Source organism: Primulina huaijiensis, chromosome 5, assembly GCF_012295235.1.
Source record: "Primulina huaijiensis isolate GDHJ02 chromosome 5, ASM1229523v2, whole genome shotgun sequence".
NCBI lineage: Eukaryota > Viridiplantae > Streptophyta > Magnoliopsida > Lamiales > Gesneriaceae > Primulina > Primulina huaijiensis.
In genome coordinates this window covers 11,850,618-11,922,706 of record NC_133310.1, presented here as the reverse complement: position 1 = coordinate 11,922,706, position 72,089 = coordinate 11,850,618, and the positions used below count along the sequence as shown (strand labels likewise).

The following is a 72,089-nucleotide window of genomic DNA, read 5'->3' as shown; positions in this document are numbered from 1 at the left end:
GTCTTCATTCTTTTCTGTATCAGCTTTACTTTCTCAGTCATTTCCCAAACCATATCAGGCCCAAGTTCTGGTACCTCAGATACATCATCCCATTACAGAGGAGATCTGCACTTCTTGCCATATAATGCTTCAAACGGTGCCATCTCGATGCTGGTTTGATAGCTATTGTTGTACGAGAATTCACAAAGTGGTAGTGAATCTTGCCAACTAGTGCCAAAGTCTAGCACTACCGCTCTTAGCATATCCTCTAAGATCTGGATAGTCCGCTCAGACTGTCCGTCTGTCTGGGGTGGTATGCAGTACTCAGGTGCAATGTCGTACCCAAAGCCTGCTGTAAACTGTGCCAAAAATGTGAATCGGGGATCACGATCTGATACAATAGATTTCGGCACACCATGTAATCTAACTACCTCTCTGACATATATCTCTGCCATCTGATCATGTCTATTCGTCATTCTGTACGGAATAAAACATGCGGATTTGGTCAATCTGTCAATCACAACCCAAATCGCATTGCAACCCCGGGAAGAACGTGGCAACTTTGTCACGAAATCCATGGAAATGTGATCCCATTTCCATTCAGGAATAGATAAACTCTGAAGTAAACCTCCGGGCTTCTTTCTCTCGGCCTTCACCTGTTGGCAATTCAAACATTTCGACACAAACTCTGCAATGTCTGATTTCATCTTTTTCCACCAAAACTGTGTCTTTAGATCTTTGTACATCTTTCTGCCACCAGGATGAATACTGAACCGACTACAGTGCGTTTCTGATAGAATATGTTGTTTCAAATCTGAAACATCTTGCACCACAAGACGGTTACTTACATATAGAACATGATCATGTACCTGATACTCTGAGTGATGTCCCGATCTGACCATCTGAATCGACTTCTGAACATTCTGATCATTTTTCTGTGCTTCTTTAATGCCAACAATCAAATATGGTTCTAATTGAATCGTAGCAAGTCGCAGTGGTCTACTCTCTGTGTCAAATGCTAATCCATACAAACAGCAATCCTTAATTAAATTAGAGACACCTATCGTCGATAAGGATAAGGCACATACCTTTCGTCTCAAGGCATCCGCTGCTGCATTAGACTTCCCTGGATAGTACTTGATTCCGCAGTCAAAATTTTTCAGCAAATCGAGTCATCTATGCTGTCTCATATTCAACTCGGATTGAGAGAACAGATACTTCAGGCTTTTGTGATCAGAATAGATTTCAAACTTCTCGCCGTAGAGATAGTGTCGCCATATCTTGAGTGCAAATACAATAGCCACAAATTCAAGATCATGAATTGGGTAACGAGTCTCGGGTGGCTTCAATTGTCTCGAGGCATATGCAATCACATGTTCTCGCTGCATAAGAATACATCCCAACCCTTTGTGAGATGCATCACAATATACAACGAAATCACCCGTACCTGAAGGTATAGTCAATACTGGAGCACTGGTTAATCGTCTCTTCAACTCCAAGAAGCTAGCCTCACAAGCTTCAGACCACACAAATGGTGCATTCTTTTATGTCAACTGGGTAATAGGCTTCGCGATACTGGAGAAATCTTTGATGAATCGTCGATAGTACCCTGCTAGACCCATGAAACTGCGTATCTCTGGAACAGAAGTCGGTCTAGGACAACTGATTACAACTTCAACTTTACTTGGATCAACAGAAATACCGTCTACAGATATGATATGCCCCAAAAAGACAACCTGTCTCATCCAAAACTCACATTTTGACAGTTTAGCATATAATTTCTCTGTTCTCAGAATTTTCAGCACAGCTCTCAAATGTTCGGCATGCTCAATCATGTTTTTAGAATATACCAAAATATCATCGATAAAAACAATTACAAACTCATCCAGATATTTCTGAAAAACATGATTCATCAGTCCCATAAACACCGCTGGAGCATTCGTTAAACCAAAAGGCATGACAATAAACTCATAATGTCCATACCTGGTTCGGAATGCTGTCTTTGGTATATCTGCATCTCTGACTCGGAGTTGGTGATATCCAGATCACAGATCGATCTTGGAATAGACAGAAGATCCCTGCAACTGATCAAATAAATCGTCGATACGAGGCAATGGGTATTTGTTCTTTACCGTCGCCTTGTTCAGTTGCCGATAATCAATACACAATCTCATCGAACCGTCTTTCTTTCGCACAAATAGCACTGGAGCGCCCCAAGGAGAAACACTCGGTCTGATATATCCCTTGGCTAGAAGATCTTCTAATTGTGTCTTTAATTATTTCAATTCGATTGGCGCCATTCTGTACGGGGCTCGGGATATAGGAACGGTACCTGGAATGAGATCGATGCTAAAATCTACCTCTCGAGTTGGAGGTAACCCTGGAATTTCATTGGGAAATACATCGGCGAACTCGCATACCACTGGCAAATCTGCCAATGCCGGGCTCGATTTCCGTAAATCTACTGAATAGACAAAGAACCCTTCTGCTCCTCTCTGTAGCAATCGTGTCATCGTCAAAACAGATACTAAGGGAATCCGAGATCTGGAACCCTTACCGTAGAATTTCCATTCGTCAGCCATCTCTGGTCTGAACCTAACAATATTCTGGAAACAATCTACAGTGGCTCGGTACGTTGTTAACATATCAATACCGGCAATACAATCAAAATAGATAGCCCAAGCACAACACAGTCTAACTCAATCTCGTGACCCTCAAACTGAAGCATACACTGTCTAACTGACGTCACAGATATAAGACCACTTCCAACGGAGAAGTAACAGACACTACAGCAGATAATGACTCGACAGGCAATGCATGTGTCAATGCAAAACGTTCTGATATAAATGTATGAGATGCACCTGTATCTATCAAAACATAGGCAGGATAACCGCAAAGGAAACAGTTACCTGCGATCACGTCATCTGGTGCATCTTGGTCCTGCTCTTCTGTCAGTGCAAATACTCAAGCCTGCTGTCTAGGAGACTGGCTCACTGTCTGGCTATCTCTGGCTCGGGGCTGGGTCTGTGTAGGGGTTGGCTGAAAGGAATGAACAGATGAAGCTTGCCTCTCAGGCTGATTTACGGAACCAGATGCTCCTACACTCTGAGCTTGTTGTACCCCTTTCTGTGGACAAACCCTGGCGAAGTGTCCCTGCTGTCTACAGATATTGCAGCGACACATCAGTCCCTGACACTGCTCAGTGGCATGTCTGCCTCCACAAGAACTGCAATACACACCTGTATACTCTGTACTCTGTCCAGGACCTCTCTGTCGTGATCCACTGGAGCTCGTCGAACTGCTCCTTGATTTCTTGAATTGTTTGCCTTTGGCTTTCAACTGATCTTTTCTCCTACTGCTACTACCACTGCTCTCGAATCTGGGAGAAGGTTGAAAAGAGGGCTGTGGTGGTCTTGGACTCGGAGTGACATAAGGAGCGCTTTGTTGCCTAAGCAGTCCTGCTTCCGCCCCCTTTGCCCGGTTCAACGCTTCAACGAAGGTATTAGGTCTACCGGTATTTACCAATGTAAAAATATCTGGATGCAAGCCATTAATAAACTGATCTGCAATGGCCTCATCAATTTCTGCAACATGAGGGGCAAATCGGAGCAGTGCAGAGAACTTAGCAACATAGTCTTCGATGTTCAGTTGTCCCTGTCTTAAATTGGCAAATTCAGCACCTTTATCTTTTCGGTAGGACACGGGAAAGAATAGTTGATAGAACTCTGCTTTGAAAACTTTCCAAGTGATCTCGTGCCACGATGCTCCAAGGCTCTTTTCGTGGTAAGCCACCAGTTCTTTGCAACTTCTTGCAGTTGATGCCCAATAAGTTTAACTCGTCGCTCGTCAGTGTAGTCAAGAGATTCAAATAACATCTCGATTTCATCGAGCCAACTTTCACATTCAACTGAATTTTCTGTGCCCTTCAGTGTCGGTGGTCGGAATGACTGAAACCGCTTCAACAAAGTCTCCATCGGTGTAGCGGTCACATCCATCAGCTCATTGGATGTACTGCCCTGTTCTGGTGCCCGACCTGCTACTGGTTGCGGTACTCGTCGAGGAGGCATATCTGATTATCAAACGGATTAGTACACAGTCTATACAATCCGTTTCAGTCCTCCTCTGATCATATACCTCTGATCCAGAATCGGTTCTGATTCATTTTGTGCTTAATACATGTCGCAATCAAATCAAATAAAAAGGTAGACATGTATTACAACAAAAAACATGCTTGCATATAAGACATATGTAAATCAACATACAATAAATAGCATACTAACATCACAAAAGCAAGGAAGACGACTCGATCTACCCAGCTCACTCTCTTCTAGTTCAGTCTACAGAACCTACTGCTTTGATACCACCTGTTGTGGAGACCCGGGCTCTAACTCAATTATCTTTGGGATTAAGTGGATCTTTGCTAGAAAATGTGGGTCAATATTTTGCTTTTAATATAAAAAACAATTGTATAAAAATCATACACAACAACATTCTTTATTTTATTTCAACAAAGGTAAATACATGTCTTGTTTCCTTTCTATAATACAACTAGAGTTTACCACAACTACATGTCACATGTACACACTCCTAGTTCATCTGCTACGCTCGAAATCTCCACGCTAACTCGATCTTTCATCTTTGTCTCGACCCTGATCCTGTCCCACCTGTTGTCATGCACACATACAGACACAACAACAGTCGGATACTCCGGTGAGAACAAATCCCAGTATAAAACAGGTATACATGCATATACACAATATAAATCATGAACATACTATCATGAATGTAACCAACAACAATACATCTGATAGTATACGAAACATAATCAGAATAAGTCAACCAATGTAACTCAAACTCATATCTTTGACTCGATTCATATCTAAATCTAGGGATCCCGGTGTGAATAAGACGTAACAAGTCTCCCACCTACCCTTCCAATCGTGGTGGCGGTACGTCTTATTCCTACACTTCGGCCCTGTCTGTATCGAATATCTACAACCGGAGTCGATCTTCTCCTGTGCTTCGATACCACCGAACGTCTAGAACTTGGCAATTCTGCCAATGACTCTCCTATCTCAGTACATATATATATATAAATCAATATAAAGTACAAACTTAACAAGTATGTGATTTTGGAAAACTCAAATCGAATCTCATTTGAGTTATATCTTCCCGAATCAAACATTGAATTATACCTTCCTCGTCGTAGCTTTAGAAATGTCGAAGTCTCGATGTCGAAGCGTGTCACAACAAATCTGAAATGACATGTTCAAAATGCATTCCATCAATCTCAACCCAACTCAATACATATACGATCAATATTAAATATAGGTACATTTCGACAGCATAACGGCGTAATCTCGCGATACCGGTAACTCAAATATCATAAGATCAATATCCATAATTTATCCTCATCAACCAATATCATATACAAGTCACAAATATGTATAATCTCCACCACAAATATGCTGAAATGCATAACAATCTCATACGATCTCATTTCTTCGATCCGTTTTTGATTCTACGTTGCTTCTCATCTTATGAACACATCACATAGAGCATATACTAATTTTCTCAACCTCTAACTTTCAAACCATGCTGGAATTGCATAAAACTTACCTCCTTTTGATGCTATTAACAAGAGAATCAAGAATCTCACCTCGGATTACAATTTGGATGAGTAGATTTTGCACAACCAAGGGATTAATATCTCTTGTAGCTTGAGGGGGTTTCTTGGATGATGTCTCGACTCTTTTGCTGGAAATTTTGACAGAATTGAAGAGGTGTACCCATCCAAATGCATAGCAAGGACACATGGCTTATTTTTCATTCTGCACGTCTCGCGCATATGCGCGACCTCAACCGGCGCATATGCGCGAGACCTACGGTCTCGGCATTTCCGAATTCATCATCTCGCGCATATGCGCGCCCTCTTCTCGCGCATATGCGCGAGACCTACGGGTCTCGGAATTTCTTTTTTTTTTGACAGCTCGCGCATATGCGCGCCCTTCTTCCGCGCATATGCGCGAGGTTCTCTGGACTTAAAATTTTGAAGCACACCTCCTCGCGCATATGCGCGCCCTGTCTCGCGCACATGCGCGATGTCCTCTGCCTGCCTCGCGCACATTTTGTATATTTTCTCGTCTTTTCCGGTCCGATACAATACATCTAATAGCACATCAATTATCCACCAATCATGTCCGATTATAATAACCAAATCCTCGGGCCTTACAGATACCTAGGGAATCATGTAAGCGATGCTGCTAGGCGTTTAACATGATTGGTTGGGTACTATTAGACTTGAGTTCTAACGTTCTTGTTATCAAGGAGTTGATAATTAATAATGTAGCAATTGGGGTATGCTCGTATAAGGACATGTTTAGTCTGAATCACATGGAGATGTGAACCCACGGCTAGTTGTATCAATGAACCATTGATGGCCACACAAGTACTAGCTTTCTAGATCTCGTTGAGAAGAAGAATAGTTCAATGTGTTGAACGGCTTATAAAGGAGTTTATAAGCGTAAGGAAATATAGAAGTATGACTTCTATAAGGGAAATGGGACTTTTTGTAATAACCGATCGTTCATTTCATTTATTATGAATTACGGTATTTTATGTTGATGGTTTATGGCTATACATTCTGATAAGAATGGTAATGAATGTTATAGAATGGAATAGATAATGGATGGGTAGAATAGAAGGTTGAATTTGAGTTAAATAGGTAATGGAAGTGTTGAAACGGTGTGAAACTGTGGCAGTAGTTGTGTTTTTTAGCATAATGTTTTGTATTTTGATCCAAATTGTGTGAGGCTACTTCCATTAGAAAGATAAGATATAAGGCTATAACTTTCATGTTTTGAGTTTTGTTCAAATCATTACGGAAGATGTGCCAAAAGTGGCCCGAATGTTGTCGTGTGTATCGTCATTCTTGTACTGACACATGTTGGGAGATTGAGCATAACGTTTTACTCAAACCTTAAAATGACATGAGGCCAATTGGAGATGCAAGCCAAGACATAGGGCTACAACTTTCATGTTTACCACTTTTCCTAATTCTGAAGGAAAGAGGCATTTCGGAAGCGATCTTTGATGTGGCTGTGCGCAGAGCGGCGCCCGAGCGGTAAGATTTGACCGCCCGAGCGCGCCCCGTTCTGAATTTTTGAGTTTTGGGCAGTAAGTTCGGCGCTAGGGCGGTAATATGTGACCGCCCGAGCGCCCAGCAAGTTAAAAAGCGTGTTTTGAGGTTTGGGATGGCATAAAATCGAATGGGATCACTTTTTACTCACTTTTCCTCATTTCTTCTCTTCTCTCCATCGGTTTGGAAGCTAGGGTTCCTCATTTCTCTTCAATCCAACTTCTTCCAAGAAATTAATCTTTGGTTGAAACCTTAATCTTTGCTTGGAGATTAGAAGTTCTTCTCCTCAAGAGTTTAGGAGCAAGGTAAGAAAGCTTGTTTCCTTGGGTTAGTGATTGCAAGGAAAATATTGGGTTGTTTGGTTTGAATGTTGAGGTAAGGTTGTTAATTTAATGATTGATGGTATTATTATTATTATTGTGTTGTAGGAATCCCTCAAGAGCTTAGCAACCACTTGTGTATTGGGTTGTAAGTAGGCTTTTCCTTTGAATGCATCTCATGAGCTATGTATATGACAAATGAAGTTTCTATTGATTTTAGCTCCTTTAATTCATTGATTATGTATATTGTATGTATTGATATATTGAAAAGAAATGGAATTGATTCCAATGGCAAAGTAAAGGAGCTAAGTTTTTAGCACGCACACCACGTGTTTGATAAAATGTTTCAATGAATGTTTTTATGGCTTGATGGTTATATGGTATAGTGGTGTTACATTTGGTAATTCTAAACCCACACGACGGAAGTTGATCAACATAATGACATGTATTGTGACTGATTTTGACTGAGATGTACATGTATACCATCGACGGATGACCTATCAATGCCATATAAATGAAAAGAAATGAATTGTTCTATAGATGCCATCTTATAATTGTTATTTATGGATTTTATTGATTGATGGCATATTGTGGTTAAGAAATGATATGGATGCCTTCTTTACACTATGGTATATGTACTTGTTATTTAAAGGTCTACTTGCTGAGTTTTTATAACTCATTTCAGTTATGTTCGTGAGATGCAGATGCAGGTAACAAAGAATAGATACAACGGAGTGTCAAAACAGAAGAAGAAGAACCAGTGCCAATCTTGGAGGAAATGATAATGAAGTATATTTCGTATTAAAAATGGAAAAGTTATTTTGAAGTGCAAACTTGATTTGTAATGGTTTTTGAAAATGCCATTTTCTACTTTTGGTTATTAATGTAAGTATTTTGATTGTTATATGGAATGTGGTCTTATTGACATTATTTGAAATATTTTGCTTGAGACAGGTGGCAAGTTCTTTTTATGGGGAAACTCTGCCAGAATTTTTAAAGCTCATACTTTCCTCCAAGTCTATATTTTAAAGCTTCGGCATTATAGAATTTATTTTTTTTTTAAATGGATAAGGGTGTTACATTTAGTGGTATCAGAGCAAATGTTTTTGGGACCAATGATTTGGCACACGACTTCTTCTGTTTGCGACACTTCGGTATGTATATTTCTGCATCTCATTTATGTACTGATATGATGATATGTATCTTTAATTGTATAAAGATGATTTAAAATGATTTTAAACTGAGATGCAATGTAGGAGATGCCACCTAAGAGGAAAGCTGTAGAGGGAGAAGATAGTTCCTCATCACGAGTTGTTGATGAGTTTAGTAAGTTGCTCAAGGAGCAAGCCAAAGTTCATGGAAAACAGATCCAACAGTTATTGAGATTGCAGAACCTAGTGCATGGGAGAGGTAGAGGCCTTGTGAGACAGGAGCCTAGTTCAGATGGAGCGTATGACAGGTTTAAAAGAATGAATCCACCCGAGTTCGTGGGAAGTGTGGATCCTCTTGCAGCTATGGAATGGGTTAAAGCTATTGAAGCAATCTTTGACTACCTGCACTTTGAAGATAATGATCGAGTTAGTTGTGCAGTGTTTCTTCTGACCAAGACTGCACGCATTTGGTGGGAGGCCACGAAGGTAACTGTTAATGTTCAAACCCTCCAATGGAATGAGTTCAAGGAGCTATTTTATGACAAATATTTCTCTACGGATGTCAAGACACAGAAAGTGAAGGAGTTCTTGGAACTAAAGCAGGGCAACTTGAATGTGAATGATTATATATTGAAGTTCGAAGAAGGATGTCTGTTCGTTCCTTTTATTGCTTCGAATGACAAAGATCGAGGGGAACACTTCATGAGAGGCTTGAGAGCCGAGATCAGGAGGGATGTCAGAATGTCTAAAGCTGCAACGTACAAAGAGATCGTGGAGAAAGCTCTTCTAGCGGAACAGGACGAGAAAGAGATTGAGAAGGAAAGGCAATTGAGAAGACAGAGCTTTAATCAAAGAGCCAAGCTTCGAATCAAAGTTGGAAAGGGGGATATAAAGGAAAAGGAAGAGAAGAACATCGAGGTAAAGCTCCTGTGGTTCAGTCTGAGACGAATAGGCCTTTATGTCCCAAATGCAGCAAGCCGCACAAGGGTGAATGCTTTGTAGGGACCAACAAATGTTATAGATGTGGAGGTGCAGGTCACATTGCCATCAATTGCACCCAATCTTCAAGCCGAGGAAGAGTCCAAGGACGCATTTTCTCTTTGACCAAAGAGGGTGTTAATCCTGATACGTCAGTTATATCAGGTAATATTATAATTTCAGGCAAAGTAGCTCTTACTTTAATTGATACTGGAGCTACGCATTCCTTTATGTCTGAAATTTTCTTGAGATCGTTGGATATTGCACCTTTATGTGAACATCTCCAGTATAATATTATGCTTCCTTCGGGTGATGTGATTTGTCCAACAAGTGTGGTTAGAGCTTGTCCTATTCAAGTGAACGAGAAAACATTATTTGCTGATTTGATTGTGATTCCTATGATAGAGTTTGACGTGATTTTGGGTATGGATTGGCTATCATCCTATCGTGCAGTAATAGATTGTGTTGAAAAGACGGTGCGATTTTCGAAAGAAGAAGGTGACATCAGGGTCTTCAAGCTTTCAGGTACTTCGCTTGACACTTCTTTTATTTCTTGCTTGAAGGTGAATAAGATGTTGGTTAAGGGGTGTCAGGGGTTTCTGGCGTCAGTCACGGATGTGAGTAAGGAATATAATGTGGATGTGAATGATATTGAAATTGTTCGAGAATATTCGGATGTCTTTGCTGATGATGTGCCGGGGTTGCCACCCGATAGAGAAGTCGAGTTTGTCATTGATGTTGTACCTGGTACTGCTCCTATTTCTAAAGCCCCTTATCGAATGGCACCGACTGAAATGAAAGAATTAAAGAACCAATTGCAAGAGCTGTTAGATAAGGGTTTTATTAGACCGAGCTCTTCACCGGGCACCAGTATTGTTTGTGAAAAAGAAAGATGGGTCACTACGTTTGTGTATTGACTACAGAGAGATCAACAAAGTTACAATTAAGAACATGTATCCTTTTCCACGAATTGATGATCTTTTTGATCAATTACAAGGGGCAACGGTATTTTCCAAGATTGATCTGCGATCGGGATATCACCAATTGAAAGTGAAAGAAGATGACATACCTAAGACTGCTTTTCGAACTAGGTATGGTCATTATGAATTTCTGGTAATGTCTTTTGGATTAACGAATGCGTTGTCAGTTTTTATGGATCTTATGAATTGAGTCTTCAAGCCTTATTTGGACAGTTTCGTCATTGTATTTATTGATGATATTCTGGTTTATTCGAAGACTCGAGAACTTCATCGAGAACATTTGAGAACCGTGTTGCAGCAATTGAGGGACAACCAGTTATATGCCAAGTTAAAGAAGTGCGAGTTCTGGTTAGACCAAGTGATTTTCCTAGGCCATATTGTTTCTAAAGATGGAATTACCGTGGATCCAACAAAGATAGAAGCAGTGAGGAAATGGCTTATTCCTACAACAGTTGCAGAGGTACGAAGTTTTCTTGGTTTAGCAGGTTACTATCGTCGTTTCATCGCTGATTTCTCAAAGATAGCCCTGCCATTAACCACATTGACAAGAAAGACAGTTAACTTTGAATGGACAAATGAGTGTCAACAAAGTTTTCAGGAGCTGAAGGATAAATTGACATCGGCTCCAGTGTTGTCACTTCCTGAAGGTGTTGAAGACTTTGTAGTGTTCACTGATGCTTCTAAGAAAGGACTTGGTGCTGTACTGATGCAGCGTGGTAAGGTAATTGCTTATGCTTCCCGTCAGCTGAAGGATTATGAAAAGAATTATCCCACTCACGATCTTGAGTTGGCAGCTGTGGTTTTCGCTTTGAAGATCTGGCGACATTATTTATATGGAGTGAAGTGTGAGATTTTCTCGTATCATAAAAGCCTTAAATATCTGTTTACTCAGAAGAAATTGAACATGCGTCAGAGGAGATGGTTGGAACTTGTTAAAGATTATGATTGCACTATTAGTTACCACTATGGGAAGGCGAATGTAGTTGCAGACGCATTGAGTCGGAAGTCAGGAGTTGTGTTGAGTTCTATGATTCAAAAACCTTTATTGTTGGACTTACAAAGGAATGAGATCGCTTTGGTCGAGAAAGGTACGATAGCTCGACTTTCAGCTTTGGTGATTCGACCTACTGTGAATGACAGGATTAAATATGGACAACAGAATGATAATCAATTGCTGGAAATGAAATCTAAGGCTGAGCTGAAAGGAAATTCTGAGTTTGGTTTAAACAGTGATGGGTTGATGACCTTCAGAGGTCGAATTTGTGTTCCTATCGGCGATAATATTCGACGAGATGTTTTGATTGAGGCGCATACCGCACCATATTCGATACACCCAGGTAGTACCAAGATGTATCAAGATCTGCGTCGACTCTTTTGGTGGCCAGGTATGAAGAAGGATATTGCGTTGTATATTTCTGAATGCCTAACATGTCAGCAGGTTAAGAGTGAGCACCAAAGACCTGCAGGATTGTTGCAGTCATTGCCGATACCTCAGTGGAAATGGGAACACATCACAATGGATTTTGTTGTTGGACTTCCAAGGACGCAGAAAGGTTATAATTCGATTTGGGTTATTGTTGATCGTTTGACTAAGTCATCACATTTCCTTCCTGTCAAAACAACTTATTCGATGAATCAGTATACTGAGGCTTATGTTCAAGAGATTGTTAGACTTCATGGGATACCAGTGTCAATCATTTCTGATCGTGATCCAAGATTTACATCTGAATTTTGGAAGAGTTTGCATAGAGCTTTGGGTACAAAGTTGGCCTTCAGCACAGCTTATCATCCTCAGAGTGACGGACAATCAGAACGAGTTATTCAGATTCTCGAGGGCATGTTAAGGGCCTGTATTATTGATTTTCCTGGAAGTTGGGATTTGAAGCTGCCTCTTGTAGAATTCACATATAATAACAGCTATCAATCCTCAATTGGCATGGCACCCTATGAAGCTTTGTATGGGAGAAAGTGTCGATCACCTTTGTTTTGGGATGAAGGAGGTGAAAGAAAGATGTTAGGACCAGAGTTGGTTCAACAAATGGTTGATGTTGTAGCATTGATTCGAGAGAGAATGAAAACGGCGCAGTCTCGACAGAAAAGCTATGCAGATGTTCGAAGAAGGCCTGATACGATCCCGCCCACGAGATCTTTGATTTCGTCCCGATCTTTGAAACAAGTAATTGATAGGTGTGATAATCGCCTCTAGATCACGCGGCCCAGCAACAAGTAATCAACGCTAGGAAACACCGCGTTCAAGAGAACCTCCAAAGAACTCGTCCTTGGCAACCCTCGTGATATTCGATTGACAAACGCCACAAAAGATAAATCTTTTGATAAGTTTGATTTGATACGACGCAAAAGTTATAACGAAACTTAAGCTTGTTTCGAGAGAATTCTCAAAGAAAAGTTTTATAAACTCAATAATAATCTGAATTCATGTTTTACAATCCCAAAATTCGTCCATATATTGACAACAAATCAAAAAGATATGAAAATCTAATTACCTAAACAATTAGGACTCTAAAATAGGAAATAAAGATTTTCTCGCGATAGGGCGGCGCTCGGGCGCGGGTTTCTACCGCTCGAGCGCGGGCTCTTCTGGACAATTCGCCCTCGGGCGGTAAAATGTTACCGCTCGGGCGCCGGTGCTTCTGGAGTTCACGTTCTGGACAGTGACTTTGGCGCTCGGGCGGTAGAATTTGACCGCTCGGGCGCGAAGGCTTCTGTTTCCCACTTCGTCTAACACTCGTACAACGATCCTTCCAATCATTTGAACGCCATGCCCAGCCAGATTCATATCAAGGCCTTTGACTTTCGAAATAGGTGATCATGTGTTTGTTAAGATAGCTCCTCTCAAGGGAGTTATGAGATTTGGAAAGAAGTGAAAGTTGAGTCCTCGTTTTATTGGACCTTTCGAGATTCTTGACAGAATTGGCGAGCGAGCTTATCGAGTGGCTTTGCCTCCGGATTTGGATAGGGTGCATAATGTATTTCATGTCTCAATGCTTCGTAAATATGTATCGAATCCAACTCATGTGCTTCGTCACGAACCACTAGACTTAATGCCAAATTTGAGTTATTGTGAGCGACCGGTACAAATACTGGATCGAAAGGTTAAAGTGCTTAGAAACAAAGAGATTAGGATCGTGAAGGTGTTATGGAGTAACCATGTTATCGAAGAAGCAACATGGGAACCCGAGGAAGAGATGAAGCAACGTTATCCTGACTTGTTTACGTTGTGAGGCAAATTTCGAGGACGAAATTTTTATAAGGGAAGGAGAATTGTAATAACCGATCGTTCATTTCATTTATTATGAATTACGGTATTTTATGGTGATGGTTTATGGCTTTACATTATGATAAGAATGGTAATGAATGTTATAGAATGGAATAGATAATGGATGGGTAGAATAGAAGGTTGAATTTGAGTTAAATAGGTAATGGAAGTGTTGAAACGGTGTGAAACTGTGGCAGTAGTTGTGGTTTTTAGCATAATGTTTTGTATTTTGATCCAAATTGTGTGAGGCCACTTCCATTAAAAATATAAGATATAAATCTATAACTTTCATGTTTTGCGTTTTGTTCAAATCATTACGGAAGATGTGCCAAAAGTGGCCCGAATGTTGTCGTGTGTATCGTCATTCCTGTACTGACACATGTTGGGAGATTGAGCATAACGTTTTACTCAGACCTTCAAATGACATGAGGTTAATTGGAGATGCAAGCCAAGACATAGGGCTACAACTTTCATGTTTACCACTTTTCCTAATTCTGAAGGGAAGAGGCGTTTCGGAAGCGATCTTTGATGTGGCTGTGCGCAGAGCGGCGCCCGAGCGGTAAGATTTGACCGCCCGAGCGCGCCCCATTCTGAATTTTTGAGTTTTGGGCAGTACGTTCGGCGCTAGGGCGGTAATATGTGACCGCCCGAGCGCCCATCAAGTTAAAAAGCGTGTTTTGAGGTTTGGGATGGCATAAAATCGAATGGGATCACTTTTTACTCACTTTTCCTAATTTCTTCTCTTCTCTCCATCGGTTTGGAAGCTAGGGTTCCTCATTTCTCTTCAATCCAACTTCTTCCAAGAAATTAATCTTTGGTTGAAACCTTAATCTTTGCTTGGAGATTAGAAGTTCTTCCCCTCAAGAGTTTAGGAGCAAGGTAAGAAAGCTTGTTTTCTTGGGTTAGTGATTGCAAGGAAAATATTGGGTTGTTTGGTTTGAATGTTGAGGTAAGGTTGTTAATTTAATGATTGATGGTATTATTATTATTATTGTGTTGTAGGAATCCCTCAAGAGCTTAGCAACCACTTGTGTATTGGGTTGTAAGTAGGCTTTTCCTTTGAATGCATCTCATGAGCTATGTATATGAAAAATGAAGTTTCTATTGATTTTAGCCCCTTTTATTCATTGATTATGTATATTGTATGTATTGATATATTGAAAAGAAATGGAATTGATGTCAATGGCAAAGTAAAGGAGCTAAGGTTTTAGAACGCACACCACGTGTTTGATAAAATGTTTCAATGAATGTTTTTATGGCTTGATGGTTATATGGTATAGTGGTGTTACCTTTGGTAATTCTAAACCCACACGACGGAAGTTGATCAACATAATGACATGTACTGTGACTGATTTTGACTGAGACGTACTTGTATACCGTCGACGGATGACCTATCAATGCCATATAAATGAAAAGAAATGAATTGTTCTATAGATGCCATCTTATAATTGTTATTTATGGATTTTATTGATTGATGGCATATTGTGGTTAAGAAATGATATGGATTCCTTCTTTACACTATGGTATATGTACTTGTTATTTAAAGGTATACTTGCTGAGTTTTTATAACTCATTTCAGTTATGTTCATGAGATGCAGATGCAGGTAACAAAGAATAGATACAACGGAGTGTCAAAACAGAAGAAGAAGAACCAGTGCCAATCTTGGAGGAAATGATAATGAAGTATATTTTGTATTAAGAATGGAAAAGTTATTTTGAAGTGCAAACTTGATTTGTAATGGTTTTTGAAAATTTCATTTTCTACTTTTGGTTATTAATGTAAGTTTTTTGATTGTTATATGGAATGTGGTCTTATTGACATTATTTGAAATATTTTGCTTGAGACAGGTGGCAAGTTCTTTTTATGGGGAAATTCTGCCAAAATTTTTAAAGCTCATACTTTCCTTCAAGTCTATATTTTAAAGCTTCCGCATTATAGAGTTTATTTTTTTTTTTAAATGGATAAGGGTGTTACACTTTTAATTTGTGGAAGTGTTCCTAAATTAAAAGTTGGACAAATAAATAATGTATTTGAAAATTATGATTTTCATAAATATTATTATGGACTAAATTAAATTAATTCAAGTGTTGAATTAATTAAATAACATTGGGCTTTGTAAAACCCAATTGTAAATAATTATTCAACTAGTGGGCTTGAGTTAAATCAAGTAAAGTTTAAATGGTCTCAAATGTATTTGAGACATTTAAATAAAAGTCCATGGGCTTTGTAATTGTTACAAACCCAAGTAGATTGCATGCATGAGAGATGAAAGGTTGGGAGACAACTTTTTGTATAACCAAGGCATGGCATGCACATGCTTAACTCAACTTTTTCAAGGACCAAGAAAAGTCTTCCTCCCTTCTCTCCCCATTCACCTTGGCCGAAATTTGCAAGGCATTTTCTCTCCAATTTTTCTTCTTCAATTGTTGAGGAAAGAAAGGTCTTCTCAAAGAAAAATCATCTAATTGTTCTAGTGCAAAATTAGAGGGAATCTACCTAGTTGGTGGTGGGCTTAATTTTTGCGCAAAGAGTGCTCAAAAGAGAAGCTTGTAGATTGTCTGCCTTCAAGAGCTAAGTTGTTTACAACTTAGTTGGAGCCAAACATCAATCTTTGAAGATTGATAGTTATATTTCTTAAACACGCTATTTATAACATATTTTGTGTTTTCGTATTTGCTACACACTAGTATATGAGGTGCTCGGTTTTCATGTTCTTGTTGAAACAAATTTTAAACTTTCGTTGCGCAACTGAGCATCGTAACCGATCTCCTTTCAAGTGGTATCAGAGCTAAGGATACTATTTTGTGTAGCATATACATAATATTATGTTGAGGTCCATTTTTAACCGCATGAGATGAATTTTTGCAACAAAAATCGAGGCCGTCGTGGGGAGTTATTGGGCAGCATGTTGCTGCCCATTTAGGGCAGATCGGGTTGCCCGTGGGGCTGCCTATTTCGGGCAGCAAGGTCAGCCCCTCTGCCCGAACAGCCCCTTGTTTTTAAATAAAAAAAATATTTTGCATGTTGGCCGGAATCCGGCGACGGCGATGACGACTAGGGTTTCCGAAAATGTTTTGGATTATCAAAGTATCATGGACCTTGAAGTTGTTGACTAACATATTTGTGAAATTTAAATGGGCCAAAATGTTTTTGGTGAAAAATGATTTTTTGGGCCCTTAAGTTTAAATTTACAAAAGTTGCAAATATTTTCTCATGAAATAAATAATTGAAGTTGGACTTTAATTATTTATAGTAAATTGTGATTTACAAGAAATTCGGTTATAAATAAATTAATTAGAAAGTGGACAAAAGAGTTTGTATACTTTGTTAATTTAGTTTATAATCGTGGCGGTTAGTGATTGGTTCAAGATATATAATATTGGATCAATTGATTTGTAATGTCCGAGAATTGAGTTTGATACTTGTTATATATTAGGAATAAGGCAATGGAAGAACAGACGTGGAGAAGCGGCGTTGCAATTTGAGGGTTTTTGTTAAAGAAGACACCGCAACCGCGGTGCCAGACAGAGCGCACCCGCGGTGGTTGAGCGCACCCGTGGCAACAAAAGGCATCGCACCCGCGGTCGCTTATGATGGAAATTGGATGGGGCTGCCGAGGACTAAGCGCACCCGCGCTCATATTTCTACCGCACCTGCGGTTGTTGGGCAGTAGGGTACATTGTGGGTACCGTAAAGTCACCGCACCCGCGGTCCAAGAAGCAGCGCACCTGCGGTCGATTATTCTGAATTTCTGAAGGTGGTGCCGTGAGCTTACCGCACCCGCGGTCCAGAGGGAGCGCACCTGCGGTGCGACGTGTTTGATGAAGAATGAAACATGTGTTCCTTGCCATGCATCTTTGATGTGTTGTCTCTTATTTCCCCTCCATTTTCAGCAGACAGCTAGAGAGGAATTCCCATGTCAAGTTCAAGGGTCTTTTCATCTTATAATTGAGCTTGTGCAAGATATATTCATCCAAACTTTAATCTGAACATGGAATCATGCTCCTCTTGTTGTAAGCTTTCAAAGGATGTAAGTATTGTTAACTTTCAGCTTATTTTGAAGTTGAGATGTTGGGGAACATCAGATTTGAGTTCTATGTTGTGTCCTTATGATTATGGTGAACGTATATTCGAAACCGGATCGAAGAAATGATATCGTATGCGAGTACTACGATTTTCAGCATGTATTGTGATTGAGAATATGCAGATTTTGACAATATGATGTATATATGGCGTTTGATTATTCATTGTTGAGAATTGATTCTTGTTATTTGAGTTGATCGGTATCGAAAGATTACACCGTTATGCCGTCAAAATGTACCGAGATTGAATAATGATTTGTACAAGGCTTGTTTTGAATTGTATCTTGATAGAATACATCTATACATTGCCATTTCAGATTTGGATTGTCAGATTGAATATGGACAGATTGAAATACGAGACTTCGTCTTCGTCAGACCGGGAAGATAAAGGTATAAATCGATGTTAACTGGGAGATCGACTTGAGTCAGAGTTAACTCAAGTTTCCCTAAACCACATACTTGTATGGTATTGTTTTATTTTATATACCTTTGTGTTTTAAATGATTACGTTTATGTTATTGACTTAGAAAGTAGAGAACAGATAACTATTCAGTAAGAGTCGCTGACAGAAGGGTTAGACTATTGACCCATTGCACTTTGTCAGAATAGACATAGTCTTGGTAGATACTCCAAGACACCGGACGTTTGGTCATATCGACGGGATTATGAGTAGAGTCTCTCTTATCCTAGAAATTCGATATAGCGAGGGCAAAAGTTCGTAAATAAGAACGTGCCGCCACCGCGACTTGTAGTAGTAGGTGGGAGACTTGTTACGTTCTTATTCACCGGGATCCCTAGATTAAATGAGAGATGAGACTAGTTTTAGATGTCGAGTCAAGAACTTGAATTACAGACTTGTATTGATTTATGTTTCGGAGATTTCGATTCATGTTTTATTTACAGTCTAGTAACGATACATGTTTTTTGATTATGCTACATGTGATACGATTTAATTCATGCTTTATATCAGTTATATGATTGCATGTATACATTATTTATACTGGGATTTATTTTCACCGGAGTATCCGGCTGTTGTCTTGTTTGTATGTGTGCATGACAACAGGTGGGACAGGATCGGGGTCAAAAAGATGATGAGAGAAGACGAGTTTAGCGTGGTGATTCCGGACTTGGTGTAGATAGGGTTTGACACGTGACATTTAGTAGTTAAACCTTAGTTGAGTTTGAATGATTGTAGTACATTATTGTACTTTTATACTGAGATGTATATTAGTTAAATTCCGTTACGTTCCGCACTTGCATTCTAAAAAGAAAAATTTTTAGACCCTGTTTATATTAAGTGATAATTAAATCCCAAAGACGATTAAGAAAATGATTAGCGTCCGGGCCACCACATGATTATTGTGATAATTAATTGATGGTGTATGATATGTGATATTATGCATGAAGGATGATCAAAAGCCCAAGCCCAATTTGCTAGGTGTATGCTAGGATATTTTGTGTTGAATGATTGTAATATAATTATCAATTTATAAAGTGGGCTTGGTTTATGGCCCGTTCCCACCCCCATGAGATGTATCCCTATTTGCCATGGATATTTATTTGTAAATATTAGTATAGTGGAAGATCAAGATTGGAAGATGGTAGCGTTGATGATTATGAAGATCAAAGACACGTAAATATTGGAAGCATATGTAATATTTGCATTTGCATCCCATGCATTTCACTAGGATTGGACCTAGGCCCGTGCTTAGCTCACACGGGCCATCAGTTTTGGGGCGATTGATCATCCTTATTTTGTTTACTGTTTATAATATATGCATGATATGTTATAAATAATGAGTATGGGCGTTATTATTATGATAATAACAAAGTTGCATGAATCCGGCAATCATACGATCAAACAAGGCGAGCATTTAAAATAAAATTAATGATGAGACCTTTCAAAATTAAAAACCCTCATTTTGAATAAGATTCAAAATTAATATCAAGCCCGAAAAGGGGAATTATAAATGTGTTTATAATTTCCATGTCTTCCATCGACAATGGGTGCATGATGAACGCTACCCGTGTTTGGGGCTCGGCTCATATTATTGGTGGGGCCTTAGACACCGGAAAGCTGTGACATCCATTGACATGATGATGTGAACTACATGGAACTCCCATGATTTCGGCTCATATTATTGAGGGAACTCATGGCGACCATCTATTAAGGTCCAACATCGATGGGTAAGGCTTGACACGTAAAGATGAACGACGTCATATTATTGGGTCCTAATCAAACGTGAGACAAAAAGTTTACGTAGAGGGTTGCATGGAGATACAATTGGAAACTACCTTTTAAGAAATTGTGATTGGCTGATATTATTCGGGATCATAATTCGCTAATTGGACTTTGCTTACCTACTGAGGAAAGGAGTTTCCCGTTTTCACTAGAGGGTAGTGAAAGATATCAAAACAGTGGGAATAAATATTTATAAAGTAAAAGTCCATACTTTATATCTTACCAATTATTTTAAATAGTCAATAACATTTATCTGTTTTACTTTTCAGTACAAAGTTGACAATGTCTTCGATTCGCAATCCGCTATCTGCAATACTCGAAAATCACATATTGACTGGACCTAATTACCTCACTTGGCTAAGAAACCTGAAAATCGTCTTGAATTCGGAAAGGATAGCATATACACTTACTGAGTCGCCCCCTGTTGAGGCTCCGACTAGATGCACTCCTAAGGAATTGCAGACTTACAATGATTGGTGTGACCATGACTTGAAAGCCAAGTGTTATATGCAGGCTTTTATGAATGATGAGCTGCAGAGGCGTTTTGAGGATGCAAAGAGTGCTGCTGACATTCATTTGCATCGCAAGGAGCTCTTTGGTGAGCAGACTCGACCTTTGAGGCATGCTACCGTCAAGGAGCTGATCATTTTGCACATGCGAGATGGGGCCTCGGTCCATGAGCATGGCCTAAAGATGATTGGGCTCGTGGATAAGCTCGTTGGCATGGATCTTATGTTGCCTTCGGAGTTGACCACCGACGTGTTTCTCTTATCGCTGCCTAGCTCATTTGATCCTTTTGTGGTGAATTTCAATATGAACAAGATGGAACTGACCCTTGAGGAGTTGGTGAATATGCTTGTTTCCTTTGAGTCTACCATCAAGAAAGAGAAGTCGGTTCTTTATGTGGGCTCTTCGTTTGGTACAAAGACTGGTCCACTTGGGAAGGGAAAGAAGAGTTCTTTCCAACGTCCCAAGAATAATGTGCCCTTGAAAAGGCAAGCTCGGAGTCTCTCTGTGGCAGCCACGCCATTGAAGGTTGACAAGACTGTTGACATCTGTCATCACTGCAAGAAGCCTAGACATTGGAGGCGTAACTGCAGGGAATATCTTGCCCAGAAGAGTTCTGGAAATGGTATGTTCTATATCGAAGTAAATATTTCAATTAACTCTACTTCTAGGGTATTAGATACCGGTTGTGGCTCACATCTCTCTAATGAGTTGCAGGTGATGGGAAGAAGTAGGAGACTAAGGGAAGGTGAGACCTTCTTGAGGATGGTCAATGGAGCAAGAGTTGTTGCCAAGGCTATTGGAGATGTTTACTTGATTTTGAACAATGATTTTAAGTTAGTTTTAAGAGATGTTTTGTTTTTACCTGATTTGGTGAAAACATTATTTCTATTTCTATGCTTGATAAAGATGGATATTCTTGTTTATTTAGCAAAGGTGTTTGCAACATTTACAAGAATGAATGTTTGATCGGTACTGGAGAACTTGAAAACGATCTCTACAACTTAAAATTGAAAGATATTCCACTAAACAATGTCCAAGATATAACAACAAAAAACAAGCAAAAACAAGATACTCTAAATTCGGCACAATTATGGCATGCTCGATTAGGACATATTTCCCTAAGAAGGATGAACATGCTGATGGGAGTGGGCATGTTTGATATGTCTGATATTAATGCTCTCACGACTTGTGAATCTTGTCTGAAAGGAAAGATGCCCAAAATTCCCTTTAAGGGCCATGTGGAGCTAGCCAAAGGGTTATTGGATTTGATCCATACCTATGTGTTCGGTCCGCTTAGCATCACCACTAAGCATGGCCATGCCTACTTCATCACCTTTACCGATGACTTTTCGAGGTATGGGTATGTGTACTTGATGAAATATAAGTCTGAAGCCTTTGAGAGGTTCAAAGAATTCAGAAGTGAAGTAGAAAAACAGTTGGGACGAAGCATCAAGACAGTTCGATCGGATCGAGGTGGTGAGTACTTGAGTGCCGAGTTCCAAGAGTGTAAGGCCCGAGACTATAGAGATGATATTATTTTAATATGAGATTATTGAATTAGAGAATTATGGAGTGTTGAATTATATTCCAAGATGTTTGTAATTATTTAGGATTGGAATTGAATCGAAAAGATTGAATAGGGGCTGATGTGCAATTATTGAGAAATTGAGGGACTAAAGTGCAATAAGTGGGATTTACCACTTGTCATGCCATGCAAGAGGAAGCTTGGGACGTGCCACATTGCTACTTTTTCACTCCATTTCATTCAGATTTTTTTAAGGATATGGCCGAAACCCTCCATGGATGAAAGCTTCAAGTTCCTTTCTCATTTTTCAAGTTTCATTGAGATGATCCAACCATAATTTCTTGAAATTGAATTTAGATTCTTGCTCCTCAACTCAAGGGCTTCAAGGTGAGGTAAAATTCATCAATTTTCAGCATGTTTCGAAATCTATATGTTGGAGGAATTGTGATTTTATTAGAGATATATGTTCTTGAATAGCTAGAGATCATAACGCCGTAAACGGATCGATTATCGGATGTCGTATGCAATTTGTGTAAAATTCCAGCATGTTGGCCGAAACTAGATGGTGCAGAATTATTGTGTTTTGGCTTGGTATTGTTGTGGATTATGAGTTGTTGATGTTAGTTGATTGTTGTTTGAGTTATCGGGATACCGAAATTGAGCCGTTATGCCGCCGAATTTGACATAGAATGAGTTAATCAATTTCATGTCTTGAGTGGAGTTTGATATTGCTAATGTGGAGTTCGAATTGTGCATTCCAGATTTGGTATGGATAGCCTTGAGTTTGAATGTGTAGCTCCAACCTTGGCTAGAAGAATGAGCAATATTTCCTAACTTGTGTTCTTGTTGACCGAGAAAATTTGAGCAAGATTGTGTCAAGTGTGATATCATCCAAGAACCGAAAAAAAAGGTATAATTCATGTTGATTCGGGAAGATACAACTCGAGATAGATTTGATTCGAGTTTCCCAAAATCACGTACTAAATTTCTATACCTTGCTATGCTTGTGCTTTATCTTGATTTATTTACACGCATTGAGATAGGAGAGTCATTGGCAGATTTACCAAAATTTCTAGATGTTCGATGGTATCGAAGCATAGGATAAGATCGACTCCGATTGTAGATATTCGATACAGACAGGACCGAAGTCTAGGAATAAGACGTACCGCCACCACGATTGGGAGAGTAGGTGGGAGACTTGTTACGTCTTATTCACACCGGGATCCCTAGACTTAGATATGAGTCGAGTCAAAGAATAAGAGTCGAAGAGTTTTATCTGTATTCACCAATGTGTCTTAATTACTGATTCATTTGATATGATTTTGTATTTAATTGCATGACATGCATGTATACATGTTTGATACTGGGATTTGTTCTCACCGGAGTATCTGGCTGTTGTTGTGTCTGTATGTGTTCATAACAACAGGTGGGACAGGATCAGGGTCGAGACAAAGATGAGAGATCGAGATAGCGTGGTGATTACGAGCATAGACGATGAACTAGAGGTTCTGCATGTTGATCTGTAGTTGTTTTTTTTAAAACGCCAGTTTGTATGACTGTAATGAATCAAGACATTTATTTACTTCGGTTGAAATAAAATAGAGATATCATTTGTGTATGATTTATATACAATTGTTTTTTATATTAAAAGCAAAATTTTGACCGACATTTTCTAGCAAAGATCCACTTAATCCAAAAGATAATTGAGGTAGAGCCCGGGTCCCCACAACAGGTGGTATAAGAGCGATAGATCCTTTAGACTGAAATAGAATAGAATGAGCGGGGGTAGAACGAATTCTTCTTCCTTGCTCTGATTGTGCTAGCATGATTTATTGCTTTCACTATTATATGTTGTATTGTTATCTTAGTTGATTACATCATATATGTGCAAAGACTGAATCAGAACCGATTCTGGATCAGAGTAGGACTGAGACAGATTGTAAAGATTGTGTACTTTTAATGCCCGGTTACTCGTACAAATGATTAGTAATACGTTTATGTCATTATAGATAGTTATTTAGCTCATTATGTTTTACATGTTGATTGAAGTATCAATATTGAGATTGAACATGACTTTTATATTGTTCATGGTGTATTGAGAATGAAAATATGTCTAAATAGTTATAGTGAGATGTGTAGGTAGAAGTAGTGTTATAAAGTTGGTAGGAAATGAGATGAAATTGTGGTAGTTTTTACGAGTTTTAGCATAATGATTTGAATATTGATCCAAATTGAGTGAGGTTATAACCATTAGAAAGCTAAGATATAATGCAACAACTTTCATGTTTTGGGTTTTGTCCAAATCATTGTGAAAAACAAGCCAAAAATTCCCCGAAGTGTGTCGTGTATACCGTCATTCCATCACTGACACATGTTAGGAGAATGAGCATAACTTTTTACTCATGCCTCCAAATGACCTGAAACCAATTGGAGATTCAAGCCAAGACATAGGCTACAACTTTTATGTTTACCACTTTTTTAGATTATGAACAAAAAATACGTTTCTGGAGTAATCTTTGATGAAATTGTGCGCAGAGGCAGAACAGGTGGCGCTCGAGCGGTAGAAAATGACCGCCCGAGCGTCGGTGCACGAACTTTTCATCTTTTGGGCAGAATGTTTGGCGCTCGAGCGGTAATATATTATCGCCCGAGCGCCGTTGTGTATAAGAAAAGATAAACTTCGAAATTCTGGACATCTTTATCAGTTCTTTCCTTTCCTTAGTAGCAAGAACTCGAGAGAAAACTTAGAAATCTTCCTCCAAAGCTCTCTTCTTCATTCCTTTCATCACTTTGAGGTAAGAACTTAGTTCTCCATCACAAGAACTTCATAAGAGTGTAAGTTTTCATCTCTTTTGGTTATTATAAATTTAGAGGAGCAAACTTCACCTAGAATAGACATAGTAATTGAATTATTGATATGTTTGACAGCATAGGAACAAGAAACATCGTCTCAAACCAGTGTTCTTATGCTTGGACTGTAAGTTGGCATGTTCTTGAAGTAATACATGAGTAATATTATGATTTCAAATACTTCTCATTGATTATTGATATATGTACATTGTTAGTATCTTATTGATGAAAACATAGCACCATATTCCATTGTTATGTATTAAATATGTAAGAAACTCATGAATATTGATGAGGGGTGCTATGTTATGAACATGAACATGAACATGAACATGAAAAGAAAAGGATTGATTTTTACATGATATTGAGCTTGTTGACATCATGGGAGGTTTTAAGTCCACCAAACCTATTTGCCATTATATGTTCATGGGGCGTGGGGTTGCCAAAGGTTGCTCCCTGACGTCCAACACAGTAGTAGTTATATAATAAAGCAAGCACGGTAGTACAGGTCAACTAATGAGGCTCAAGTACAAAAATGAACATGAATATATGCTATTGTATGACATGGTTTAAAGAATTTATTGTTGATCACGACTTGATATTATGTTCCTTCGATGCATATTGATACGTACAAGTGCCAAATTATTGAGTTTTATAAACTCACGTAGCTCATGTATTACAGGATCAGGTAGTGAAGAGACGTAGGATGCCGGTTCGCCAATGGATGCTTGTGACGTGCCTCACCTCGACAAGAACCGGGACTTATTAATGTATAGCTTCCGCATATGTATTGTACTAAAATATGTCATGGTTTGAGCAAGTTTTACGATGTTTATGATGATACAAAGTATGCTTGTATATGAGAATATGTATATGTATAACAATGTGGGGTATGGTTGTGTATGAAAATAGGCTTGATGTGCTTGAGCTGAGTTTTTGGCTTTTACAAAATATAGGGACATCATGCCAAAAATGTTTATAAACCGTCAAAGTGATGCCCCTTGTTTGATTTGATTCATACTACAGTTATATCAGTCAAACCCTATTTTGATTATGGTAATTATGCTAAGTATAGAGTAAGGGTGTGACATTTTAAATGGTATCAGAGCCCACGGTTCTTCGACAGGGAATACATTGCACTTCATCCACATGGAGAACTCGGCAAGTAAGTATCTTTGTAAACCATAGTTTATGCTAAGTTGTGTTTCTATGTGACCTGTATGTAGGTTAAGATAAAAGAATATGCCACCTAAACGTAAGGTACAGGAGGGAGAGTCATCTAAGGGCAAGGCCCCAGCAGTTGAAGGTGAGAGCAGTGCACCACGACTTATAGATGATTTTGCTCAGCTGCTCCAACAACAAGCAAAAGTCCATGGAGAGCAGATACAACAATTACTTGAGATGCAACGGATTACTCATGAGCAGGCACACGCACAAGTCATGCTACCCAGACAAGGACCTGTTCAAACAGATGTGTACGATCGTTTTCGAAGTCTAAATCCTTCGGAATTTATGGGAAGCACTAATCCGGCAGTAGCAGAAGAACTGATTAAATCATTGGAGTCCATCTTCTCCTACCTTCATATGGATGATGCTGACAAAGTAGCTTGTGCCATCTTTTTGTTAACAAAACATGCAAGAATATGGTGGGAGAGTGCAAGGGTTGCATTACCGGTTGGACCATTGACATGGGAAACTTTCAAAACCGTATTTTACAACAAATACTTCAGTAAAGATGTACGATCCAAGAAAGCCAGCGATTTCCTTAACTTGAAGCAAGGAACTATGTCAATGACTGAATACATACAACAATTCGAGGCTGGAGTCCAATATGTACCATATATTGCACAGGATGACACAAGTAAGGGCGAACACTTCATGCGGGGACTTCGCTCTGAAATTAAACGAGATGTACGAATGTCGAAAGTTGTTACCTATGGGGAGATAGTGGAAAGGGCACTTATGGCAGAATAGGATGAGCAAGACATTGACAGAGATAGGTAACAACGAAGGCAGCAGTACTTTCAGAAGTGTCAAGGAACAGGACAAGGCAAAAAGATTGATAGTAAAGGTACTCGATCAGAGGAACCTCGTGGCAAGGGTCCCCCTCCACGTAAGGAACAAGATAGACCACCTTGTACTAAATGTGGCAAACTTCATGGAGGGGAATGTATGCAAGTTTCCAATGTTTGTTATCGTTACAAAAAGCCAGGGCATCTCGCCAGGAATTGTCCAGGGAGTTCTGAGAAAGTACAGGGACGCCTTTTCTCCATGACTAAAGAGGAAGTGAATGCGGATACATCGATGATCACTGGTATGTTCTTAATTTCTGGTATTACTGCTATTGTTTTACTAGATTCAGGAGCCACGCATTGCTTTATTTCGGAATCGTTTGTAAGGAGATTGGGCATTACAGCAAGTACAACAGAGTCACAACTCGCCATAGCCTTACCTTCCGGGCAAGAATTACAGACAGATCAGATTGTGAGAGGGTGTCCAATATATGTCCAAGGCCATCAGATGTATGCTGACTTGATAGTTCTGAGGATGACGGATTTTGATGTGATATTGGGAATGGATTGGCTCTCGAAGTACAGAGTTACTATTGACTGTGGCATAAAGATGATCAAATTTGCGCCGATAGGAGCTGAACCATTCACAGTAGCTAGTGCAGGTATATCCTTACCTCTTCAGATAATCTCTTGTATGAAGGCTTGTAAATTTCTACTGTGGGGACCCGGGCTCTAACTCGATTATCTTGGGATTAATTGGATCGTTACTAGAAATTGTGGGTCAAAATTTTTGCTTTTAACATTTATTCATATGTATATAAACAAGCACAAGACATCATATAAAAATACTGTCATCTTATTTAACTCTAAATTACATTCACATGTTCAACGACAATTAACATACTAGTGTTTAGAAATTCAGTACATGTCTAGTAAGAAACAACTAGTGATCTTCTACGCCCGTAATCTCCACGCTATCTCGATCTCTCATCCTCTGCGTGACCCTGATCCTGCCCCACCTGTTGTTATGCACACATACAGACACAACAACAGCCGGAAACTCCGGTGAGAACAAATCCCAGTATAAGACATGTATACATGCATGTCATGGAATTCAATACATAATCATAAAATATGCCATCATGAATAAAATTCAATAACAATATGTTCCATAGTCTATGAAACAAGATCAATGCAACATAACTCAAACTCATGTCTGGACTCAACTCGACTCTAACTCTAGAGATCCCAGTGTGAATAAGACGTCACAGTCTGCCACCTACCCTCCCAATCGGGGTGACGGTACGTCTTATTCCTAGACTTCGGTCCTGTCTGTATCGAATGTCTACAATCGGAGGAAATCTGCTCCTATGCGTCGATACCACCGAACATCTAGAAATTTGACAATTCTGCCAATGACTCTACTATCTTAAATGCTTGAATATAATTCAATAGACAAAGCGTAAACATATAAAAAGGTAAACAGTCTAGTATGTGATTTTGGGAAACTCAAATCAAGTCTAATTCGAGTTGTATCTTCCCGCATTCACATGAATTATACCTTTCTTTCTGTCAATCTAACTCTGTCGAAGTCTCGAACTCAAGGCCTGTCAATACTCAATCTGGGAATGACAATATCGAGGAGTACAATATCAATATACCAATCAATTCAATACTGGATATAATCAGAACGAAATCAAATTCTGTTTCGACAGCATAACTGCATAATCTCAATATACCCAACACTACAATTCAACAGATATCCGTTCTCGCAACTCATAATCAATAACAATACAAATCTGATATCAATTCTCATTCAATTTAACTCCGAAATTCATAACAATTCTATACGGTATCCGTTCTTTAATCCAGTTTCGATTATATGAGGTCTAACATATCAAGAACATCATATAGGAATCATATCAGATTCTGGCAATACCGTGATTTCAAATCATCTCAAAACGTAGTAAAACTTACGTCCAGTTGAAGCCCTTGTCGATAGCAATACAGTACTGAAGTCGGATTGAAAATAAGACGTGTGGATCTTACACAAATCACAAATATATAAGATAAAAGGCGTAAGGATTTTCAGAAGGATTTCTCGATCTTCTTTCTCCTAATTTCTGAAGTAATGAACATTTATATATATCCACATGCATGTCAAAGAAACGTGGCTCATTTTCATATAAATCAGGCGGCACTCGGGCGGTCACCAATTACCGCTCGGGCGCCGAACACTCTGTACGGTACCTAACTTGTTGTACACTGGCGCTCGGGCGGTCATAAACTACCGCCCGGGCGTCACATCTTCTGCTCGAACATAATACTATTGAACACTGGCACTCGGGCGGTCAAAAACTACCGCTCGGGCGCCAGACTCTCTGTCCAAAACCCGTTCTTGTGATGCATTGGCGCTCGGGCGGCCCTTTTCTACCGCTCGGGCGCCAACAGTTCTGTACAAAAATATACATCAATCCATGCTTCACCCAATCTGCTCCCGGAATGGTCCATCTATAATCATATCAATTCAAAGATCAAAAATCTCAGATTAATGTAATAAAATCTCGGGCATTACATTTCTCCCCCCCTAAGATCCGATTTCGTCCCCGAAATCACAGGTAATCAATTCAGATATCAGAAAGAAATGTAACAGAATTTAAATAGAACTCACATCAGTGAAATAATTCTGGGAATCTCTACCTCATATCAGACTCTGTCTCCTAGGTAGCTTCTTCAATACCATGACGACTCCACTGAATCTTCACAAGTGGAATAGTTTTCGTTCTGAGCTGTTTTTCTTTTCGATCAAGAATCCGAATCGGCTGCTCAACGTAACTCAAAGTCTGATCTAGCTCGGCTTCTTCAGGCTAAATTACATGAGAACTATCTGGCATATATTTACGCAACATTGATATATGAAAGACGTCATGTATCCCATATAAAGATGGAGGAAGAGCAAGTCTATACGCACGATCGCCAATCTTTTCAAGAATCTCGTACGGACCGACGTATCGAGGACACAATTTCCCACGTTTGCCAAATCTGACAACGCCTCTGAAAGGAGAAATCTTCAAAAATACTCTGTCTCCCTGCTCAAACACTAACGGTCTACGTCTGATGTTCGCGTACTTCGCCTTTCTATCTTGTGCCGTCTTCATTCGCTTCTGAATTATCTTTACTTTCTCAGTCATCTCACGAATCATATCAGGCCCAAATTCTGGTACCTCTGAGATGTCATCCCAGTACAACGGAGATCTGCACTTCTTTCCGTATAACGCTTCGAACGGTGCCATCTCGATGCTAGTCTGGTAGCTGTTGTTGTACGAGAATTCACACAGAGCTAGTGAATCTTGCCAAATAGTACCAAAATCTAGTACTACAGCTCTCAGCATATCTTCTAAAGTCTGGATAGTCCGTTCTGACTGGACTGTCTGGGGATGATAAGCAGTACTTAGGTGCAAAGTCGTACCTAGAGCCTGCTGTAGACTGTGCCAAAAGTGTGAAGTGAATCGTGGATCACGATCTGATACGATCGTCTTCGGCACACCATGTAATCTGACTACCTCTCGGACATAGATCTCGGCCATCTGATCATATCTGTACGTCATCTTGTACGGAATGAAGCATGCGGATTTGGTCAATCTATCTATCACAACCCAAATTGCATCGCAGCCCCGGAATGATCGTGGTAACTTCGTGACGAAATCCATGGAAATGTGATCCCATTTCTATTCAGGAATAGCTAAACTCTGAAGTAACCCTCCGGGCTTCTTTCTCTCGGCCTTCACCTGTTGGCAATTCAAGCACTTAGACACAAACTCTGCAATATCTGTCTTCATCTGTTTCCACCAGAATTGTGTTTTCAGATCATTGTACATCTTCCTGCCACCAGGCTGAATACTTAACCGACTACAGTGCGCTTCTGACAGTATCTGTTCTTTCAACCCTGAAACATCTGGCACTACAAGACGGTTATTCACATACAAAGCCTGATCACGTACCTGGTACTCAGAAATGTGTCCTGATCTGACCATATCAATCGACTTCTGAACACTCTGATCGGTTCTTTGTGCTTCTTTGATTCTCAAAATCAAATCTGGCTCACACTGAATAGTGGCAAGGCGCAACGGTCTACTATCTGTATCAAATGCTAATCCAGAAAAGCAACAACCTTCTATCATATTTGAAACACCTATCGTTGACAAGGATAAGAAACATACCTTTCGACTCAAAGCATCCGCTGCTGCATTCGACTTCCCTGGATAGTACTTGATCTCGCAATCAAAGTCTTTCAGCAGATCAAGCCATCGTCGCTGTCTCATATTCAACTCTGACTGAGAAAACAGATACTTCAGGCTTTTGTGATCAGAGTAGATCTCAAATTTCTCCCCATACAGATAGTGACGCCAGATCTTCAATGCAAAAACGATAGCCGCCAATTCAAGATCATGAATTGGGTATCGACTCTCGTGTGGTTTCAGCTGTCTCGAAGCGTATGCAATCACATGTACTCGCTGTGTAATGCCCGATATTATATCACTGTACTTAATCCTGAATGACTTGGCGGCAAATTTGTGAGTAATGAAGATATCAGGAATTAAAGTGCATTAGAATGAATTTGATTAGTAATGCATATACATGAGTGGACGGGCAGAGAAGTGTCGCGCATATGCGCGGAGCAGCAGCCGCGACACAGGACATCTCGCGCATATGCGCGAGAGGGAAAATGCCAGAAGTGCCGAGTCCATAGAATGTTGCGCACATGCGCGGATGAGGGACGCGCATATGCGCGAGCTGGTAGTTTGCCAAAGTTCTGAGACAGAGATTTAGGTGCACATGCGCGGCTCAGGGACGCGCCTATGCGCGAGCTGTCGAGAAGATTCTTGCCGAGACAGTAGGTCANATCCGACTTTAGTACTGAGTTCCTATCGACGCAGGCTACAACTTGACGTAAGTTTTACTACGTTTTGATATGATTTGAAAATATGAGGTTGATGGAATTGAATAGAATTCATATATGATGTTCTTGACATAGTAAACATCGTAGAATTGAAACTGGACTGAAGAATAGATACCGTATGGAATTATTATGATTTTCGAAAGGAATTGACTAAGATTTGATATCAGATTTGTATCATTACTGATTATGAATTGAGATTTGATTATTGATCAGTATATAATGAAAGTCAGATCGAAGAACAGACTGTGTATGCAATTGATATGATTTTCAGAACTGTTATGATAGAGATTGTACTGAATTGAGAGTATGATCTATTATTGTTGAGAGTATGAATTATGCCGATATTGATTAAGAGTTCTGGTAATATATCTGTGAAGTTGAGATTGACGGGATTACTGAGACCGTAATGTTATGCCGTCGAAACATCCGTAAATTTATATTGATCAGATTGTGTTTTGATTTGAGTATTGATCAGAACAGGTCTTAAACTGAGTTATAGACTGATATTGTCTCTATTCGATATTGTCATTGCCAGATTTGGGTATGGACAATTTGGAATGCGAGACTTCGTCTTCGTCAGACCGAGAAGACAAAGGTATAAATTAATGTTGAGTTGGGATTGCACAACTCGAGTGAGGTTTGACTCGAGTTTCCCTAAATCACATACTTTATTTTATTGCATTGATATTTGCAATTAATGAATGAATTGATATGCTTGTTCTATTGATATATAGATAGCAGGTATTAAATGATTGGTCTTGTGATAGAAGTGCCTGATAGTGATAGAATTGTCACGGGCACATTGCACCTTGTCACAGGATAGGAATATGGGAGAAGTGCCATAGTATTTGACAGATAGGTCAGGACATCGGACGTTTGGTCATATCGAAGTGGATAGAATTGGAGTTGCTTCTATTACTGATGTTCGATATGGAAAGGGCCAAAGTCTGTGAATAAGAACGTACCACCACCCCGATCGGGAGTGTAGGTGGGTGTATGTTCTTATTCTGATCGGGATCCCTAGATTAGGACTGAGTCGAGTCTGAGTCTGAGAATCACGGAGAGTGATTCATTGATTGATATTGATTTATGTTCCTGATTTTGGTACATGTTTAGAATATGACTTTTTATTGATATTGATCCATGTTTCGGATTGTGATACATGCGACGAATACTTTATTCATGTTTTGATTAGTATGCATGTTATGAATATCTTTTATATGCTTTTACATTGATTATATGATTGCATGTATACATGGTTTATACTGAGAATATAATTCTCACCGGAGTTATCCGGCTGTTGTCTTGTTTGTATGTGTGCATGACAACAGGTGGGACAGGATTAGGGTCAAGAAGAGAACGAGGCTGGACTAGATAGCGTGGAGGCTCCGGACTTGGTTTAGAGATAGGGTTGGACACTGGATATTAGATGTTTAAACCTAAGTTGAATAAATGTATGTGGTACAAGACTTGTACTTTTATACCGATATGTATAGTAACTAGATTACATTACGTTTCCGCATTCATAATTTAAAAAGAAATTTTTTTTAGTCTCACTTTTCTTAATTGTTATTTAACGTTAATAATGATTAAGACATGGATTAGCGTCCGGGTCCCCACACGCTGCATAAGAATACATCCTAATCCCCTGTGAGATGCATCACAATATACAACGAAATCACCCGTACCTGAAGGTATCGTCAGGACTGGAGCACTAGTCAATCTCTTCTTCAACTCTACGAAGCTCGACTCTCATGCTTCTGACCACACAAATGGAGTATTCTTCTGTGTTAACTGGGTAATCGGTTTCGCAATACTGGAGAAATCTTTAATAAAACGTCGATAGCACCCCGCTAGACCCATGAAACTGCGTATCTCTGGCACAGAAGTTGGTCTCGGCCAACTGATCACAGCTTCCACTTTACTCGGATCAACAGAAATACCGTCTCCAGATATGATATGACCCAAGAAGACAACCTGTCTCAGCCAAAACTCACACTTTGACAGTTTAGCATACAGTTGCTCATTTCTTAACGTCTGCAACACAATTCTCAAATGCTCAGCATGATCAGTCTCATTTCTTGAGTAAACCAAAATATCATCTATAAAAACAATCACAAACTCATCCAGATATTTCTGAAAGACATGATTCATCAGTCCCATAAACACCGCTGGCGCATTCGTTAAACCAAAAGGCATGACAATAAACTCGAAATGTCCATACCTGGTTCGGAATGCAGTCTTCGGTATATCTGAATCTCTGACTCGCAGCTGATGATATCCAGATCTCAAGTCGATCTTGGAATAGACAGAGGATCCCTGCAACTGATCAAACAAATCGTCGATGCGAGGCAATGGGTACTTGTTCTTTACTGTTGCCATGTTCAGTTGCCGATAATCGATACACAATCTCATCGAACCGTCTTTCTTTCGCACGAATAGCACTGGTGCGCCCCAAGGAGATACACTCGGTCTAATATACCCCTTGGCCAATAAATCTTCGAGCTGTTCTTTCAGTTCTCTCAATTCAATAGGTGCCATTCTATAAGGAGCTCGAGATATAGGAACGGTACCTGGTACAAGATCAATGCTGAAATCTACCTCTCGAACTGGAGGTAACCCTGGAATCTCGTCTGGGAATACATTAGTAAACTCGCAAACCACTGGCAGATCTGCCAATGCTGGGCTCGATTTCAGTAGATCTACTGAATAAACAAGGAAGCCCTCTGCTCTTTTTTGCAACAATCTACTCATAGTCAGAGCAGATACTAAGGGAATCCAAGATCTGGAACCCTTACCGTAGAATTTCCATTCGTTAGCCATCTCTGGTCTGTATCTAACAATCTTCTGGAAACAATCTACAGTGGCTCTATACTTGGTTAACATATCAATACCAACAATACAATCAAAATCAGCTAAACCAAGCACAATGCAATCTAAATCAATCTCGTGACCCTCAAACTGTAGTAAACAATGTCTAACTGAAGTCACAGATACAAGACCACTTCCCAACGGAGAAGAAATGGACACTACAGCAGACAAGGACTCGACAGGTAAAGCATGCATCAATGAAAAACGCTCAGATATAAAAGTATGAGATGCACCGGTGTCTATCAACACATAAGCAGGATAACCGGAAAGAAAACAGTTACCTGTAATCACATCATTAGGCGCATCTTGGGCCTGCTCTTCTGTCAGTGCAAATACTCGAGCCTGCTGTCTGGGAGGTTGGCTCAATGTCTGGCCACCTCTGGCTCGAGATTGGGTGATATGAATCCAAGTACGAATAAAAATCAAACACGATTAAAATTGAATCGCGTCCTCAATTTAAAAACGAACAAGGAATTCGTTGTTGTGTCCCGATCTTTTGAATCAAGTATGGTGTGATTTTCACCCCTAAACTACAAGGTTTCGTAATAAAGAATCACGATGAAAACAATCAAAATTTAGAACAAACCTTCAAAGAACCAGTCAATGACAATCCGCACAAGACGATCGACAAACGCCACAAAGTTAAAAACTTTGACAAGTTTGATTTCTTTGTTTACAAAGCAAAAGCCTTGAAAGTTGAGAGAAAAGTTCTCAAAAGTTTTTGATATTCAATGAATAATGATCTGAATAATGTCCCCAAAATTCGTCCAATATGTTTACATAATCAAGATATGAAATCTAGTGGCCAAAATAATTATAATACTAACTTAGGAAAAACAATCTGCGCCGCGCGCATATGCGCGCCCCGACTCGCGCATATGCGCGCAAGTCTCTGCCTATGTCATGCATATGCGCGCCCTAATCTGGCGCATATGCGCGAAGCCCAATGTTAAAGTCGTCGGTGTCCAGTACTTCTCGCGCATATGCGCGCCCCTTAGCGGCGCATGTGCGCGAGCTCGCGCATATGCGCGCGCTATCTTCGCGCATGTGCGCGAGATCTTCTGTCCAGATTTGCGCTCCGTTTTGCATGGATGCTTGAATAATGTTCACAAGATCCCCATGCATCACGAACCTTTCATCACTCTGTATCTCGCTTGTCACTCTGCATTCTTTGCTCATAAACCCATTCAATGCTTCCTTGAACCTCTTCAGACGTCCCCTCGTGATTGGTCCATCCGGTAACTCTAAAGGGTCCCATGCGCTCCTTGGGGCTTGACCAACCGTGTTCGCATCATTGGGTCTTTGCAGGTGTCGGCTGAAAGGAGTGAACAGATGAAGCTTGCCTCTCAGGCTGAGCTACTGAGCCAGATGATCCTACACTCTGAGTTTGTAGTATCCTTTCCTGTGGACAGACCCGGGCAAAGTGTCCCTGCTGTCTACAGTTATTACATCGGCCCGTCACACCTCGAAACTGCTCTGTCGCATGTCTGCATCCACAAGAACCGCAATAAACACCTGTATACTCTAAACTCTGGCCAGGACCTCTCTGTTGTGACCCACTGGAGCTTGACGAACTGCTCCCTGATCTCTTAAACTGTCTACCTCTCGCTTTCAGAAAATCTTTCTTGCCACTACTACTGCTTCCACTATCAAATCGAGGAGGGGGTGGTGGAAACTGGGCGGCGGGCTGTGGCGGTCTCTGACTCTGAGCACTATATGAAGCTCCTCGCTGTCGAATCAATCCAGCCTCGGCTCCTTTCGCAATGTTCAGTGCATCAGAAAAAGTGTTGGGTCGTCCCGCTTCATCACTTCCTGCTACATGTGGCGCAAATCGGAGTAAGGAATAAAACTTGGCAACATATTCTTCAATGTTCCACTGCCCCTGTCGTAATTTTGCAAATTCTGCCCCTTTATCTTTTCGATACGACACTGGAAAGAAACGTTGATAAAACTCATCTTTACATACCTTCCACATAATATCGATACCTCGATGCTCCAATGCTCTTTTCGTGGTAAGCCACCAACTCTTCGCCACTTCTTGCAACTGATGCGCTATTAATTTCACTCTTCTTTCATCTGTATAGGCAAGAGATTCAAACAGCATCTCTATATCGTCTAGCCAACTCTCACAATCCACTGCAGTCTCAGTACCCTTCAAGGTCGGAGGATGAAATGACTGAAACCTCTTCAATAAAGTCTCCATCGGTGTTGCAGTAACGTCCATCTGCGTACCTGATGTACTACCCTGTTCTGGCACTTGACCTGTGGCTGGGTGTGGGATTCTTCGAGGAGGCATATCTAATTATCAAACGGATTAGTACACAATCTATACAATCTGTCTCCGCCCTCCTCTGATCATATACCTCTGATCTAGAATCAGTTCTGATTCAGGCTTGGCAATTACATTCTGTAATCAACTCAGATAACAAGACAACATGTAATAGGAAAAGCAATAAATCATGCTAGCACAACAAAAGCAAGGAAGAGACTCAATTTACCCCGCTCATTCTATTCTATCTCAGTTTAAAGGATCTATCGCTCTGATACCACCTGTTGTGGGGACCCGGGCTCTAACTCGATTATATGGGGATTAATTGGATCGTTACTAGAAATTGTGGGTCAAAATTTTTGCTTTTAACATTTATTCATATGTATATAAACAAGCACAAGACATCATATAAAAATACTGTCATCTTATTTAACTCTAAATTACATTCACATGTTCTCGGGCATTACATCTACAAAAGGGGTGTCAAGGATATTTAGCATCTATTTTAGTTATTGATCCACCGATTCGTGAATTAAAAGATACAGATGTTGTTTGTGAATTTCTAGAGATATTTCCTGATGATGTAACAGGCTTACCACCAGATAGAGAGATTGAATTTGTAATTGATGTTGTGGCAGGAACTCATCCGATCTCAAACACTCCTTATCGATTAGCTCCTACAGAAATGAAAGAATTGAAAGAAAAGTTACAGGAGTTGCTTGATAAAGGGTTTATTAGACCGAGCTTTTCACCGTGGGGTGCACCTGTTTTATTTGTGAAAAAGAAATACGGTACTCTTTGTTTATGTATTGATTATCTGGAGTTGAACAAAGTGACAATCAAAAATAAGTATCCACTCCCCAGAATTGATGATTTGTTTGATCAATTACAAGAAGCTGCCATCTTTTCGAAGATTGATTTACGATCAGGCTATCATCAATTAAAAGTTAAATAAGATGATATCTCAAAGACTGCCTTCCGAACTAGGTACGTGCATTATGAATTTCTTGTAATGCCATTTGAACTAACGAATGCACCAGCTGCTTTTATGGATTTAATGAACAGAATTTTCAAGCCATTTCTAGACAAGTTCGTGATTGTATTTATAGATGATATTCTCGTCTACTCACGAACTACAGAGGAGCATCGATAATATCTGCAATTAGTTTTGCAAACTTTGAAAGATAAACAGTTATATGCCAAATGGAAGAAATGCGAATTTTGACTTGAACAAGTATCATTCTTGGATCATATCATTTCAAAAGAAGGCATATCCGTGGATTCAAGCAAGATTGAAGCTGTTAATAACTAACTGGCTACGACCAACTACTGTTACTGAGGTACGTAGTTTTCTTGGGTTAGCTGGTTATTACCGTCGGTTTATAGCGGGATTTTCTAAGATAGCATTGCCTTTGACTGCTTTAACACGAAAGAATGTGAAATTTGAACGGAACGAAGCATGTGATCTTAGTTTCCAAAATTTAAAGAAAAAATTAACATCAGCACCAGTCCTTGCTAATCCAGAAGGGCCAGGAGGCTTTGTGGTATATAGTGATGCATCAAAACAAGGTTTAGGAGCAGTTTTAATGCAGCATGGGAAGGTGATTGCTTATGCCTCAAGACAATTGAAAGAATATGAAAGAATTATCCCACACATGACTTAGAACTGACAGCAGTGGTATTTGCGTTGAAAATATGGAGCCATTATCTGTATGGTGAACGATGTGAAATATACACGGACCACAAGAATTTGAAATATTTATTCACGCAAAAAGAACCGAATATGAGACAACGACGTTGGTTGGAATTAGTGAAAGATTATGATTGTGTTATTAATTATCATCCAGGTAAAGCCAATGTTGTTGCAGATGCGTTAAGTCGAAAATCAAGTTCTATATCCACAATGCAAGTACAAGAACAAATTTTATGGGATTTACAGAACTTGAAGATTGATGTTATGCCAAAGGGCACTGCAATCCAGTTATCATCCCTCATGGTTCGACCAACACTTGCAGAAAGGATTAAGGTCGAACAAAGTGCAGATAATGAATTACAGCAATTGAGACAGCGAGATGAAGATAAAGGACATTCAAACTTTGAATTAAATGGAGAAGGAATATGGACATATCAAAGGAGACTATGTGTGCCAAAACAAGGAACGATCAGAACCGACATTCTTATTGATGCTCATGCTACTCCCTATTCGATCCATCCAGGAGTCACGAAAATGTACAAGGATTTGAAACCATTATTTTGGTGGCCAGGTATGAAAAAGGGCATTGCTCAGTTTGTTGCACAATGTCTAACTTGTCAATAGGTCAAGATTAAACATCAAAGACCAGCAGGGCTCCTGAAACCGCTACCCATTCCTGAGTGGAAATGAGAACATATCACAATGGATTTCATTCTTGGTTTGCCAAGAACACAAAGATGATTCAATGCTATATGGGTTATTGAGGATCGACTTACGAAATCAGCTCACTTTCTTTCGGTGAAGACTACATACACGATGAATCAATATGCTGAAGAATACATCAAGGAGATAGTGAGGCTTCATGGCATCCCAGTGTCCATTGTATCTGGTAGAGATCCAAAATTTACTTCTGCATTTTGGAAAAGTTTACATCATGCTATGTGAACTCGATTAGCATTTAGTACAGCATTTCACCCTCAAACTGATGGACAATCAAAACGAGTAAATCAGATCTTAGAAGATATGTTGAGGGCCTGTACTATTGATTTTCCAGGCAGTTGGGACAGTAAACTACCGTTGGCTGAATTTACCTACAACAATAGCTATCAGTCAAGCATTGGAATGGCACCATATACGGCATTATATGGTAGAAAATGTCGATCTCCAGTATATTGGGATGAAGTAGGAGAAAGAAAGTTATTAGGCCCTGAATCGATACACCAGACAGCCGAATTGGTGACCCAGATGAGAGAAAGAATGCACACTGCACAGAGTCGACAGAAAAGCTATGCTGATATGCGACGCCGTCGATTGGAATTTCAGGTTGGTGACCATGTATTTGTAAAGATATCACCACTGAAGGGCATTTTACGTTTTGGTAAGAAAGGAAAATTGAGTCCAAAGTATATCGGTCCATTTGAAATCTTTGAAAGAATAGGAGATAGAGCCTACCGAGTTGCTTTACCACCAAACTTATCAAACGTTCATAATGTTTTTCACGTTTCCTTGCTACGAAAGTATTTGGCCAATCCTTCTCACGTTCTTCATTATGAACCGTTGGAGCTTGCCTCAAATCTCTCGTATGAAGAACGACCGGTCCTAATCCTCGATAGGAAATCAAAAGTGCTACCAGACAAGGAAATACCCTTGGTAAAACTATTATGGCGCAATCATGCAATTGAAGAAGCAACTTGGGAGCGAGAAGACGAGATCCATCAGAGATATCCTGAATTATATGTTATGTCAAATTTCGAGGACTTAATTCTTTGAAGGAGGGGAGAATTGTAATACCCGGTTACTCGTACAAATGATTAGTAATACGTTTATGTCATTATAGATAGTTATTTAGCTCATTATGTTTTACATGTTGATTGAAGTATCAATATTGAGATTGAACATGACTTTTATATTGTTCATGGTGTATTGAGAATGAAAATATGTCTAAATAGTTATAGTAAGATGTGTAGGTAGAAGTAGTGTTATGAAGTTGGTAGGAAATGAGATGAAATTGTGGTAGTTTTTATGAGTTTTAGCATAATGATTTGAATATTGATCCAAATTGAGTGAGGTTATAACCATTAGAAATCTAAGATATAATGCAACAACTTTCATGTTTTGGGTTTTGTCCAAATCATTGTGGAAGAGAAGCCAAAAATGCCCCGAAGTGTGTCATGTATACCGTCATTCCGTCACTGACACATGTTAGGAGAATGAGCATAACTTTTTACTCAGACCTCCAAATGACTTGAAACCAATTGGAGATTCAAGCCAAGACATAGGCTACAACTTTCATGTTTACCACTTTTTAAGATTATGAAAAGAAAAGGATTGATTTTTACATGATATAGAGCTTGTTGACATCATGGGTGGTTTTAAGTCCACCAAACCTATTGGCCAATATATGTTCATGGGGCGTGGGGTTGCCAAAGGTTGCTCCCTGACGTCCAACACAGTAGTAGCTATATAATAAAGCAAGCACGGTAGTACAAGTCAACTAATGAGGCTCAAGTACAAAAATGAACATGAATATATGCTATTGTATGACATGGTTTAAAGAATTCATTGTTGATCACGACTTGATATTATGTTCCTTCGATGCATATTGATACGTACAAGTGCCAACTTATTGATTTTTATAAACTCACGTAGTTCATGTATTACAGGATCAGGTAGTGAAGAGACGTAGGATGCCGGTTCGCCAATGGATGCTTGTGACGTGCCTCACCTCGACAAGAACCGAGACTTATTAATGTATAGCTTCCGCATATGTATTGTACTAAAATATGTCAGAGTTTGAGCAAGTTTTACGATGTTTATGATGATACAAAGTATGCTTGTATATGAGAATATGTATATGTATAACAATGTGGTGTATGGTTGTGTATGAAAATGGGCTTGATGTGCTTGAGTTGAGTTTTGGCTCTTACAAAATATAGGGACATCATGCCAAAAATTTTTATAAACCGTCAAAGTGATTCCCCTTGTTTGATTTGATTCATACTACAGTTATATCAGTCAAACCCTATTTTGATTATGGTAATTATACTAAGTATGAGTAAGGGTGTGACAGTACTAATCCGTTTTATAATCATATATGCCTCCTCGACGAGTACCGCAACCAGTAGCAGGTCGGGCACCAGAACAGGACAGTACATCCATTGATCCGATGGATGTGACCGCTACACCGATGGATACTTTGTTAAAGCGGTTTCAGTCATTCCGACCACCGACACTGAAGGGCACAGAAAATTCAGTTGAATGTGAAAGTTGGCTCGATGACATCGAGATGTTATTTGAATCTCTTGACTACACTGACGAGCGACGAGTTAAACTTATTGGGCATCAACTACAAGAAGTTGCAAAGAACTGGTGGCTTACCACGAAAAGAGCCTTACAGCATCGTGGCACAGAGATCACTTGGAAAGTTTTCAAAGCAGATTTCTATCAACGATTCTTTCCCGTGTCCTACCGAAAAGACAAAGGTGCTGAATTCGCCAATTTGAGACAAGGACAGCTGAACATCGAAGAATATGTTGCTAAGTTCTCTGCATTGCTCCGATTTGCCACTCATGTTGCAGAAAATGATGAGGCCATTGTAGATCAGTTTATTAATGGCTTGAATCAAGATATTTTTACTTTGGTGAATACCGGTAGACCTAACAACTTCGGTGAAGCGTTGAATCGTGCCAAGGGGGCGGAAGCTGGACTGCTTAGGCAACGAAGCACTCCTTATGTCGCTCCGAGTCCAAGACCACCACAGCCTTCTTTTCAACCTCCTCCTAGATTCGAGAGCAGTGGTAGTAGCAGCAGGAGAAAAGACTAGTTGAAAGCAAAAGGCAAACAGTTCAAGAGATCAAGGAGCAGTTCAATGAGCTCCAGTGGATCACGACAGAGAGGTCCTGGTCAGAGTACAAAATATACAGGTGTGTATTGCAGCTCTTGGGGAGGTAGACATGCTACCGAGCAGTGTCAAGGTTTGATGGGTCGCTGCAATATCTGCAGACAGCAGGGACACTTCGCCAGGGTTTGTCCACAGAAAGAGGTACAGCAAACTCAGAGTATAGGAGCATCTGGGTCAGTAACTCAGCCTGAGAGGCAAGTTTCATCTGTTCACTCCTTTTAGCCGACCCCTTCACAGACCCAGCCCCAAGCCAATGATACGAATCCTCGTATGGATAAATAGCAAACACGATTAAAATCGAGTCGCGCCCTCTATTCAAAAACGAGCAAGGATCGATGTGTTGTCCCGATCTTTTGAATCAAGTTTGTGTGTGATTTTCACCTCTAAACTATGAAAAGTTTAGCAACAAATAATCATGGAAAATAAACAACCGAAATTATAACGAACCTTCAAAGAACAAGCCCTTGACCATCCGCACAAGAACGATCGACAAACGCCACAAAGTTAAAAACTTTGATAAGTTTGATTTTGATTACAAAGCAAAGCTTTGAAAAAAAGTTTGAGAGAAAAACTCAAAACTATTGTATAAACTCAATAATATCTCAATTGTGTGTTAATTTTCGTTCAAACATGTTTTAATAAACAAAAGATATCTCAAATCTAGTCTCCAAAAAAAAATTAAATGATACGAATCCTCGTACGAATAAATAGAAAACACGATTAAAATCGAATCGCGCCCTCTATTCAATAACGAGCAAGGATCGATGTGTTGTCCCGATCTTTTGAATCAAGTGTGTGTGATTTTCACTTCTAAACTATGAAAAGTTTAGCAACAAATAATCACGGAAAATAAACAACCGAAATTATAACGAACATTCAAAGAACAAGCCCTTGACAATCCGCACAAGAACGATCGACAAACGCCACAAAGTTAAAACTTTGATAAGTTTGATTTTGATTACAAAGCAAAGCTTTGAAAAAATTTGAGAGAAAAACTCAAAACTATTGTATAAACTCAATAATATCTCAATTGTGTGTTAATTTTCGTTCAAACATGTTTTAATAAACAAAAGATATCTCAAATCTAGTCTCCAAAAAAATTAAAACTCTAGAAAGGAAACAAATCCGCGCAGAAAACACATTACACGGACCCCGTGTGGACCTCCGTGTACGGGTCCGTGTTCGCTCGAGAGAATCAACTTCAGCTGGAAACAAGGAGCACAGACCCCGTGTCCACTTCCGTGTACGGGTCCGTTTACGCACTGTATTAGGACACGGACCCCGTGTACTAATCCGTGCTCGGGTCCGTGTCGGCAAGCAAATTCTTCATCCTCGGCTGTAAAGGGCACGGACCTCGTGTGCAGGTCTGTGTAGACATCCGTGTAGTCTCGGCCGTATTCAACAATGCTTGAATAATATTCCTTTGGTCTCCAAACGTGCTCCCATGCATCACGACCCCTTCATTCTTGCTCATGAGTCCCTGTAGTGCCTCCTTGAACTTCTTTAGTCGTCCCTTCGTTACTGGTGCTGTCGACAACTGCAAAGGATCTCATGCTTTCCTTGGAGCTTGACCACCCATGTTCGCATCATCCCCCCCTTCTTGAAAAGGATTTTTCCTCAAATCTTGCTCGTCACCTACATCAAACAACGACAAATCACTAACATTGAAAGTGGAACTCACATTGTACTCACCTGGTAGGTCGAGTTTGTAGGCGTTGTCATTGATCCTCTCAAGAACTTGGAATGGTCCATCGCCCCTGGGTAATAGCTTCGAATGTCGCTTCTCAGGAAACCTTTCTTTCCTCAAGTGTAGCCACACCCAATCTCCTTTCTCAAATATCACCTTCTTCTTCCCTTTGTTGGCTTGCTTGGAATATTGCTCATTTCTCTTCTCAATGTTGGCCTTGGCCTTTTCATGCAAACACCTAACAAATTAAGCCTTCTTTTTGCCATCCATGTTTAACCTTTCACTCACAGGCAAAGACATCAAATCCAACGGAGTCAAAGGATTAAAACCATACACACTTTCAAAGGGCGAATAATTTGTAGTAGAATGCACGCTACGATTATAAGCAAACTCAACAAATGGCAAACAATTTTCCCCATTCTTCAAGTTCTTTTTAAGAATGGCACGCAAAAGTGTTCCTAATGTCCTATTGACAACTTCAGTTTTTCCATCCGTTTGAGGATGACAAGTAGTAGAAAACAACAATTTAGTGCCAAGTTTAGCCCACAATGTTTTCCAAAAGTAACTCAAGAATTTAACATCACGATCAGACACAATAGTCCTAGGCATGCCATGCAACCTAACGACTTCTCTAAAGAACAAATCCGCAATGTTTGAAGCATCATCACTTTTATGAAAAGCTATAAAATGTGCCATTTTAGAGAATCTTTCAACAACAACAAATATTGAATCCCTCCCCTTCTTAGTCCTAGGCAACCCCAAAATAAAGTCCATAGAAATGTCAATCCAAGGCTCACTAGGAACATGAAGTGGTGTATACAATCCATGTGGTTGTGTCTTAGACTTAGCTTGCATACAATTTATGCACTTTTCACAAACACGCTCAACATTATGTTTCATATGTGGCCAATAGAAATGTTCATGCAATGCACTTAAAGTTTAAGCCACACCAAAATGTCCCATTAAACCCCCCCCATTTGCCTCCCTAACAAGTAATTCACGAATTGAAGATTTAGGGATGCACAACTTATCTTCTCTAAATAAGAAACCATTAAATTTATCATGTGGACCATTCATACATGTTTCAAACACACCTTTAAAATCCTCATCTAGTACATATAATTCTTTGACATGCTCAAATCCCAAATTTTTTGATTCCAAGGCAGAGATTAGTACGTACCTCCGTGATAGTGCGTCAGCCACTACATTTTCCTTACCTTGTTTGTACTTGATGATGTAGGGGAATGTCTCTATAAATTCCACCCACTTTGCATGCCGCTTGTTCAGCTTTTGTTGCCCCTTGAGGTGCTTTAGAGACTCATGATTTGTATGAATCACAAACTCCTTAGGCCTCAAGTAGTGCTGCCACGTCTCTAGAGTCCTCACAAGTGCGTAGAACTCCTTATCATACGTGGTATAGTTCAGCGCTGCTCCATTGAGCTTCTCTCCAAAGTACGCCACCGGCCGTCCTCCCTGCATCAACACTCCACCAATACCTACACCTGAAGCATCACATTCAATCTCAAAAGTATTAGCAAAATCAGGTAAAACAAGTAAAGGAGCATTAATTAACTTTTGCTTGATAAGATTAAAAGACTTCTCTTGCTCCTCGCCCCAATGGAATGGAACGTTTTTCTTGATCACCGCTGCCATTGGTGCTGCCAGTGTGTTAAAATCTTTTACAAACCTCCTATAGAAGCTTGCAAGACCATGAAAACTTCGAACTAGACCAACAGTAGTAGGTGTTGGCCAATCTCGAATGGCACTTACCTTGTCTTCATCAACTTGTATACCCTGTGAACTTACCACAAAACCAAGAAAGACAAGTTTGCTTGTACAAAAATCACATTTCTTTAAGTTAGCATACAAATTTTAAGCCCTTAGTGTGATTAGCACAAGCCTCAAGTGATTAACATGCTCATCCAAGTTTTTGCTATACACTAGGATATCATCAAAATAAACAACAACAAACTTTCCTATGTGTGCACGTAAAACATGATTCATTAACCTCATAAAGGTGCTAGGAGCGTTAGTTAAGCCAAATGGCATTACCATCCACTCATATAACCCGTATTTGGTTTTAAAAGCAGTTTTCCACTCATCACCTTCCCTCATCCTAATTTGGTGAGAACCACTCTTCAAGTCAATTTTACTAAAGACACATGCACCATGCAATTCATCTAACATATCATCTAGTCTAGGTATGGGATGCCTATACTTAATGGTTATGTTATTGATTGCCCTACAATCCACACACTTACGCCATGAGCCATCTTTCTTAGGAACTAATAAAACAGGTACAACACAAGGAGACATGGACTCACGCACAAAACCCTTATCTAACAACTGACTTACCTGCCGTTGAAGCTCTTTAGTCTCCTCCGGATTGCTCCTATAGGCGGGACGATTTGGCAATGCACTCCCAGGCATGAAATCGATTTGGTGCTCGATTCCCCTCAATGGTTGTAAGCCTTGAGGTAACTCCTCCGGAAATACATCTTCAAATTACTGCAAAAGTGAAACAACAATGCTCGGAAGGGACCCGGCTATATCACTTGTGTTAAGGAGGATCTCCTTATAAACAATCAACACAAGTGGTTCATGTGTGTGCATCAATTGTTTCAACTCACCTTTTTGGGCCATATATGATTTCTTTTTGGCCTCTTTCCTCTCATTTTTCTTTTGTATGGCCGTCTCACTCTTTTGATCACTCTTTTTTTCAGCCATTTCATTTTTATTCTCAAACGCCATCTTACTTTTTAGTTCACTCTTTTTTTCGGCCTCATCTCTTTTTTTTTTTTCCAAATGGTCCTCCAACACTTGCTTTGGGCACAAAGGAATTAATACAATGGATTCTTTTTTCAATACAAATGAATACCTATTCTTGAACCCATCATGTGTCACTCGCCTATCATATTGCCAAGGCCTACCCAACAAGATATGAGAAGCATGCATGGGTACCACGACACACAAGACCTCATCCACATACTTCCCAATAGAAAAAGGCACTAGTAATTGCTTGTTAACTTTCACTTCCGCACAATCATTCAACCATTGAAGCCTATATGGTTGAGGCTGCTTTAGTGTAGGCAAACCCAATTTCTCCACCATTTCAACACTAGCCACATTAGTACAACTCCCCCATCTATGATTAAATTGCAAACCTTTTGATTCACAAAACACCTAGTATGGAACAAGTTCTCTCTTTGGTTAGTCTCCTCTTCCTTGACTTGGGTACTCATAATTCGCCTAGTCACTAGTGCTTCACCTACAACTGCCTCATAACCCTCGTCAGGATCCTCTAATGAAGGCATCTCATCATCATCACCCTCACTTTGAGACTCATATTCACCATAGTCATTTAAAATCATTACCCTTTTATTAGGACATTCACTAGAAATATGACCTAACCCTTGACACCTAAAACATTTAACATCTCTATATCGATTAGAAGGAGTTTCAGATTTACCTTGCACTCCTTGTTTAGGCGCCTCTTGTTTGGTCTCAAATTTAGGCTTGGTCACCACCTTGTTCTCCTCACGTTTCACCACATTTGACCGCCATGAAGATGATGAACCCCCAGTTGGATAGGTGCGGCCAACTCCACGCCTTTTGAGTTGTTGTTCCACTTTTATGGCCATTTGCACCATCTCGTCTAGATCCAAGTAGTGCCGAAGCTCAACTTGATCTTGGATTTCCCTGTTCAAACCACAAAGAAAACGTGCCATGGTCGCCTCATTATCTTCCTCAATATTGGCCCTAATCATGACTACTTCCATCTCCTTATAGTAGTACTCAACACTCTTCACCCCTTGCCTCAAAGTTTGTAGCCTCTTAAACATCTCCCTATAGTAGTGGTTGGGCACAGACCTCTTTCTCATGACCCTCTTCATCTCATCCCAAGATTCAATGGGTCTCTCATTATACCTCCTCCTAGTGGTCGCTTATTGAACTCACCAAATGAGAGCATAGTCTAGAAATTCGACCACCGCCAACCTAACCTTCTTTTGTTCGGAGTAGTGGTGACATTCAAACACGAACTCTACCCTATTTTCCCATTCTAAGTATGCCTCCAGGTCAGATTTCCCATGGAACGAAGGACTCTTCATCTTACTACTACCCATATTACCATCATCCCTATTCCCGTCATTGTATCTACCCCGTGTGGCTCCCCTCTTTCCTCTACCAAATCCTCTACCTCTTCCATTCTTACCCCAATTCTCACTTTGGCTCTCCTCTTCTCCTCCTAAATCATACTCTTCATCTTCTTCTCCTCTAACCAAATCCTTAGGCCTAGATTTAGCTCCACTAGTACTAACTTCAAGCCTACTCCTCCTCTCGTGTAACGGCTCCAACTCCACCCTCATCATCTTAGAGAAATGCCCAAACAATGCCTCCATTTGGACCTTAGATAACCCTTGGTTAAAACTGTCTCCTACCTCCCTCTCCATTTAAATTTCAGATTTGTACCTGCAAGAAAACGTTAGTAGAAAACAAAATATGCCTCACCTAAAATTCTCACAGTCACTCCAAAGAAAATCACTCGTCTCTCCCCTCGTATTTTTTCTTGCTCACAACAAATACTCACTAGTCACTCCAAAGAACTAACACTCACACTCAGATGTTTCCACTCGAATTTGATGTTTCTCTCGAAAGTGCATTCAAGCTTTGTATTTGAATATCAAACAATCAAGTTCAACTTGTGAACAATTGTGATCGACTCACTTAGACTGCGTAGACAAGCAACTTGAAGATAAATAATTTTTTTTTGACTGTGTGAGACACTTGTATATGACTCAAAAAAAAGAATAGAACAAAATACAAAAAAGAATTAATAATGAATTTTCGGAGTTTTGGTAATATATATATATTTTTTTTACTCTAAGAATTCCGAAAACTCAAAGAAAAATAAATAAGACACAAAATTTCGTGTATCACAGATTCACGTTCGACGAAGAATGATAGAACAAAACATATCTATCTGAAAGCGGAACTAAAGGATAATTAGATCTGATAATAGAACGAAGGATAAACTTACTTGAATTTAATTAACCAAAAGCTCTGATACCAAATGATAAGAATCTTCGTACGGATAAATAGCAAACACGATTAAAATCGAGTCGCGCCCTCTATTCAATAACGAGCAAGGATCGATGTGTTGTCCCGATCTTTTGAATCAAGTTTGTGTGTGATTTTCACCTCTAAACTATGAAAAGTTTAGCAACAAATAATCACGGAAAATAAACAACCGAAATTATAACGAAACTTCAAAGAACAAGCCCTTGACAATACGCACAAGAACGATCGACAAACGCCACAAAGTTAAAAACTTTGATGAGTTTTATTTTGATAACAAAGCAAAGCTTTGAAAAAAAGTTTGAGAGAAAAACTCAAAACTATTGCATAAACTCAATAATATCTCAACTGTGTGTTAATTTTCGTTCAAACATGTTTTAATAAACAAAAGATATCTCAAATCTAGTCTCCAAAAAAATTAAAACTCTAGAAAGGAAACAAAGCCGCGCAGACAACACAGGACACGGACCCCGTGTGGACCTCCGTGTACGGGTCCGTGTTCGCTCGGGAGAATCAACTTCAGCTGGAAACAAGGAGCACGGACCCCGTGTCCACCTTCGTGTACGGGTCCGTTTACGCACTGTATTAAGACACGGACCCCGTGTACTGATCCGTGCTCGGGTCCGTGTCGACACGCAAATTCTTCATATTCGGCTGTAAAGGGCACGGACCTCGTGTACAGGTCTGTGTAGACATCCGTGTAGTCTCGGTCGTATTCAACAATGCTTGAATAATATTCCTTTGGTCTCCAAACGTTCTCCCATGCATCACGACCCCTTCATGCTTGCTCATGACTCCCTGTAGTGCCTCCTTGAACTTCTTTAGTCATCCCCTCATTACTGGTCCCTCCGGCAACTGCAAAGGATCCCATGCTTTTCTTGGAGCTTGACCGCTCGTGTTCGCATCACAGAGGTAGCCAGACAGTGAGCCAACCTTCCAGAAAGCAGGCTCAGGTGTTTGCACTGACTGAGGAGCAGGCCCAAGATGCACCAGACGATGTAGTCGCAGGTAACTGTTTTCTTTGCGGTTATCCTGCCTATGTTTTGATAGATACAGGTGCATCTCATACATTCATATCAGAATGTTATGCATTGATACATGCATTGCCTTTCGAGTCATTATCTGCCGTAGTGTCTGTTACTTCTCCGTTGGGAAGTGGTCTTATATCCGTGACTTCAGTTAGACATTGTATGCTAGAGTTCGAGAGTCACGAGATTGAGTTAGGATGTGTTGTGCTTCGGCTATCTGATTTTGATTGTATTGTCAGTATTGATATGTTAACAAAGTACCAAGCCACTGTAGATTGTTTCCAGAAGATTGTCAGGTTCAGACCAGAGATGGCTGACGAATGGAAATTCTACAGTAATGGTTCCAGATCTCGGATTCCCTTAGTATCTGTTGTGATGATGACACGATTGTTACAGAAAAGAGCAGAGGGGGTCCTTGTCTATTCAGTAGATCTACTGAAATCGAGCTCGTCATTGGCAAATCTGCCAGTGGTACGTGAGTTTGCCGATGTATTCCCCGACGATATTCCAGGGTTACCTCTAGCTCGAGAGGTAGATTTTAGCATCGATCTCATTCCAGGTACTGTTCCTATATCCCGAGCTCCGTACAGAATGGCACCTATTGAACTGAAAGAACTTAAAACACAACTAGAAGATCTTCTATCCAAGGGATATATCAGACCGAGTGTATCTCTTTGGGGTGCACGAGTCCTATTTGGGCGAAAAAAAGACGGTTCGATGCGATTGTGCACTGATTACCGACAACTAAACAAAGCAAAGGTGAAGAAAAAATATCCTTTGCCTCGTATCGACGACTTATTTGATCAATTGCAGGGATCTGCTGTCTATTCTAAGATTGATTTTAGATCCGGATATCACCAGCTGAGAGTCCGAGATGTTGATATACCGAAGACAGCATTCCGAACCAGGTACGGACATTATGAATTTATTGTCATGCCTTTCGGTTTAACAAATGCTCCAGCGGTGTTTATGGGACTGATGAATCATGTCTTTCAGAAATATCTGGATGAGTTTGTAATTGTTTTTATCGATGATATTTTGGTATATTCCAAGAGTATGTTTGAGCATGCCGAACACTTAAGAATTGTGTTGCAGACGCTGAGAAATGAGAAATTATATGCTAAACTGTCAAAATGCGAGTTTTGGTTGAGACAGGTTGTCTTTTTGGGGCATATCATATCTGGAGACGGTATTTTTGTTGATTCAAGTAAAGTTGAAGCTATAATCAGATGGCCTAGACCGACTTCTGTGCCAGAGATACGCAGTTTCATGGGTCTAGCAGGGTACTATCGACGATTCGTCAAAGATTTCTCAAGTATCGCGAAGCCGATTACCAAGTTGAAACAAAAGAATGCGCCATTTGCGTGGTCTGAAGTTTGTGAGTCTAGCTTCTTGGAGTTGAAGAGACGATTGACCAGTGCTCCAGTATTGACGATACCTTCAGGTACAGGTGATTTCATTGTATATTGTGATGCATCTCACAAAGGGTTAGGATGTATTCTTATGCAGCGAGGACATGTGATTGCATATGCCTCGAGACAGTTGAAGCCACACGAGACTCGGTACCCAATTCATGATCTTGATTTGGTGGCCATTGTATTTGCACTCAAGATATGGCGACACTATCTCTGCGGCGAGAAGTTTAAAATCTACTTTGATCACAAAAGCCTTAAGTATCTGTTTTCTCAGTCAGAAATGAACATGAGACAACGAATGTGGCTTGATCTGCTGAAAGACATTGATTGCGAGATCAAGTATTATCCAGGAAAATCAAATGCAGCAGCAGATGCCTAGATTCGAAAAGTATGTGTAATGCCCGAGATTATATCACTGTACTTAATCCTGAATTAATGTCCAGAATTGTAATTAATGAAGATTTCAGGGGTTAAAGTGCAATTAGTGGGATTGGAATGAATTTGAGAAGAAAATGCATGAACATGAGTGGTGGGCAGAGAATTGCGCGCATATGCGCGCACATGCGCGAGCTGTTCGAGTCCAGGATATGCCGAGGCGAAGACCTCGCGCATATGCGCGAGACAGAGCGCGCATATGCGCGAGAGGTTCGAACAGCCACCTGCGAGAACAGAGATTCGCGCGCATATGCGCCGAGAAGGTGCGCGCATATGGGCGAGCAGCAGAACACTTGAGAGCCGAGACCAGTAGGTCTCGCGCATATGCACCGGTAGAGGACGCGCATATGCGCGAGACGTGTTGCTCAAAGAAATGAGCCACTTGCCCCTTGACCATGCAATATATATATATATATATGAAAGCTTATTTTTTCATTCCACCGAGAAGAAAGGAAGAAAAGGAAATTGAGAAAGCTTCTGAAAGCTTATTCCTTCGATCTGTCCGTTAGATATTAAATCCGACTGCGGTATTGTGTTCCTATCGACGCAGGCTACAACTGGACGTAAGTTTTGTTACGTTTAGACATGATTTGAAGTTATGATATTGTCAGAATCGGATATGATTCATATATGTTGTTCTTGACATAGTAGACATCGTATCATCGAAACCGGATCGAAGAACGGACTGTGTATGCAATTGATATGATTTTCAGAACTGTTATGATAGAGATTGTACTGAATTGAGAGTATGATCTATTATTGTTGAGAGTATGAATTATACCGATATTGATTATGAGTTCTTGTAGTATATCTGTAATGTTGAGATTGACGGGGTTATCGAGACCGTATTGTTATGCCGTCGAAAGATCCATAAATTGATATTGATCAGATTCTGTAGTGATTGAGATTGTATCGTTTTATCGTTGATATTGACAGATTATATTGTGAGTATTGATCAGAACAGGTCTTAAACTGAGTTATAGACTGATATTGTCTCCATTCGATATTGTCATTGCCAGATTTGGGTATGGACAAATTGGAATGCGAGACTTCGTCTTCGTCAGACCGAGAAGACAAAGGTATAAATTAATGTTGAGTTGGGATTGCACAACTCGAGTGAGGTTTGACTCGAGTTTCCCTAAATCACATACTTTATTTTATTGCATTGATATTTGCAATTAATGAATGAATTGATATGCTTGTTCTATTGATATATAGATAGCAGGTATTAAATGATTGGTCTTGTGATAGAAGTGCCTGATAGTGATAGAATCGTCACGGGCACATTGCACCTTGTCACAGGATAGGAATATGGCAGAAGTGCCATAGTCTTTGACAGATAGGTCAGGACATCGGACGTTTGGTCATATCGAAGTGGATAGAATTGGAGTTGCTTCTATTACTGATGTTCGATATGGAAAGGGCCAAAGTCTGTGAATAAGAACGTACCACCACCCCGATCGGGAGTGTAGGTGGGTGTATGTTCTTATTCTGATCGGGATCCCTAGATTAGGACTGAGTCGAGTCTGAGTCTGAGAATCACGGAGAGTGATTCATTGCTTGATATTGAATTATGTTCCTGATTATGGTACATCTTTAGAATATGATTTATTATTGATATTGATTCATGTTTCTGATTTTGATACATGTTATGAATGCCTATGATATGCTTTTATATTGTTTATATGATTGCATGTATACATGGTTTATACTGAGAATATAATTCTCACCGGAGTTATCCGGCTGTTGTCTTGTTTGTATGTGTGCATGTCAACAGGTGGGACAGGATTAGGGTCAAGAAGAGAACGAGGCTGGACTAGATAGCGTGGAGGCTCCGGACTTAGCTTAGAGATAGGGTTGGACACTGGATATTAGATGTTTAAACCTAAGTTGAATAAATGTATGTGGTACAGGACTTGTACTTTTATACCGATATGTATAGTAACTAGATTACATCACGTTTCCGCATTCATAATTTAAAAAGAAATTTTTTTAGTCCCATTTTTCTTAATTGTTATTTGACCTTAATAATGATTAAGACATGGATTAGCGTCCGGGTCCCCACAATAGGTAATATCAGAGCATTAGGCTCCAGAACAGTAGGTTCTAGAACTGTAGGTTCTTGGACTGAGATAGAAGCGAGTGAGCGGGGTAGAATGAGTTTTCTTTCCTTGCATGTGATTGCTAGCATGTGATATAGTATGATGTAGACTTACAGTGTGTATGCTAGCATGATATTATGTTTTACTGCTTTTAAATACATGTTACCAGAATATCTGAGATGATTTGGTAATGTGTCTGATTTGAGACTGAATCAGAACCGAGTTTTGATCAGAAAGGGACTGAGACGGATTTGTCTCATGTGAATTGCTAACTCTTGTAATCATCAGATATACCCCCTCGAAGAATTCCAGAACGAGGTAGTACTTCGACTGATCAGATAGATGAGTCTGAAACTCCGATGGAATTACAGTTGAAACAGTTTTAGTCATTTCAACCGCCGATTCTGAGGAGACAGCTGATGATTGTGAAAATTGGTTAGATGATATAGAGATACTGTATGATTCACTTGATTATCCAGATGAACGGAGAATTAAACTAGTGCCCAATCAATTACAAGAAATTGCAAGAAGTTGGTGGATCGCAACCAAAAGAGTATTAGAACAGCGGGGTACAGTGATCACGTGGAAAGTTTTTAAAGCTGAATTCTATCGAAGATTTTTCCCAGGATCGTATAGAGAGGACAAAAGTGTAGAGTTTGAGAATTTGAAGCAGGGCCAACTGAATATTGAAGAATATGTTGCTCAATTCTCTACCTTATTGCGTTTTGCTCCTCTGATAGCTGAGAATGATGAAGCTGTAGCGGATCAGTTCATCAACGGATTGAATCCTGAGATATTTGCCTTGATGAAGGTAGAGCGACCCCATCATTTCGCTGATGTTTTGAATAAAGCAAAAAGAGCTGAGGCAAGTTTGATTCGACAACTAGGAAGGTTGGATGTGAGCCGACCTCAGATACAGCAATCCCCTCTTAGCGTTGATAGTGGCAGTACGAGCGGGAAGCATGATTTGCTGAAAGCTCAAAAGAAACAGCTTAAGAAGGTAGGGAGCGGACCGAGTGGTTCATTTAGCTCCAGTGGTTCTAGCCCGAGTTATACTGGAGTTTATTGCAGAACCTGTAGAGGGAGGCATCCCACAGAGCAATGCCAAGGAGTATTTGGTAGTTGCCATATTTGCAGACAGTCCGGACACTTTGCTAGAGTTTGTCCACAGAGAGGTTCCCGAAGATTTCAGGGAGTAGAATCATCTGGTTGTAGTGACCGAGGAACAGACCCAGGAGGCACTTGATGATATAGTGACAGGTAATTGTTCTTTTATGAGTATTTTGCGTATGTATTAAGAGATATTAATACATCTTATAAATGATTTTGTATGACTTGCTTCGAGACATGCTTTTTCTGTTGGGTCTGTATTTACCGTAGTATTGATCTCTTTCCTTTTTGGGAGAGGATTTGATATCAGTGAGATTCTGTGACCTTTTGTATACTGCAGTAAGATGAGAGTGAAATTGAGTTAGATTGTGTTATACTTGTGTTATCTGATTCTGACCGCATTATTGTTATCGATCTGTTAGACAAGTACAGAACTATTGTAGATTTTTACCAGGAGATGGTAAGATTCGGACCTGAAATGGCCGAAGAATGAATAATATACGGTAAGGATTCTCGATTTTGAATTCTTTTGACATCCGTATTATCTATGATTCGATGATTATCGAAAGGCATGGAGCAATTCCTTATGTATTTAGTTGAGTTAGAAGATTTACTGCCGGGGAGTTAGAGTTACATTTGATTGCATGTTTCTCTTTAAAATACTTCAGTTCTGGTTATGGGTTGATGAATTATGCTCGTTTATCTATGATATTATGATAGACTCACAGCATATGACTGACTGAATTGAATATTTTGTATTGAATTATCTGAGAACTGAGATTGTTGTATATAGAAATTGTTGCGATATGAATCTTGACTGAAACAGATTATATTCAGGGTATGTGATATCCGAAGATAGTATACCAATTGATATTAGAACAGTTGAGACCGTGATCAGTGGTTGAGAACGACATCGATATCAGAAATTATATTTGCTCTAGTTTAGCAGATTATTGTATATGATTGTCGTTTTGAAATTGCATGAGAATTGTTATTGTTCTAAAACAGTATGAGAGACAGATATATTGTTTGGGGGACATTACATTCGATGATGATATAGCAGTTGATTTAAACAACGTTGAAAATGTGATCGGTTAGTCAGAATCGACAATGACAGTATTGTCAGAAATTGCGTTTTATGAGTGAAATAGATCAGTATTGATGATTGATATTTTGAGTCTGATCCGATATTGCTGTTGTTCTAAATTCGTGTTTGATACAGATTGTTGTATATTGTTGCGATTATATACAGTCCAAATCGACTCAGAGCATCGATCAGGGTAACAGGTATGTGACAGAATCGTCTCCTTGTGCCGAATCTTTCAGATTTATACAGCATAATTCAATATCGATAGTCAGAACAGGGTATCGGAGCAGAATATCAGGTAAGTAATACTATATTGTATGTTAATAACTGACTTTTTTGTGCCAGATATTTCGAATTGAAATGGCAGATATGATCAGAAGCACACAGTAATTGATTCAGTATGCATCCTGATAACAGAAAAAACCGTTTTCATATAAACAAATGAGATCAGTTGTGGCAGAGTTTGTACTGAATTGTCTGAATCGTCGACAGATGAAGACAGAAAAATAGAGACCGTTAAATTTATTCTATAGATTATCGATTCCTGAATAAGAAATGGGAGTACATTTCTATGGATTTTGCAATGAAATTACCAAAAATATTTACAAGACTGTGATGTGATGTGGTTGTGATTGAACGATTATTCAAATCTGCATATATTATTCTGTACATGAAGACTTACAGACATAACCAGACGGCTGTGATATATGTCAAAAAAGGGGACAGATTCTGAATGCCAAAGTTGATTATATCAGACTGTGATTTTCGTTTGATTTTGTACTTTTGGCAGGATATACGATGAGTTCTTTTGTATAGCACCCACAGACCGACGGAGAGTCGGAGTGGATTATCCAGATACTGGAGGATATCCATGGAGCTGTAGTGCTAGATTTTAGCACTATTTGACACGATGTATTGCCATTTGTGATTGTCGTATAACGATAGCTATTAGATGAGTATTGAAATAGCTTCAATCGAGGTATTGTACAGTGAGAATGGTAGATTTCTTTTATTTGGGGATAATATCTAGAAGATACCTGAGATTGTGTAACGACCCATTACAGGCCCAGTGGACCGCCCATACGGCCCACTGGGCCTGTAATGGGTCGTTACAACAAAAGGCGCCTTTTATTGTAACGACCCATTGCAGGCTCAGTGGGCCATACGGCCCACTGCCCCAATCGACCCAAGGCTATCCCGATCTTGGGCTCTGCTCTATGGGCCTTGGCCCATCTATGGAACTCTTCCCTCACGGGCTTTCCATAGGCGTCGTATGGGTTACTCACAGAACTCTCCAGCCCATGCACTGGAGGCTGTGCCTTCCCAGACTCGAACCTGAGATCACATGGATATATAGATACTCAGCACAAGTCTGGTACCAATTGAGCTACTAATAAATGTAAAGCTCTGACCCGATTTCATAAAATAACAGCGGAAATTAAAATTTTCTTTGAAGGGAGGAAGGATTTAAAATACATTACAATATATAAACAAAAGTTAATACATGATCAATCAAATGAGGCAACAAAATACAAAACATCATTTTTGTTATCATGTCAAAATACTTGCAAAATAGTCTTCTTCCTTCCCTCTCTTATGCATATGACCCCGGCTCCAATCAACGTCCCGGCCCGTCACTCTTATCTGCATCACATGAATAACTTAAATGAGTATGAAACTCAGCAAGTGGAACTCTTACATAGCAATGTANTATTTCTCTTTTCTCTGTTGGATTGATATCTATATAGTATCTCTGTCTCTGTGCCTCTATCCCATCGATATGAATCGATAACTCTGAGGGATATAAGCCTATGGTCGTTGATCAACTTATTGCATGCAATCTCTGACTATGTATCTATCAATCCAATAAAACATTTAAACTCTCTCTTGGACATTAAATCAAACACTTTGAATACTATCTTTTCTCTTGTATTCCCTTTGACATGGTTGAGACATAAAATGCCTCTATAATATACAACAAAGTGTAATAATACATAACATGAATCAAGTGAAGGGAATAGCACATTAAAACCATTGAAACACCATACATATATTATCATGTGAGCACAAGAAATGAAATTCCACTTACAACACTTGCAACACTTGCTACTATACTCTTGGTACACAACCTACAACAATAAACCATAAATAGAACCATCAATAACCCAATAAACACAAACCCATAACATTTCATCCATAAAACCAACACCATCAACAAACCCATGATTTCCCCAACACCAAAATCCAACAATAAACTATACCACAAGCTTACCTTAGCTTCTTGAACCAACAAGAACCTTGATCTCACTTCAAAAACCCAACAAATAGCTTGAATCAAAGAAAAGAAATGAAGAAATGAAGAAACCCTAGTCTCCCAAGAGCTGAAAATCGAGAAGTGAGGGGAAAGAATGAGAAAAATGAGACCAACTCATGAATTTAACACTTAAATCTCGAAAACACGCTTTTTGAACTGTGCCTGGCGCTCGGGCGGTCATCAATTACCGCTCGGGCGCCGTCCATACTGTCCGATAGAAATTTTACAGAACCGGTGGCGCTCGGGCGGTCATAAATTACCGCTAGGGCGCCGCTCTGCGCACAGCCGCCTCAAAGATCGCCTCCGAAACGCCTCTTCCCGACATAATTTGAAAAAGTGGTAAACATGAAAGTTGTAGCTCTATGTCTTGGCTTGCATCTTTAATTAGCCTCATGTCATTTGAATCTCTGAAGAAAACGTTATGCTAATTCTCCCAACATGTGTCATTATAGGAACGACGACACACACGACAAACTTCGGGGCGCTATTCGCTTGTCTTCCACAATGATTTGAGCAAAACTCAAAACATGAAAGTTACACCTCTATGTCTTATCTAGCCACTCCAATTGGCCTCATACCAATTGGCTCTACATACAAATTATCATGAATTTACTCGCAACGCCGCTACAATATAACTACGCATCATCTATAAACACAATACCATAAATCATAAATCTCAACTCTTAACATCAAAACTATACTTAAACTTAACCAAGGAGTCAATAAACATATTAAATCTTAAACCGTACCAATCACCAAGCTTGGATATTACAATCTCCCCTTCTTAGAGGAATTTCGTCCCCGAAATTGACGTCACTGCGCAAACAACTCAGGATTCTTTTCTTTCATCTCATCCTCTGGTTCCCACGTGGCTTCTTCAATCAATTGATTCCTCCAAAGGACTTTAACAATGCCGATCTCTTTATTCTTTAATACTTTAACTTTGCGATCCAGAATCTGGACCGGAATCTCTTGGTACGTCAAATTCGGTGTCAAATCCAATGGCTCGTGGCGAAGAACATGGGAAGGATTCGCAATATATTTCCTGAGCATGGAGACATGAAAAACATTATGAACTCTATCAAGATCTGGCGGTAAGGCTAACCTGTAAGCTCGATCACCGACTCTGTCCAATATCTCAAATGGACCAATAAATCTCGGACTCAACTTTCCCTTCTTGCCAAACCGCATCACACCTTTAAGAGGTGCTATCTTCAAGAACACATGATCGCCAACCTCAAACTGCAACGGCCTTCGCCTCACATCAGCATAGCTCTTCTGTCTGGACTGCGCTGTCTTCATCCTCTCTCGAATAACAGCAACAACATCAGCTGTCTGTTGGACCAACTCTGGACCCAACATATTCCTCTCACCAATCTCATCCCAATATAAGGGAGATCTACATTTTCTGCCATAAAGTGCTTCATAAGGTGCCATGCCAATCGTCGCCTGGTAACTGTTATTGTACGTGAACTCAACAAGAGGCAATTTGGAATCCCAACTACCAGGATAGTCTATAATACAAGCTCTGAGCATATCCTCCAAAATCTGAATAACTCTCTCTGATTGACCATCGCTCTGAGGATGATATACTGTACTGAATGCTAACCGTGTACCCAAGGCTCTGTGCAAACTCTTCCAAAACTCTGAAGTAAATCTAGGGTCACGATCAGACACGATCGACACAGGAACACCATGAAGTCTAACAATCTCTGCTATGTACTCTTAGGCATATTGGTTCATGGAATACGTTGTCTTGACTGGGAGAAAATGAGCTGACTTGGTCAACCGATCAACGATAACCCAAATAGAGTTATAGCCTTTCTGCGTTCTGGGAAGACCAATCACGAAGTCCATCGTAATATGCTCCCATTTCCATTGAGGAATCGGCAATGATAGCAATGTCCCAGCAGGTCTCTGGTGCTCGATCTTCACCTGCTGACAAGTTAGGCACTGAGAAATAAACATGGCAATATCTTTCTTCATACCTGGCCACCAATAGAATCTACGAAGATCCTGATACATCTTAGCGCTACCTGGATGTATCGAGTATGGCGCGGTATGTGCCTCTGTCAAGACGTCTCGTCGAATATCATCACCAGCAGGAATGCAAATACGGCCTCTAAACGTCACCAAACCATCTCCATTCGTCGAGAACTCTGAATTACCTCTCTCCTCTGCTCTAGCTCTCAACTCTAACAACTGAACATCAATAGCCTGCTCTCTACGGATCCTGTCCGTCAATGTAGCCCGAATAACACACGCTGAAAAACGAGCAAAGGTTCCTGGAACCACCAAAGCTATCTCCTCTCGTTGCAAGTCCAACAACAACGGCTTCTGAATCATAGAACTCAGAGAAGAACTTGACTTACGACTCAATGCATCCGCTACAACATTCGCCTTCCCTGGGTGATAACTAATCGTCACATCATAATCTTTGACAAGCTCTAACCACCGCCTCTGTTGCATATTGAGCTCTTTCTGGGAAAACAAATACTTTAAACTCTTGTGGTCCGTGAAAATTTCACACTTTTCGCCATATCAATAATGTCTCCAGATTTTCAGGGCGAAAACTACAGCTGCCAGTTCAGGTCATGCGTAGGATAATTCTTCTCATAATCTTTCTACTGACGAGAGGCATAAGCCATAACCTTTCCACGCTGCATCAGCACTGCACCAAGACCCTTCTTCGACGCATCGATATAAACAACAAAGTCCCCTGTACCACTGGGCAATGCAAGTACCGGAGCTGTCGTCAACTTATCTTTCAACTCTTGAAATCCATTTTGGCAATCATTGGACCACTCAAAATTCACAGTCTTCCTCGTCAAATTGGTTAATGGCAGGGCAATTTTGGAAAAATCTGAAATAAATCGACGATAATAACCCGCCAAACCAAGAAAACTGCGTACCTCTGATACAGTGGTAGGGATAGGTCACTTCTGTATCGCCTCTATTTTCGCTGGATCAACAGCTAACCCATCCTTCGAGACAACATGGCCTAAGAAAGAAATCTGCTCTAACCAGAACTCACATTCTTTCAACTTAGCATACAACCTCTTCTCCCTCAACAATTGAAGAACAACTCTGAGGTGCTCTGCATGAAGCTCTCTAGTCTTGGAATAAATCAATATATCATCGATGAAAACAATGACAAAGCTATCCAAATAAGGCTTGAACACTCGGTTCATAATATCCATGAAGACTGAAGGAGCATTAGTCAGACCAAACGACATCAAAAGAAATTCTTAATGCCCATACCTGGTCCGAAACGCCGTCTTAGGGATATCAGACTCCCTAACTTTCAACTGATAATAGCCAGATCGTAGATCAATCTTCGAAAACACCGTAGCCCCCTGCAGTTGGTCAAAAAGGTCATCAATCCGTGGCAACAGATATTTATTCTTAATCGTCACTTTGTTGATCTCTCTGTAATCAATGCACAGTCGCAACGACCCATCTTTCTTCTTAACAAAAAGAACCGGAGCTCCCCAAGGCGAAGAACTCGGCCAAATAAAACCCTTATCTAAGAGATCCTGCAACTGCGTCTTCAACTCCTTCATCTCTGTAGGGGCCATTCTGTACGGAGCCTTAGAAATAGGAACCGTACCTGGGAATAAATCAATCACAAACTCCACATCTCTGTCCGGCAGTAAACCCGGCACATCATCTTCAAATACATCAGGGAACTCTCTCACAACATCAATATCATCAAGATTCAACTTCACAATTCTATCCATATCCACAATCGAAGCCAAAAACCCATCACAACCTCTAAACAACAACTTCTTAGCCTCAAGACACGAAATAAAAGGAAGGACCAGCGAAGTACCTGCACTCGCAAGCATACCTTCCTTATTTCCATCATCTGCAAATTTCACCGTCTTAGCAACGCAATCAAACACTGCACGGTAAGTCGATAGCCAATCCATGCCAAGCATAATATCAAACGCAACCATCGAAATAACAATCAAAGCGGCATAAACCACTCGCCCATCGATTTGAACAGAACACGCATACACAATGGACGTCGGGCACAACACATCTCCCGAAGGCAATACAACATTAAAGTGGAGGGGAAGAATAGAAGGAACTAAACCCAAAGATCTCAAAAATAGTTCAGACATAAAAGAATGAGTAGCACCTGAATCAATCAATGTCGTAGCTACTCTGCCTGAAATTAAGATAGTGCTAGAGATCATAGAAGAATCAGGGTTTATACCTTCCTTCGTCATGGTGAAGATGCGACCCTGCACCTTATCTTTACTCGATCCTCTCGGACAGTCCTTAGCAATATGGCCTGCACTACCACATCGATAGCAAGTGTGAGTACCAAATCTGCACTCTCCCCTATGATTCCTACTACACTTGGGACACAACGGCTTCTCTGGATCAGATGGAACAGTCGGTGCTTTAGAACTCGGCTCTATCTTGTCTTTCCCTTTAAAATGGTCCTTTTCTCTTTGGCTCGAACCTTGACCTCTTTAAGCAACAAACTGCTGCCTCGTCTGTCTCTCTCTGGCAATGTCTTTCTCATCTTGCTCGGCTAACAAAGCCTTAGCCACAATCTCTTTAAATGTCACAGCCTTAGACATATTGATGTCCCTCCTGATCTCTGCTCGAAGGCCTCTAATGAAATGAGCACCCTTGTCTTTGTCATTGGAGGCAATATATGTGGCAAACAGACAGCCCTCCTCGAACTTCAGAATATACTCATCAACATTCATACCTCCTTGACGAAGATCTAGAAATTCAGTTACCTTCCTAGCTCGAAGTGCATCTGGGAAGTACTTGTCATAGAAAAGATCCATGAACTCTTGCCACTTCATTGCCGTAACATTAATACTTACCTTGGTAGCATTCCACCAAATGCGTGCAGCTATTGACTAACATGAACACTGCACATCCAACTTTGTCTTTGTCTTCATACTTGAGATTATCAAATATCACCTCAAGAGCTTTGACCCACTCTACAGCCACCAATGGATCAGTGCTTCCTGCAAATTCCGGCGGATCCATCCTCTTGAAAGCAGAAAATACCCCATCGGTTCCAACTGCTTGAACCACTGCGCCTCTTCCTTGTCCTCTACCTTGGCCTGTACCTTGCATACGGAGCAACTGCTGGATCTGCTCACTATGGACCTTGGCTTGCTCTTTTAGTAACGTGCCGAACTCATCGACAACTCTAGAGGAAGAACTATCCTCACCCTCTGAAGCCTTTCTCTTAGGATGCATACTCCTACAATGTGCTCACATAATACATATCAATAGATAACAATGAATATATGTAGAAGAAGACATACCCGGACTGTTGAAAGTAAACGAAGTCATATGCATTGGTCCAAAGAACGGTGCTCTGATACCAATAAATGTAACGCTCTGACCCGATTTCATAAAATAACAGCGGAATTTAAAATTTTCTTTGAAGGGAGGAAGGATTTAAAATACATTACAATATATAAACAAAAGTTAATAAATGATCAATCAAATGAAGCAAGAAAATACAAAACATCATTTTTGTGATCATGTCAAAATACTTGCAAAATAGTCTTCTTCCAGCCAAATAAATGTAACGCTCTGACCCGATTTCATAAAATAACAGCGGAAATTAAAATTTTCTTTGAAGGGAGGAAGGATTTAAAATACATTACAATATATAAACAAAAGTTAATAAATGATCAATCAAATGAAGCAAGAAAATACAAAACATCATTTTTGTGATCATGTCAAAATACTTGCAAAATAGTCTTCTTCCTTCACTCTCTTCTGCATATGACCACGGCTCCAATCAACGTCCCGGCCCGTCACTCTTATCTGCATCACATGAATAACTGAAATGAGTATGAAACTCAGCAAGTGGAACTCTTACATAGCAATGTACATATACCATACTCTGTAAAACGTGGCTTTGAAAACATTAAATACCATCAACTCTGAAACATGAATATCATAGAATGAATAACAATAACGATGGTATTTCTCTTTTCTCTGTTGGATTGATATCTATATAGTATCTCTGTCTCTGTGCCTCTATCCCATCGATATGAATCGATAACTCTGAGGGATATAAGCCTATGGTCGTTGATCAACTTATTGCATGCAATCTCTGACTATGTATCTATCAATCCAATAAAACATTTAAACTCTCTCTTGGACATTAAATCAAACACTTTGAATACTATCTTTTCTCTTGTATTCCCTTTGATATGGTTGAGACATAAAATGCCTCTATAATATACAACAAAGTGTAATAATACATAACATGAATCAAGTGAAGGGAATAGCACATTAAAACCATTGAAACACCATACATATATTATCATGTGAGCACAAGAAATGAAATTCCACTTACAACACTTGCTACTATACTCTTGGTACACAACCTACAACAATAAACCATAAATAGAACCATCAATAACCCAATAAACACAAACCCATAACATTTCATCCATAAAACCAACACCATCAACAAACCCATGATTTCCCCAACACCAAAATCCAACAATAAACTATACCACAAGCTTACCTTAGCTTCTTGAACCAACAAGAACCTTGATCTCACTTCAAAAACCCAACAAATAGCATGAATCAAAGAAAAGAAATGAAGAAATGAAGAAACCCTAGTCTCCCAAGAGCTGAAAATCGTGAAGTGAGGGGAAAGAATGAGAAAAATGAGACCAACTCATGAATTTAACACTTAAATCTTGAAAACACGCTTTTTGAACTGTGCCTGGCGCTCGGGCGGTCATCAATTACCTCTCGGGCGCTGTCCATACTGTCCGAGAGAAATTTTACAGAACCGGTGGCGCTCGGGCGGTCATAAATTACCGCTCGGGCGCCACTCTGCGCACAACCGCCTCAAAGATCGCCTCCGAAACGCCTCTTCCCGACATAATTTGAAAAAGTGGTAAACATGAAAGTTGTAGCTCTATGTCTTGGCTTGCATCTCCAATTGGCCTCATGTCATTTGAATCTCTGAAGAAAACGTTATGCTAATTCTCCCAACATGTGTCATTATAGGAACGACGACACACACGACAAAATTCGGGGCGCTATTCGCTTGTCTTTCACAATGATTTGAACAAAACTCAAAACATGAAAGTTACACCTCTATGTCTTATCTAGCCACTACAATTGGCCTCATACCAATTGGCTCAACATACAAATTATCATGAATTTACTCGCAACGCCGCTACAATATAACTACGCATCATCTATAAACACAATACCATAAATCATAAATCTCAACTCTTAACATCAAAACTATACTTAAACTTAACCAAGGAGTCAATAAACATATTAAATCTTAAACCGTACCAATCAACAAGCTTGGATATTACAGATTGGACCTGATAGGATCAGAAATAGGATGAAGAAAATGAAAACAGCTCAGAATAGACATACTAAATAAGCCAACGTCGGACGATGACTGTTGGTATTTGAAGCCAAGGATTGAATATAACCTTGACAGGAATTAACAGATTTGTAGGAGTTGTTGATTGGTATATACGGATGTTGTATAGCCAGTATTTTGCTATTGATTCTATCAAAAATCATACTTCGTGTTGTATTATGCTAGTATACTTCCTGAATTATTATTCCAGATTGGAATCAGAAATCCATGAAAGAAAGATAATTTAGAATGAAGACTATTCTGCTGTTGAAAGTACAGTAAAGTCGTCAGGGCATCGAAAAGAAGCTACCTGGGAGACTGAGCCAGATATGAGACAGCAATTACCCAACTTATTTCATTGATGTGAGTTGGTATCCAGTTTCTGTTATACAGTCTTATTGATATGATTTGATTGCCTGTGATTTCGGGGACGAAATCGATTCTTAGAGGGGGAGAAATGTAATGCGCGAGATTATATCACTGTACTTAATCCTGAATTAATGTCCAGAATTGTAATTAATGAAGATTTCAGGGGTTAAAGTGCAATTAGTGGGATTGGAATGAATTTGAGAAGAAAATGCATGAACATGAGTGGTGGGCAGAGAATTGCGCGCATATGCGCGAGAAGTATGCGCGCACATGCGCGAGCTGTTCGGGTCCAGGATATGCTGAGGCGAAGACCTCGCGCATATGCGCGAGACAGAGCGCGCATATGCGCGAGAGGTTCGAACAGCCACCTGCGAGAACAGAGATTCTCGCGCATATGCGCCGAGAAGGTGCGCGCATATGCGCGAGCAGCAGAACACTTGAGAGCCGAGACCAGTAGGTCTCGCGCATATGCGCGAGACGTGTTGCTCAAAGAAATGAGCCACTTGCCCCTTGACCATGCAATATATATATATATGAAAGCTTATTCCTTCATTCCACCGAGAAGAAAGGTCTCGCGCATATGCGGTATCGTGTTCCTATCGACGCAGGCTACAACTGGACGTAAGTTTTGTTACGTTTAGACATGATTTGAAGTTATGATATTGTCAGAATCGGATATAATTCATATATGCTGTTCTTGACATAGTAGACATCGTATCATCGAAACCGGATCGCAGAACGGACTGTGTATGCAATTGATATGATTTTCAGAACTGTTATGATAAAGATTGTACTGAATTGAGAGTATGATCTATTATTGTTGAGAGTATGAATTATACCGATATTGATTATGAGTTCTGGTAGTATATCTGTAATGTTGAGATTGACGGGGTTATCGAGACCGTATTGTTATGCCGTCGAAACATCCGTAAATTGATATTGATCAGATTCTGTAGTGATTGAGATTGTATCGTTGTATCATTGATGTTGACAGATTATATTTTGAGTATTGATCAGAACAGGTCTTAAACTGAGTTATAGACTGATATTGTCTCTATTCGATATTGTTATTGCCAGATTTGGGTATGGACAGATTGGAATGCGAGACTTCGTCTTCGTCAAACCGAGAAGACAAAGGTATAAATTAATGTTGAGTTGGGATTGCACAACTCGAGTGAGGTTTGACTCGAGTTTCCCTAAATCACATACTTTATTTTATTGCATTGATATTTGCAATTAATGAATGAATTGATATGCTTGTTCTATTGATATATAGATAGCAGGTATTAAATGATTGGTCTTGTGATAGAAGTGCCTGATAGTGATAGAATCGTCACGGGCACATTGCACCTTGTCACAGGATAGGAATATGGCAGAAGTGCCATAGTCTTTGACATATAGGTCAGGACATCGGACGTTTGGTCATATCGAAGTGGATAGAATTGGAGTTGCTTCTATTACTGATGTTCGATATGGAAAGGGCCAAAGTCTGTGAATAAGAACGTACCACCACCCCGATCGGGAGTGTAGGTGGGTGTATGTTCTTATTCTGATCGGGATCCCTAGATTAGGACTGAGTCGAGTGTGGGGACCCGGGCTCTAACTCGATTATCTTTTGGGATTAATTGGATCTTTGCTAGAAAATGTGGGTCAAAATTTTGCTTTTAACATTTATTCAAATGTATATAAACAAGCACAAGACATTATATAAAATACTGTCATCTTATTCAACTACAATTAACCTTCACATATTCGGCTACAATGAACATACTAGTGTTTATCAATTCAGTACTTGTCTAGTAAGAAACCACTAGTAATCTTCTACGCCCGTAATCTCCACGCTATCTCGATCTCTCATCCTCTGTGTGACCTCGATCCTGTCCCACATGTTGTCATGCACACATACATACACAACAACAGCCGGATACTCCGGTGAGATCAAATCCCAGTATAAAACATGTATACATGCATGTCATGCAATTAAATACAAAATCATAATACATAAATCAGTAATTATGACACAATAGTGAATACAGATAAAACTCTTCGACTCTTATTCTTGACTCGACTCATATCTAAGTCTAGGGATCCCGGTGTGAATAAGACGTAACAAGTCTTCCACCTACTATCCCAATCGGGGTGGCGGTACGTCTTAATCCTAGACTTCGGTCATATTTGTATCGAATGTCTACAATCGGAGATGATCTGCTCCTATGCGTCGATACACCGAACATCTAGTTTGACAATCTGTCAATGACTCCTATCTCAAATGCTTGAATATAAATCTATAAACAAGACATAATCATAATCAAACATAATTAAGAATCTAGTATGTGATTTTGGGAAACTCGTATCCAGTCTGAATCGAGTCATGTCTTCCCGTGTTCACATGAATTATACCTTTCTTTCTGTCAATTTGACTCTGTCGTAGTCTCGAACTCAAGGCCTGTCAATACTCAATCTGGGAATGACAATATCGAGGAGTACAATATCAATAAACCAATCAATTCAATACTGGATATAATCAAAACGAAATCAAAATCTGTTTCGACAGCATAACTGCATAATCTCAATAACTCAACACTACAAATCAACAGATATCCGTTCTCGCAACTCAGAATCAATAACAGTACAAATCTGATATCAAATCTCAGTCAAATCCACTCTAAAATTCATAAGAATTCCATACGGTATCCGTTCTTCAATCCGGTTTCGATTATATGATGTCTAACATATCAAGAACCTTATATAGGAATCATATCAGATTCTGGCAATACCATAATTTCAAATCATCTCAAAACATTGTAAAACTTACGTCCAGTTGAAGCCCGTGTCGATAGCAAGACAGTACTGAAGTCGGATTGAAAATCAGACGGGCGGATATTTCACAAATCACAAATATAGAAGATAAAAGGCGTAAGGATTTCTCGTAGCTTCCCAGGAGTTCTTCTCGTTTCTGTTGTTGAGGGAAATGAAGGAAACCAACATTTTATATATCTCTTGCATGTTAACGATACGTGTCATTATTTTTTTTTCACACCTTTCAGGCGGCGCTCGGGCGGTAACCGATTACCGCTCGGGCGCCGAACACTCTGTACGGTACCTAACTTGTTGTACACTATCGCTCGGGCGGTCACAAACTACCGCCCGGGCGCCACATCTTTTGCCCGAACGTAATGCTATTGAACACTGGCGCTCGGGCGGTCAAAAACTACCGCTCGGGCGCCAGAATCTCTGTCCAAAACCCGTTCTTGTGATGCATTGGCGCTCGAGCGGCCCTTTTCTACCGCTCGGGCGCCAACAGTTCTGTACAAAAATATGCATCAATCCATGCTTCACCCAATCTGGTCCCGGAATGGTCCATCTCTAATCATATCCATTCAAAAATCAATAATCTCAGATTAATGGAATCAAAATCTCGGGCATTACATTTCTCCCCCCCTAAGATCCGATTTCGTCCCCGAAATCACAGGCAATCAATCAAAGCAAGTAAAGGAGTAATATAATCAAAACTGAATAAGTACTCATATCAGCGAAATAATTCGGGATATCTCTGTCTCATCTCTGATTCTGTCTCCCAAGTGGCTTCTTCAGTGCCATGACGACTCCATTGGACTTTCACCAGTGGAATAGTCTTCGTTCTGAGCTGTTTCTCTTTCCGATCAAGAATCTGAATCGGTTGCTCAACGTAACTCAAAGTCTGATCTAATTCGGCTTCTTCAGGCTGAATGACATGAGAACTATCTGGCATATGTCTACGCAACATCAATACATGGAAGACATCATGTATCCCAGATAGAGAAGGCGGAATGGCGAGTCGATAGGCACGATCTCCTATCTTCTCGAGAATCTCGTATGGACCTATGTATCGCGGAGACAATTTCCCCCGTTTGCCAAATCTGACAACGCCTCTGAAAGGAGAAATCTTTAGGAATACTCTGTCTCCTTGTTCAAATACTAACGGTCGACGTCTAATGTTCGCGTACTTCGCCTGTCTATCCTGCGCTGTCTTCATTCTCTTCTGAATGATCTTTACCTTCTCTGTCATTTCACGGATCATATCTGGCCCTAAGTCTGGTACCTCTGAGATGTCATCCCAGTACAACGGAGATCTGCACTTCTTTCCGTATAATGCCTCAAACGGTGCCATCTCGATGCTAGTCTGGTAGCTGTTGTTGTACGAGAATTCACAAAGAGCTAGTGAATCTTGCCAACTAGCACAAAAATCTAATACTACAGCTCTCAGCATATCTTCTAAAGTCTGGATAGTCCGCTCTGACTGTCCGTCTGTCTGGGGATGGTAAGCAGTACTCAGGTGCAATGTCGTACCTAAAGCCTGCTGCAGACTGTGCCAAAAGTGTGAAGTGAATCGTGGATCACGATCTGATACGATCGACTTCGGCACACCATGTAATCTGACCACTTCTCGAACATATATCTCGGCCATCTGATCATATCTGTATGTCATCTTGTACGGAATGAAGCATGCGGATTTGGTCAATCTATCTATCACAACCCAAATCGCATCGTAGCCTCTAGATGATCGTGGTAACTTCGTGACGAAATCCATGGAAATGTGATCCCATTTCCATTCAGGAATAGATAAACTCTGAAGTAACCCTCCGGGCTTCTTTCTCTCGGCCTTCACCTGTTGGCAATTTAAACATTTCGACACAAACTCTGTTATATCTGTCTTCATCTGTTTCCACCAGAATTGTGTCTTCAAGTCATTGTACATTTTCCTGCCACCAGGATGAATACTGAACCGACTACAGTGCGCTTCTGACAATATCTGTTGTTTCAAATCTCAAACATCTGGCACTACAAGACGGTTATTTACATACAAAGCATGATCACGTACCTGATACTCAGAAATATGTCCTGATCTGACCATATCAATCGACTTCTAAACACTCTGATCGGTTCTTTGTGCTTCTTTGATTCTCAAAATCAAATCTGGCTCACACTGCATATTGGCAAGTCGCAACGGTCTACTATCTGTATCAAATTCTAATCCAGACAAACAGCAATCTTCAACTAAATTCGAAACACCTATCGTCGATAAGGATAGGGAACATACCTTTCGACTCAAGGCATCCGCTGCTGCATTTGACTTCCCTGGATAGTACTTGATCTCGCAATCAAAGTCTTTCAGTAGGTCAAGCCATCTACGCTGTCTCATATTCAATTCTGACTGAGCCAACAGATATTTCAAGCTCTTGTGATCAGAGTAGATCTCAAATTTCTCGCCATACAGATAGTGTCGCCATATCTTCAGTGCAAACACGATAGCCGCCAATTCCAGATCATGAATTGGGTATCGAGTCTCGTGTGGCT

At 40.0% G+C, this 72,089-nt stretch overlaps 1 long non-coding RNA gene and 1 pseudogene across 1 annotated transcript; one reads left to right on the top strand and one right to left on the bottom strand.

The window, feature by feature from the left end:
* Positions 1–22,445: 22,445 nt before the first annotated feature.
* On the top strand, positions 22,446–25,906 carry LOC140976570 (uncharacterized). The gene is made up of 3 exons (XR_012175235.1): positions 22,446–22,575; positions 23,610–23,688; positions 25,713–25,906. It is a non-coding gene; the product is annotated as an uncharacterized lncRNA (long non-coding RNA).
* Positions 25,907–46,295: 20,389 nt separating this feature from the next.
* LOC140977642 (uncharacterized) lies at positions 46,296–48,874 on the bottom strand (annotated as a pseudogene).
* Positions 48,875–72,089: the final 23,215 nt, after the last annotated feature.